Source organism: Coregonus clupeaformis, chromosome 17, assembly GCF_020615455.1.
Source record: "Coregonus clupeaformis isolate EN_2021a chromosome 17, ASM2061545v1, whole genome shotgun sequence".
Classification (NCBI taxonomy): domain Eukaryota; kingdom Metazoa; phylum Chordata; class Actinopteri; order Salmoniformes; family Salmonidae; genus Coregonus; species Coregonus clupeaformis.
The window spans coordinates 45,763,905-45,833,944 of NC_059208.1; the positions used below are offsets into that span (position 1 = coordinate 45,763,905).

The following is a 70,040-nucleotide window of genomic DNA, read 5'->3' on the forward strand; positions in this document are numbered from 1 at the left end:
AAGTCTGTGTTGCCCAGCGACAGCCCCAAAACATCACTGCTCTAGAGGAGATCTGCATGGAGGAATGGGCCAAAATACCAGCAACAGTGTGTGAAAACCTTGTGAAGACTTACAGAAAACATTTGACCTGTGTCATTGCCAACAAAGGGTATATAACAAAGTATTGAGAAACTTTTGTTATTGACCAAATACTTATTTTCCACCATAATTTGCAAATCAATTCATAAAAAATCCTACAATGTGATTTTCTGGAATTTTTTTTCTCATTTTGTCTGTCATAGTTGACGTGTACCTATGATGAAACTTACAGGCCTCTCTCATCTTTTTAAGTGGGAGAACTTGCACAATTGGTGGCTGACTAAATACTTTTTTCCCCCACCGTATCTAACTGCTGAGTATCCATAGAGACTGTTGCTATGTCGGAGAGAAATCTAAATTCATTAGGAACAAATATAATTAGCCATCGAGTAGTCGTATCATCATCATCAATATCAACACCATCATCATCATCTTCATGATACCCACATCTCAGAGTGTTGAGACCTGTTGGACTAAAATATGTAAGCTTGAGAGCTCTCTCTCTTCCTCACCCCCCACCCCCTTCACTGTCTCTCTAGTGTCTAAAGTGCTGTTTTCACACACTTGAGAAGGACTTTTTTACAGCTTCTTTCTGCAAGTAGCTAATTAGTCCAAGACTGTTAACAATAATTATACCTTTCATTCTCTCTCTCTCTTTCTCTCTTTCTCTTTCTCTTTCTTTCCCTCTGTCTAGTTAAATAGCCAAGAGGGAGAGTGGGTGAGTGAAGCAGAGAAGGAAATGAGAGATTAAAAGGGAGTAAGAAAGAGAAAGAGAGAGCGAGAAAACCTCTGGCAGTTCTATGCAAACGTTCGTTACCCACCACTAACCCACAAAGCCACAATGAGACAGGTGCGTTATAACAGGTGCACACACGCACACACACACACACACACACACACACACACACACACACACACACACACACACAGGTGCAGAGTATTCAAAGGATGTCCTAACAAACCAAGTTCAGTAGAGTACATTAATATGTAGCATACTGTAAATTGTATTAGGCTGCTCTGCTCTCTTCACCAAAAGCTTCAACAATTGTACACTTACAGTAAACACCTCACAGTACAGATACACTAGAGAGCTATAGCTGATGTACCAGCTGAGTCGCGCACGCACGCACGCACGCGCACGCACCCCCACACACACACACACAAACAAACAGCTGTCGTCTTTCTAATAGGCTTTATATAATAGGTGGGTCTATTTCTGACAGTGTGCCATGGGGAGATGAGGCCGACACCCAGTCTCCATCACTGCACGCCGTGCCAACCATACCGCCTAAACCTAGACTAGCAGGTGACAACTAGGCTACTGTGTATCACAGTGTGTGTGAGATAGATATATACATGGATAGATACATGGGAAAGAGAGAGAGAAAGAGAGAGAGAGAGAGAGAGAGAGAGAGAGAGAGAGAGAGAGAGAGAGAGAGAGAGAGAGAGAGAGAATTTCGTGCGCGTGCCTTGCAGTGGAAGTGCAGGAGAGCTGGTGTGCGTGTGTTGGAGATACAGCGAGTGGGTGGAGAGAGAGGCAGCTCGTGCACTGTGCCGGTGTCTCTGACAGATAGAAAAGCGATAGGCGCTTAGGGGAAACCAACAGTGACTCGCTCAAAAAGACACATCTAAAAAGAGCGGACCCCCGAGCGTCTGAGGCGGGACGGACACGGACACGGCTGAGGCGGATTTGACACGGACACGGCGCTCGAGGAGCTCCCGGTTAACGAATCATCTCCCGCGAGGTAAAATAAACACACACTCACACCGTTTACTGAAGTTGATGTTGTTACTGTGTACTATTCTGATCCTGTGATGATGATGTTGTTGTTGTTGTTGTTTATGTCGCTGTGCTATCGAGTTGTTCTGTGTCTTCGCCTTCGGGTTGTTACAGTTTTTATAGATAAGCCTATAGCCATAGGTTAGTCATAGGTTAGTCATCCCCCGGCCAAAAGGCTTTATCTATTTTCATACTGAGCGCTGACAGACAAGTCCACATGGTCAGTCAGATATTGTTGCTAAATGTATGATACATGTCCACAAACACCAGATACCGGTTTTGCTTTGTCCTTGACAATTCATTTATTTGGACAAGTTTTGCTGAATGGGCCCTGTACGCAGGCTACCTTCTCGGTTTACCGGAGGAATAATTAGGTCAAACGGCAACTGAAGTACGTGGTGAACTGGCAGTGACGGTGTGTGCTCCGGTCCTCCCAGAGAGAGAGAGAGAGAAAAAAAGAAAAAGAGAGTGAGAGGGGGAAGTAGGGAGAGAGCGAAAGAGAGAGGTAGAGAGAGGAAGATGAAGAAAGGAAGACAGAGAGGGAGCGAGTTAGAGGAGGGGGGGAGTAAGGAGAGAGAGGTTTAGTTGACAGCCCAATGAAGGCTGTGAGCAGGAGGTCTTTAGGGGTAAAAATATAATGTGTCTTAGTTCAGCCAGGGCACAGGAATGCCACACACAAACACCCCGATTAGTAGCTTGACTGGCCACTATGGTTATATCATCTCAGTGGGTCAAATGGATTCTACAGAGAAATATGATACATACACACACACATACAGTGCATTAGGAAAGTATTCAGACCCCTTGACTTTGTCCACATTTTGTTAAGTTACAGCCTTAATCTAAAATGGATTAAATACCTTTTTTCCCTCATCAATCTACACTCAATACCCCATAATGGCAAAGCGAAAACAGGTTTTTTGAAATGTTTGTAAATGTATTACAAATAAAAAACAGAAATACCTTACTTACATAAGTGTTCAGACCCTTTACAATGAGACTCGAAATTGAGCTCAGGTGCATCCTGATTCCTTTGATCATCCTTGAGATGTTTCTACAACTTGATTGGAGCCCACCTGTGGTAAATTCAATTGATTGGACATAATTTGGAAAGGCACACACCTGACTATATAAGGTCCCACAGTTGACAGTGCATGTCAGAGCAAAGACCAAGCCATGAGGTCGAAGGAATTGTCCGTAGAGCTCCGAGACAGGATTGTGTTGAGGCACAGATCTGGGGAAGGGTACCAAAAAATGTCTGCAGCATTGATGGTCTTCAAGAACACAGTGGCCTCCATCATTCTTAAATGGAAGAAGTTTGAAACCACCAAGACTTATGAAACCAAGATTGAACTCTTTGGCCTGAATGCCAAGCGTCACGTCTGGAGGAAACCTGGCAACATCCCTACAGTGAAGCAAGGTGGTGGCAGGATCATGCTGTGGGGATGTTTTTCAGCGGCAGGGACTGGGAGACTAGTCAGGATCGAGGGAAAGATGGACGGAGCAAAGCACAGAGAGATCCTTGATGAAAACCTGCTCCAGAGCGCTCAGGACCTCAGACTGGGGCGAAGGTTCACCTTCCAACAGGACTATGACCCTAAACACACAGCCAAGACAACGCAGGAGTGGCTTCGGGACAAGACTTTGAATGTCTTTGAGTGGCCCAGCCAGAGCCCGAACTTGAACCCGATCGAACATCTCTGGAGAGACCTGAAAATAGCTGTGCAGCGACGCTCCCCATCCAACCTGACAGAGCTTGAGAGGATCTGCAGAGAAGAAGGGGAGAAACTCGAGGTTGTAATCGCTGCCAAAGGTGCTTCAACAAAGTACTGAGTAAAGGGTCTGAATACTTATGTAAATGTGATATTTCCATTTTTTATTTCTATTACATTTGCAAAAAATTCTAAACACCTGTTTTTTCTTTGTCATTATGGGGTATTGTGTGTACATTGATGAGGGAAAAAAACAATTTAATCCATTTTAGAATATGGCTGTAACCTAACAAAATGTGGAAGAAGTCAAGGGGCCTGAATACTTTCCGAATGCACTGTACGTACACGTTTGGCCCCCAGTCTACCATGACTCTTGTTGACCAGTGGTTAGCCCACTGCAGGTACTAAGTGTTGTTGTTGTTGTGAGTAAGGTTCCAGTCTCGGGTTGGCCATACAGGTCGAAAACAACGTTATACAGATATTTATATTTTTTTCCCCCCTGAACTATACTGAACAAAAATATAAATGCAACATGTAAAGTGTTGGTTCCATGTTTCATGAGCTGAAATAAAATATCCCAGAAATGTTCCATATGCACAAAAAGCTTATTTCTCTCAAATGTTATGAACAAATTTGTTTACATCCCTGTTAGTGAGCATTTCTCCTTTGCCACGATAATCCATCCCCCTTACAGGTGTGGCATATCAAGAAGCTGATTATAAAGCATGATCATTACACAGATCATTATTGCTGGGAACAATAACAGGCCACTCTGAAATGTGCAGTTTTGCCACACAACACAATGCCACAGATGTCTCAAGTTTTGCGGGAGCATGCAATTGGCATGCTGACTGCAGGAATGTCCACCAGAGCTGTTGCCAGAGAATTTAATATTCATTTCTCTACAATAAGCCGCCTCCAACGTCGTTTTAGAGAATTTGGCAGTATGTCCAACCAGCCTCACAACCGCCGACCACATGTAACCACGCCAGCCCAGGACCTCCACATCCGGCTTCTTCACCTGCGGGATCGTCTGAGACCAGCAACCCGGACAGCTGATGAAACTGAGGAGTATTTCTGTCTGTAATTAAGCCCTTTTGTGGGGAAAAACTCATTCTGATTGTCTGGGCCTGGCTCCCCAGTGGGCTGCGCCCCTGCCCAGTCATGTGAAATCCATAGATTAGGGCCTAATTTATTTATTTCAATTGACTGATTTCCTTATATGAACTGTAAGTCAGTAAAATTGTTGAAATTGTTGCATGTTGCATTTATATTTTTGTTCAGTATAGTGTAGTAGGCTACTCGATATGGGTGCAAAACCACTATTTTCTGCAGGTGAAGAACTGGTTACTAACCGTCTCTCTCCTCGGCCACAGGGGCAGTTGGATCAGCAGATTAATGATGGTGCACCGGCCTAAATACACACAGACACACACACTAAGTTCCCTGCGTCCCGCCTCCATCTGTCACACTCCAACAAGCGTGTCACAGTTTCTGCAGTGTTCAGCTAAAACGCTCCTCTCTCCTCCTTAAAACCTCCCATAAAGCTCTGTTACCACGGTGATCAGTTCAACCCAGCAGCCATATGCTCCACTCTCCTCTTCCTGCTGATTCTACACTTTCCCTACCCTCTTTTCCATCCCTCTCTGAGCCTTCTCTCTGATCTCTCTCTCTTTTCATCACCCCATCTCTCTGTCTGTCTCTCACTCAGTTCTTCACTGCTTCTCCCCATCTCTCTCCCTCCCTCTCACCCTCCTTCCCTCTCTCTCTCATCTCTCCCTCATCTCTCTCTGTCTCACCCATCTCTCTCTGTTCGTCCCCTAAATCTCTTCACCCCTCTTTCTGGATCTATGTAATCCACTTTCTTTGTAGCCATGGTTGTGTCCCAAATGGCACCCTATTCCATATGCAGTGCACTACTTTGGACCAGACACTACATAGGGAAAAGGGTCAATTAGAAACGCAGGCCATGTCTGCCCAATCTATCTATTATACTAATTGCTTTAGACATAACATTAGTAATCATAACTCCAATAGGGTGGTGTTCCATAAATAAGTGTCCCCTATGACACTGTGGTGTTACAGGAATAAGTGTTCCTGTCCAAGGGGTTGGAGCGCTGGCCGGAATGTGGTTTTTCCCATCAGTGGGATCAGGAGCTCAGCTCGGAATTCTGGGAATATTGCTGCCGGCAGATCGGATGATGCCTCCCACAGCTGCTGTTACTAAGAAAAGCCTAAGAACACACACGTTACGCATACACTCTCACTGCGCACACACACATTTACTATGTACACACACACTCATGTACACACCCTTAGACCCAACCAGGCAGCCATGGGGTGTGTTGTAAAGGGGGAAAGAGGTCAGACAGAGGCAGCATAAGTAATAGCTGTTATATGGGATCTGCAAGTGACATTAAGTAGGTGTGTGTGTGTGTTTGAATCAGTAACTGACGTGTGTGTTTTGTAATTTTCAGAGAGGATGTCTGAAGCAATCGTCCCAGAATCCTCAGGGCTAAGGTCATGTGACGAGTTATGCTCCTCCCCTCCGCCATCCTCACCCCCCCTTGCCACAGAGGAGGAGTGTCACCATGACAACAGAAAGGTGGAGCAGCAGGTAAGACTTGCGACTGAATGAGGTGTTATTATAGATCAGATAGGTGACATGACTGGTGGTCCCCGAGGATGTGGTTGAGGAATGCCATGTGATGTCACTGTGTGATGATTTGTCACTTTTTGTCCCACAGAAACCAGTCAGTAACCAGGGGCAACCAGCCAGGAAGAGAACCAAGGTATGCTCTGTTTCTGTCACACACCTACACTACGTAGAGCCCTAGATATCACTGTTGTGTATGTATATGTGTCAGACTTGGTCAAATACACTTGATTTAGCCCCGGGTGGGCAGGGTTTGCACTTCTGGGGCTATTTCATTGGTTAATGTTGTTGCTTGTTTCAGGCCAAAGGCAGGTTGGTGAGGAGCATGGCTGTGTGTGATGAGTCATCCCCACCCTCCCCTGCTGACACCACCCAGGACAGCCAGGTAACACACAACACACACGTACACACACAAACACTCATAAGACACACACACAAAACACGCACGCACAACACACACACAGACACAAAACACACATACAACACACACACACAAAACACGCACACACAGCACACACACATACAACACACACACATACAACACACACACACATCATGTAATGTTTGATGTTTTAGAGCTCTGTTGAAGTCACCATGCTGCCAGGTTGCCATGACAATGAGGAGGAAGAGCAGAGCAAAGAACCAAACGTGCCCACGTTAATAATCTCAGACACCAGTCAGGAATACACAGACTCTACTGGGATTGACCTGCACCAGTTTATCATCACCACCCTGAACAGCAACCCCAGGTACAGAAAACTCCTGTGTGTGTGTGTGTGTGTGTGTGTGTGTGTGTGTGAAACTGCTTGGCTGGCAATGATGTCATGATGATGTCATGGTAATAATATGATGTCATGGTGATGTCATCTTTCAGGGACAGGATGATGCTGTTGAAACTGGAGCAGGAGATGATCGACTTCATCACAGACAACGGGTATGTGTGTGTGTGTGTGTGTGTGTGGCCATTCTTTTTTAAATGCAAATATTATTTGTCTAAGCAAGACTGTCATCCCCTCCCTCATTATTCTCTCCCCCCTCTCTCTCTCTTTCTCTCTCTCTCCCTCTCTCTCCCCCTCCCTCTCTCAGTCCCTATAAGAAATTCCCTCACATGTCTTCCTACCATCGTATGTTGGTCCACCGGGTAGCAGCCTACTTTGGCATGGAACACAATGTGGACCAGACTGGCAAATCTGTCATCATCAACAGCACCAGTAACACACGCATGTACGTAGCTCTCTCTTCTATGTGGTATATCAGTACGCTTGCAACAACAGGATTGTGGGTTCGATTCCCGCTGGGGCCACCCATACAATAACGTGTGTACTCACTACTGTAAGTCGCTTTGGACATAAAAGTGTCTGCTAAAGGACATATATTATTGTTGTTGTATTATTCTATATTTCTGTATGTGTGTGTAGACCAGAGCAGAGGTTTATGGACTATGTCCAGGAGGAGAGAGGAGAGGAGAGTCAGTGGAGAACCATACTGAAGAGAGACAACGCAGAAGACAACCAGGTAGCTCTCTCTCTCTCTCTGTCTGTTTTCTTAGTAGTATATACAGTGAGGGAAAAAAGTATTTGATCCCTTGCTGATTTTGTACATTTGCCCACTGACAAAGACATGATCAGTCTATCATTTTAATGGTAGGTTTATTTGAACAGTGAGAGACAGAATAACAACAAAAAAATCCAGAAAAACGCATGTCAAAAATGTTATAAATTGATTTGCATTTTAATGAGGGAAATAAGTATTTGACCCCTCTGCAAAACATGACTTAGTACTTGGTGGCAAAACCCTTGTTGGCAATCACAGAGGTCAGACGTTTCTTGTAGTTGGCCACCAGGTTTGCACACATCTCAGGAAGGATTTTGTCCCACTCCTCTTTGCAGATCTTCTCCAAGTCATTAAGGTTTCGAGGCTGACGTTTAGCAACTCAAACCTTCAGCTCCCTCCACAGATTTTCTATGGGATTAAGGTCTGGAGACTGGCTAGGCCACTCCAGGACCTTCATGTGCATCTTCTTGAGCCACTCCTTTGTTGCCTTGGCCGTGTGTTTTGGGTCATTGTCATGCTGGAATACCCATCCACGACCCATTTCCAATGCCCTGGCTGAGGGAAGGAGGTTCTCACCCAAGATTTGATGGTACATGGCCCCGTCCATCGTCCCTTTGATGCGGTGAAGTTGTCCTGTCCCCTTAGCAGAAAAACACCCCCAAAGCATAATGTTTCCACCTCCATGTTTGACGGTGGGGATTGTGTTCTTGGGGTCACAGGCAGCATTCCTCCTCCTCCAAACACGGCGAGTTGAGTTGATGCCAAAGAGCTCGATTCTGGTCTCATCTGAGCTAAAGGGTAGAGCTGCCGCTTTCAAGGAGCGGGACTCTAACCCGGACGCTTATAATAAATCCCGCTATGCCCTCCGACGAACCATCAAACAGGCAAAGAGTCAATACAGGACTAAGATTGAATCGTACTACACTGGCTCTGACGCTCGTCGGATGTGGCAGGGCTTGAAAACTATTACAGACTACAAAGGGAAGCACAGCCGCGAGCTGCCCAGTGACACAAGACTTCCAGACGAGCTAAATCACTTCTATGCTCGCTTCGAGGCAAGCAACACTGAAGCATGCATGAGAGCACCAGCTGTTCTGGATGACTATGTGATCACGCTCTCCGTAGCCGATGTGAGTAAGACTTTTAAACAGGTCAACATTCACAAGGCCGCAGGGCCAGATGGATTACCAGGACGTGTACTCCGAGCATGTGCTGACCAACTGGCAAGTGTCTTCACTGACATTTTCAACATGTCCCTGACTGAGTCTGTAATACCAACATGTTTCAAGCAGACCACCATAGTCCCCGTGCCCAAGAACTCTAAGATAACCTGCCTAAATGACTACCGACCCGTAGCACTGACGTCTGTAGCCATGAAGTGCTTTGAAAGGCTGGTCATGGCTCACATCAACAGCATTATCCCAGAAACCCTAGACCCACTCCAATTTGCATACCGCCCCAACAGATCCACAGATGATGCAATCTCTATTGCACTCCACACAGCCCTTTCCCACCTGGACAAGAGGAACACCTACGTGAGAATGCTATTCATTGACTACAGCTCAGCATTCAACACCATAGTGCCCTCAAAGCTCATCACTAAGCTAAGGATCCTGGGACTAAACACCTCCCTCTGCAACTGGATCCTGGACTTCCTGACGGGCCGCCCCCAGGTGGTAAGGGTAGGTAACAACACATCTGCCACACTGATCCTCAACACGGGGGGCCCCTCAGGGGTGCGTGCTCAGTCCCCTCCTGTACTCCCTGTTCACCCATGACTGCATGGCCAGGCACGACTCCAACACCATCATTAAGTTTGCCGACGACACAACAGTGGTAGGCCTGATCACCGACAACGATGAGACAGCCTATAGGGAGGTCAGAGACCTGGCCGTGTGGTGCCAGGATAACAACCTCTCCCTCAACGTGACCAAGACAAAGGAGATGATTGTGGACTACAGGGGAAAAAAAGAGGACTGAGCACGCCCCCATTCTCATCGACAGGGCTGTAGTGGAACAGGTTGAGAGCTTCAAGTTCCTTGGTGTCCACATCACCAATGAACTATCATGGTCCAAACACACCAAGACAGTCGTGAAGAGGGCACAACAAAGCCTATTCCCCCTCAGGAGACTGAAAAGATTTGGCATGGGTCCTCAGATCCTCAAACAATTCTACAGCTGCACCATCGAGAGCATCCTGACTGGTTGCATCACCGCCTGGTATGGCAACTGCTTGGCCTCCGACCGCAAGGCACTACAGAGGGTAGTGCGTACGGCCCAGTACATCACTGGGGCCAAGCTTCCTGCCATCCAGGACCTCTATACCAGGCGGTGTCAGAGGAAGGCCCTCAAAATTGTCAAAGACTCCAGCCACCCTAGTCATAGACTGTTCTCTCTGCTACCGCACGGCAAGCGGTACCGGAGTGCCAAGTCTAGGTCCAAAAGACTTCTCAACAGCTTCTACCCCCAAGCCATAAGACTCCTGAACAGGTAATCATGGCTACCCGGACTATTTGCACTGCCCCCCCACCCCATCCTTTTACGCTGCTGCTACTCTGTTAATTATTTATGCATAGTCACTTTAACTCTACCCACATGTACATATTACTTCAACTACCTCAACTAGCCGGTGCCCCCCGCACATTGACTCTGCACCGGTACCCCCCTGTATATATAGCCTCCCTACTGTTATTTTATTTTACTTCTGCTCTTTTTTTCTCAACACTTTTTTTGTTGTTGTTTTATTTTTACTTTTTTGTTAAAAATAAATGCACTGTTGGTTAAGGGCTGTAAGTAAGCATTTCACTGTAATGTCTGCACCTGTTGTATTCGGCGCATGTGGCCAATAAAATTTGATTTGATTTGATCTGACCACAACACTTTCCCCCAGTTCTCCTCTGAATCATTCAGATGTTAATTGGCAAACTTCAGACAGCCCTGTATATGTGCTTTCTTGAGCAGTGGGACCTTGCGGGCGCTGCAGGATTTCAGTCCTTCACGGCGTAGTGTGTTACCAATTGTTTTCTTGGTGACTATGGTCCCAGCTGCCTTGAGATCATTGACAAGATCCTCCCGTGTAGTTCTGGGCTGATTCCTCACCGTTCTCATGATCATTGCAACTCCACGAGGTGAGATCTTGCATGGCGCCCCAGGCCGAGGGAGATTTACAGTTATTTTGTGTTTCTTCCATTTGCGAATAATCGCACCAACTGTTGTCACCTTCTCACCAAGCTGCTTGGCGATGGTCTTGTAGCCCATTCCAGCCTTGTGTAGGTCTACAATCTTGTCCCTGACATCCTTGGAGAGCTCTTTGGTCTTGGCCATGGTGGAGAGTTTGGAATCTGATTGACTGGTTGCTTCTGTGGACAGGTGTCTTTTATACAGGTAACAAGCTGAGATTAGGAGCACTCCCTTTAAGAGTGTGCTCCTAATCTCAGCTCGTTACCCGTATAAAAGACACCTGGGAGCCAGAAATCTTTCTGATTGAGAGGGGGTCAAATACTTATTTCCCTCATTAAAATGCAAATCAATTTATAAAATTTTTGACATGCGTTTTTCTGGATTTTTGTTTTGTTATTCTGTCTCTCACTGTTCAAATAAACCTACCATTAAAATTATAGACTGATCATTTCTTTATCACTGGGCAAACGTACAAAATCAGCAGGGGATCAAATACTTTTTTCCCTCACTGTAAGTACTATATAAGCTTGCATATTTGGATAGCTTTTAGAAGTCCTTGTCAGAGTTCCTGATTTTGAGATGTTGTGTTCTGATCCTGCCCCCACCAGGCAAGGCTTCACCCACTACGCGAGGAGAGGAGGAGCAAATCAATGGAGGAGAGAGAGGAGGAGTACCAGAGAGCTAGAGAAAGGATCTTCAACCAGGAGGTACACACACACACAAACACATACACACACACTCTCTCTCTCATCTCTTATCCTTTCTTCTGTCTTCCACAGCCTGCCTGTCCCCAGGAGACCAGGTAACATTGTTTTTATGTTTGACGTAAAACAAAGTTGGGTTAACATTTTTTTATTTTCTCCAATGGACGGTTGTAATAACATTGTGATTAATAACTGATTACTGTGTGTGTGTTGTCTTTGCAGGTCTATAGAGGATGGTAGCCCCCATGCTGCGACCCAGAGAAGGCAGCTCTTTAGGTGAGTGTGGTGGCTGAGTGGTACTGAATCTTGACCGTACCAGTAGCGTTTAGCTGAACACACTACCGGGCCTTTAATGACCAGTTTACTAGTTTAAATCATTTGCTGGTGTGTGTGTGTCCTATAGGGGTACCAGGGGTAACTCGGGCTCAAGCCGACAGAGCAGCACGGAGACTGACTACAGTCGCTATAGTAACTGGAGCAGCACTGACTCAGGTCGCTATAGCAACGACCCCCGACCCTGGAGCAGCACAGACTCAGACTCTGCCTACCAGAGGCCAAACCCCGCCCCCAAGGCCCGAACAGCCAATCACAGCTGGGACGCACGAGGTAGAGAAGACAATCTAATTTAATTGAACTACGATCGTGATCCTTTACCATGTACTTTAATGTCTACCTTCTCTCTGTTTCTCCCTTCTCTCCTTTTCCCACCTTCTCTCTCCCTTTCCCACCTTCTCTCCTCCTCTCTCCCTTTCCCTCATCATCTGTCTTTCCCAGATGACCATGCCCCCACCACAGGCTCCAACTACCTCACGGTGCCCATTGAGAACGGGATTCCACCAGGAAGTATATTACTGAACCCACATACAGGTACACACACACATACACATGTATATGTGAAAGGGGAATTGGGAATCGGGAGTTTAACCTTGACCCCTGACCCCAGGCCAGCCCTTCCTAAACCCAGACGGAACCCCCGCCATCTACAACCCCCCCGACCCCCAGCAGCCAACAAGAAGCCAGCCTCAGCAGCAGGCCCCTCCGCCGCAGCAGCCAATGGCTGGCCACACCGTCCCCCAGGTACAACACTGATTGCACAGTAACCAAATAGAATTTGTATACAAATACAATAATCTACCTATTCATTAGTTATACTAAATGAATAAACAGTTCTGGCTACGCAATCGGATTGGCCAAATTGCGTTCCAGCCGTGTCGATAATAGCAATAAACAGAGCCCGTTTTTGTAATAGAAGACTCTGGCAATAACAACGCTTTCTCTCTCTCGCTCCCTTTCTCTCAGGTGGTTCAATATTCGTCCGTCTCTTACCCTCCCCAGCAGTTGCAATACTCTACGGTACTATGTGTGTTCGTGCATGTTTGTTTTTGTGGATATAACAGTGTATGCATGAACAGTATAAATCTAGTGTGTGTGTCTGTATGCGTGTCTGTGTTAACGTGCTCTCTGTGGTCCTCAGAGAGAGGACCTGTCGTCCCAGTTTGGTCACATGACTGTGAGCTGTCAGTCATTGGGGGAAGCTCCGCCTCTATATCCTCCCTTAGCCCCTCCCACACAGAGTTACGTCTATACCGCCCCTCCCCCTCCTCACAACCCCCCCAGCTACTGTCAATCCCCTCCAACTCAGGTAGGAATAACACAACACAATCATAATAGAATGGTAGCATAGAATGGTAGAATGATAGAATAGTCCCATGTGTTGACATGATGTTGAACTCTGTACTGTAGGTGCCTGTGTATTACTACTCTACTACTCAGTATCCTACCTCAGCACCCCAAAGACCTGCCACACCTACCCAGGCCATACAGCCTACAGGTACACAGCTGTGTGTGTGTGTGTGTGTGTGTGTGTGTGTGTGTGTGTGTGTGTGTGTGTGTGGCAGTAGGGAGGGGGGCCGTTACACTGTAAGAGATGTAGTCTAAGGTCTCACAGTGAACCGGTCTCTTTTCCTGCTGCTTCTACTCTACAGAGAGAGGGGGGGAGAGCGTGATCCTGAATTGCTGCTTGTCAGATATTACAGCGAATGATACAGCTTTGAATTAACTTTAAACAAACAAGCAATTGATTTATGTTTTATGAATAATCTGCTGGGTCTTTATATCTGTGTGTGTGTGTGTTGTGTAGGTTACTCTCCTGTCATAGCCAATCAGCAGCAGAGCTACCAGGGGATGATGGGTTTGCAGCCACCTCAGAGCCATGCCCAAAGATTGATGGGTTCTTATCCACCTGGCCCCTCTCATCCATGTGGTGTAACACAGGTAACTATGACAACCACAGTGTCATATACAGTGGGGGAAAAAAGTATTTAGTCAGCCACCAATTGTGCAAGTTCTCCCACTTAAAAAGATGAGAGAGGCCTGTAATTTTCATCATAGGTACACGTCAACTATGACAGACAAAATGAGAAAAAAAATCACTGATAATCTCCCTCGATCTGGGGCTCCACGCAAGATCTCACCCCGTGGGGTCAAAATGATCACAAGAACGGTGAGCAAAAATCCCAGAACCACACGGGGGGACCTAGTGAATGACCTGCAGAGAGCTGGGACCAAAGTAACAAAGCCTAACATCAGTAACACACTACGCCGCCAGGGACTCAAATCCTGCAGTGCTAGACGTGTCCCCCTGCTTAAGCCAGTACATGTCCAGGCCCGTCTGAAGTTTGCTAGAGTGCATTTGGATGATCCAGAAGAGGATTGGGAGAATGTCATATTGTCAGATGAAACCAAAATATAACTTTTTGGTAAAAACTCAACTCGTCGTGTTTGGAGGACAAAGAATGCTGAGTTGCATCCAAAGAACACATTTACATTTACATTTACGTCATTTAGCAGACACTCTTATCCAGAGCGAATTACAAATTGGTGCATTCACCCTATAGCCAGTGGGATAACCACTTTACAATTTTTTTTTTTTTTTTTTGGGGGTAGAAGGATTACTTTATCCTATCCCAGGTATTCCTTAAAGACACCATACCTACTGTGAAGCATGGGGGTGGAAACATCATGCTTTGGGGCTGTTTTTCTGCAAAGGGACCAGGACGACTGTTCCGTGTAAAGGAAAGAATGAATGGGGCCATGTATCGTGAGATTTTGAGTGAAAACCTCCTTCCATCAGCAAGGGCATTGAAGATGAAACGTGGCTGGATCTTTCAGCATGACAATGATCCCAAATACACCGCCCGGGCAACAAAGGAGTGGCTTCGTAAGAAGCATTTCAAGGTCCTGGAGTGGCCTAGCCAGTCTCCAGATCTCAACCCCATAGAAAATCTTTGGAGGGAGTTGAAAGTCCGTGTTGCCCAGCGACAGCCCCAAAACATCACTGCTCTAGAGGAGATCTGCATGGAGGAATGGGCCAAAATACCAGCAACAGTGTGTGAAAACCTTGTGAAGACTTACAGAAAACGTTTGACCTGTGTCATTGCCAACAAAGGGTATATAACAAAGTATTGAGAAACTTTTGTTATTGACCAAATACTTATTTTCCACCATAATTTGCAAATAAATTCATTAAAAATCCTACAATGTGATTTTCTGGAATTTTTTTTCTCATTTTGTCTGTCATAGTTGACGTGTACCTATGATGAAGATTACAGGCCTCTCTCATCTTTTTAAGTGGGAGAACTTGCACAATTGGTGGCTGACTAAATACTTTTTTTCCCCACTGTACACTCAGTGGCCATTTTATTAGGTACACCACCCTGTTCACGAAAATGGTTAGCTCCTACAGACAGTGAGTCACGTATGCATGGCTTGCTATATAAAGCAGGCAGACAGGCATCGAAGCATTCAGTTACCGTTTGATTGAACGTTACAATTGGCAAAACGAGTGGCCTAAGCGACTTTGAGTGTCGTATGATCGTTGGTGCCTGGCGCGCCGGTTCCAGTATCTCAGAAACGCCCGCCTCCTGGGCTTTTCACGCACGACAGTGTCTAGGGTTTACTGAGAATGGTGCGACAAACAAAAACATCCAGTCAGCAGTCCTGTGGGCGAAAAGAGCTCATTGATGAGAGGTCGAAGGAGAATGGCAAGAATTGTGCAAGCTAACAGGCGGGCCACAAATAGGCAAATAACGGCGCAGTCCAAAAGTGGTGTGCAGAATGGCATCTCGGAACGCACAACTCGTCGGTCCTTGTCACGGATGGGCTATTGCAGCAGACGACCACACCGGGTTCCACTCCTATCAAACAAGAAGACGCGTCTCCAGTGGGCACACGATCACACTAAACAATTGAGGACTGGAAAAACATTGCCTGGTTCGACGAATCCCGGTTCCTGTTGCGTCATGCTGATGGCGGAGTCAGGATTTGGTGTAATCAGCATGAGTCCATGGCCCCATCCTGCCAGGTGTCAAAATCACAGGCTGGTGTAATGGTGTGGGGAATGTAAAATGTATGCAGGCATGACTAAGTTGCTTTGGATAAAAGTGTCTGCTAAATGGCATATATTATACCAATTGAGCAACGTTTCCATGCCCTGAAGAATGAATTCAGGCTGTTCTGGAGGCAAAGGGAGGTCAGACCCGGTACTAGATGGTTGTACCTAATAAACTGGCCACTGACAGTAATTATTCAGTGTCGAATTAAATGTGCCTAGTGTTGTCAGGCTACTGATAAAATCTGTGCCTAAATTAAATCTCTCTCTTGCTCTTTCTCCCCCAGGGTGGTGTGGGGGTGTCGTACCCCCAGAGTGGTCTCATGTCGCTGGGTGAGGGAGGTTACTGCTGCATGGTGTCTCCAACCTGTCCCCCTGGTCCCATACCCCCTCCCCCTCTACACACCGGCTGCCATGCCTCCAGCTGTAGCAACATCAGCAGCCAGGGGTGGACGGGCAAATACTGACACACACACCCACCCACCCTAAACTTACATAAACCCCACACATATCCACACTTGACCTCCCTTCCCCCCCTACCTCTACTTGCACAACCCCACTGGACTGTGTTTAGATTGAGATGCAACCAGTGTTCAAACTGTTACACACACAGTATACCACAGGCAATGTATTGTGCCAAAGCTGTATCAGAGGTACTGTACTGATTTAAAAGCATAATTTATATACTCCAGTTGAGTTTTGTATGGATATGAAATGATTATATATGATGTATTGTAGTGTTTGAGCAGAATAAACTGATGTGGCTGATTTGACATGTCACCTTTCTAACCAGTCATCCTTCTCTTTCACACACACTAATTAGTATTTTATCTGATTTTCTAATGTACACACTGCTGCCATTGTTACTATTGATTGTACCACAATTATTAAACAGATATTTTTATATATTTTTTTTTACATTTGATAGATCCAGAGATATTCACAGAGAGCAATCTAGAAAAATAGTCTAACACTGAACAAAAATATAAACGCAATATTTCTCTCAAATTTTGTGCACACATTTGTTTACATTCCTGTTAGTGAGCATTTTTCCTTTGCCAAGATAATCCATCCACCTGACAGGTGTGGCATATCAAGAAGCTGATTAAAGAGCATGACAATTACACAGGTGCACCTTGTGCTGGAGACAATAAAAGGCCACTCTAAAATTTGCAGTTGTCACACAACACAATGCCATAGATATCTCAAGTTTTGAGGGAGCGTGCAATTGGCATGACTGCAGGAATGTCCACAAGAGCTGTTGCCAGAGAATTTAATGCTAATTTCTCTACCATAAGCCACCTCCGTCGTCATTTTAGAGAATTTGGCAGTACGTCCAACCGGCGTCACAACTGCAGACCATGTTTATGGCGTTGTGTTTAGTGAGCGGTTTGCTGATGTCAACGTTGTGAACAGAGTGCCCCATGGTGACGGTGGGCTTTTGGTATGGGCAGGCATAAGCTACGGACAACAAACACAATTGCATTTGATCAATGTCATGCACAGAGATACCGTGATGAGATCCTGTGGCCCATTGTCGTGCCATTCATCCACTGCCATCACCTCATGTTTCAGCATGATAATGCACAGCCCCATGTCGAAAGGATCTGTACACAATTCCTGGAAGCTGAAAATGTCCCACTTCTTCCATGGCCTGCATACTCACCAGACATGTCACCCATTGAGTATGTTTGGGCCACAATCCACAGCCTGATCAACTCTATACGAAAGTGTGCTGCATGAGACAAATGGATGTCACGGTGTGGATCAGAAAACCAGTCTACCTTTTTTTAAGGTATCTGTGACCAACAGATGCATATCTGTATTTCCAGTCGTGAAATCCTTAGATTAGGGCCTAATTAATTTATTTCAATTGACTGATTTCCTTATATGAACTGTAACTTAGTAAAATCTTTGAAAGTGTTGCATGTTGCATTTCCATTTTTGTTCAGTAGAATTACACCTTTTCTTGTGATCCTGTCTCCAAAGTCTTGTCTTCACTCTTGAGGGTCATTCAAGGAGTTTGTTGTTGGGGGACAGTAGGCTCTGTACTTCTTGTAGTAGATGAGGACACCCACTACCATTACAACCACTGCTGTCCCTTTTGCAGAAAGGAAAAGAGTGATGTGAGGTTTCAAAAAGGGAAAACCACTGTCTTTCTTAAGACATTTCGTATATGGCAATTTTTTTGTTCACCCCTTCTGCTCAGTACCCAGCTTTCTGTGTCTTTCCCTAACTCACTCACTCTCATGGTCTCCATCTCTAACACACACACACACACACACACACAAAACCTTTGCTGATGCAACATGGTCAATGATGAGAGAAACAAAATTGATTTAAAAAAAACACACACACACACACACACACACACACAGAGAGAGAGAGACAGACAGACACACACCTGTCCCCCCTGGCTTCCGTCGGTGCGGGGGAGACACCGCACAACTCCCCTCCCACCTCTGTCTTTCCAAATGCAAAGGGATGTGAGCAGTCTGCTTGGCAATTTAGCTTCATGGACAATGACAGGTGGCCAGTAGGCATTGGTGAGTATCGCCCAGGAAGTGACCCAGGAACACAAAGCACTCTCCCATCTATCTCCATAAAAGGACATAATACACACCACAGTACTGAAGTAATAACAAAACTTAGTATACGTGACCGACCAGCAGGGTTATCATCATTGTGACTAGTTTCAGCAGTTAACAACTTGAATAACTCACACACGCGCAAGCACACACACACTTACTCACAGGAGAGGAATGTATTTTTCAGTTTCCATGATCTTTAATAAAAAGGCAGCCATAGTGAGATGAGTCAGTGAGTCTATTGGTATAGAGACAAAAAGCATTAAAACACAGAATACAATACCTAGCTAGGCCTGGAGGAGACAGATCTATAGAAATACTCAACCTAGATAGGTCAGGAGGAGAGACAGATCTATCACAGTAGATTCTACTTTTAGTAACGTCATAATCGTCATCATAGCTTAATTCAAGTAAGTCTAATGCTCTAAACATGTCACCATAGTAATGCACCACACCCACCCCCTCTATACACACACACTACCCAAAGTCAAAGGTCCGTCCAGGGTTCTCCCCCTTTAGAACCAGAGTCGTGATCTAGTCCTCTAGAACAAGGTTGAGCCGGTGGACCGTTCAGGTTATATTTTCCCTCTCTCGGAGGTGAACCACCCTCCCATCGCAAATAACCTTATCTGAGACTTGAAGACTTCAGGTACCTCCCCAAGCTAATGCCTACACTTTAGCTCAGAAGACTAACACAGTCTTGTGGCACACAGACAAACTGGGTTCGAACCCAGTCTGTAACACTAGCTGGGCTTCCCCTCTGTCAGAGCAAGCTGGGATTCCCCTCAGGTCTGTTTCAGGGTTCTGGGTTCTCAGATTCTAGCAGGTCTCTAGTACGGACCAACTAGAGCAGAGGAAGGAGTCCACATGTGTGTGGCTATGCAAGTGTCTGTTTATAGGGATGTGTTCACTGGGGCCCCAAATTAATCTGTCTCAACACAAACAAACACACACACACACACACACACACACTAAAACCTAACTAAAAAGGAAAAGTTCACAGGTATTTAAATATTCAGGGTTAAAAGGAAATATGAATTGGTATAAGTTAGCTTATAACATGAATATATAAATCACAACTAATGTTTAAAGGACTACCTAAAAGGAGCATGCAGAACAACTCTCCTGTGTGTCAAAGGGCAAAACACAGCCATCTTGGCTCTGGTCTGGGCTGCTTTCAGATACTAAATGAACACCTGTCCTAAACAGACCGACTAGGAGCAGGTCAGGGAGCAAGTGAGTGTGTGTGCATACAGGCGACACACACCCTTTACCTCTCCATAGGACAGACTAACTGAGTGGTCAGAGTTAGTTCAAAACTCACATTCACATCTTTGGAACACACACACGGTCCTTCCTGCTTTGGTTGGTACAGTGCATTCGGAAAGTATTCAGACCCCTTGATTTTTTCCACATTTTGTTACGTTAGAGCCTTATTCTAAAATTGATTAAATAAATAAAAATGTCCTCATCAATCTACACACAATACCCCATAATGACAAAGTGAAAACAGGTTTTTAGAAATGTTTGCAAAAAAAAAAAAAAAACGTATACCTTATTTACATAAGTATTCAGATACTTTGCTATGACACTCGAAATTGAGCTCAGGTGCATCCTGTTTCCATTGATCATCCTTGAGATGTTTCTACAACTTGATTGGAGTCCACCTGTGGTAAATTAAATTGATTGGACTATATAAAAGGTCCCACAGTTGACAGTGCATGTCAGACCAAAAACCAAGCCATGAGGTCAAAGGAATTGTCCGTAGAGCTCCAAGACAGGATTGTGTCGACGCACAGATCTGGGGAAGGGTACCAAAACATCTCTGCAGCATTGGTTAGGGAGGTGACCAAGAACCCGATGGTCACCTTGACAGAGCTCCTCTGTGGAGATGGGAGAACCTTCCAGAAGGACAACCATCTCTGCAGCACTCCACCAATCAGGCCTTTATGGTAGAGTGGCCAGACGGAAGCCACTCCTCAGTAAAAGGCACATAACAGCCCGCTTGGAGTTTGCCAAATGGCACCTAAAGGACTCAGACCATGAGAAACAAGATAATCTAGTCTGATGAAACCAAGATTGAACTCTTTGGCCTGAATGCCAAGCGTCACTTCTGGCCGAAACTTGGCACCATCCCTAAGGTGAAGCATGGTGGTGGCAGCATCATGCTGTGGGGATCTTTTTCAGTGGCAGGGACTGGGAGACTAGTCAGGATCGAGGGAAAGATGAACGGAGCAAAGTACAGAGAGATCCTTGATGAAAACCTGGGACAAGTCTCTGAATGTCCTAGAGTGGCCCAGCCAGAGCCTGGAATTGAACACTGATTGTACATCTCTGGAGAGACCTGAAAATAGCTGTGCAGCGACGCTCCCCATCCAACCTGACAGAGCATGAAAGGATCTGCAGAGAAGAATGGGAGAAACTCCCCAAATACTGGTGTGCAAAGCTTGTAGCATCATACCCAAGAAGACTCAAGGCTGTAATCGCTGCCAAAGGTGCTTCAAAGTACTAAGTAAAGGGTAAAAACCTGTTTTTGCTTTGTCATTATGGGGTATTGTGTGTAGATTGATGGGGAAAAACAATTTAATCAATTTTAGAATAAGGCTGTAACGTAACAAAACGTGGAAAAAGTCAAGGGGCGGGAATACTTCCCGAGTGCACTGCATGTGCTACATTTGGCTCTGGGGTCACCAACCAGTCCATAGCAACGACCCCCTCTCTCCCCTAGCAACACCCCCATCTCCATAGTAATGACCTTGTCAGTCTCTACAGACGAATTCCCCTGGCAACACCACCTTGTCTTCATAGCAATACTGAAAGCACCCCAAGTTAGGGTTCTATAACTCTCAGAAGTATGTCATCCAGTGGTGTGTATGTTTGTGCGTGTGTAAAGAGGTATCAGTGGTTCAGTGGTGTATCAATTTAATCTCAAACTTCAGGGGGTGAACAAGCTTTCTCTCCCTTCCTCCTTCCTTTCTCCTCCTCCTCCCCTGTCCCTCCTTCCCTTCATCTCTCTCGGTCCTCTCTCCCTTACCACATCTCTCCTCCCCCATCCCTCTCTCCTCCTTTGTCTATTTCTGAATCTGGAAGATGAAGAGTCGCAGGTTGATGTTCTTGGCGGCCAGTAGTTTGTTACACTCCACAGAGTCGGTGATGGGCAGGGGGACGTAGTCTGTCTCGTTGGTGTCGTTGCTGAACGCGTGGTGGTGGATCACAGGCTTGATCCTCACGTCATCGTACGGACCTTTCAACAGCAGGAAGGAACACTCTATAGCGGAGTTCACCTACAGGAAGGAGGAGGGTTAGAGAGAGAGAGAGAGAGTGTGTGTGTATGTCAGTGAGTGTGTGCGTACATTCAGTGAGTGTGTACCTTGCTCTTGAGGATGAGCTGGAAGGAGAGGGTGCGTTTGCAGGAGAGGTTAGGGTTGCGTTCAGAGTCGTTGACCCTGGCCTTCAGAACCCAGGTTTGGTTCAAAACGGTGAAACGAGGAGTCTCATAGTACAGACGGGTTATAAAGTCATCTGTGCGGTACGGCCTGAACTGGACCTCTGCACAGGGGAGAGGGAGGGGAGGAATGAATTAGAGAGATCCATGTTTTCTGTGTGTGTGACTGGTCCTTCAAGCCGGACAGGAACAATTGTCCTGGTAGTCAGGTAGTGTGTGTGTAAGACAGTGTGTACTGTGTACCTAGCCTACCTGTGAAGCCAATCTTCTCGTAGCAGAGCAGGGAGAATATAGAGCTGTAAAGGGTTAGTTCTCTGCGGTGGCTCTGGTCCATCTCCCCCAGGATGCCCATCAGCTCTGTGCCAGTCTTGGTGGGGTGGCAGCACTCCTCCTCGTGGGCCGGCAGCTCGTGGAACGGCCCCTTCCACGGACAGCCAATCCTCTTGTACTTACACTGCGTCACCCTGGCAACATAACAAGAGGTGGGAGTTTAGGGCCAATCATGAGGACGAGGAGGAATAAGACAATTAGCAAATTCGTTTTGTGTCACCCGGTGCCCCTGGTGGGTGGAGATTTCACTTTTGCTAACTCTCTATCAGCTGGTCCCAAATCGCTTCCTACCCTTCCCCCTTGGTCCTAACCCCTAGTTTCTGCAGATCTGTAAGGTGGAAGCAATATGGTACAATCTCCACCACTGCACTGCTTATACCCATCACCCTACAGATATACAAACATGGAGGGGTTAGGGCCAAGGGGGAGGGGTAAGAAGTGATTTGGGACCGGCTATATAATTTCTGCTGGTTCTGTCAGTAACACCTGCACCAGGGTCGTCTGATCGTCATAACAGAACAGGCACAGTGACTTGTCACTATAACAACGACCCCATGGCCTTCGGTTGAGCACATAAACGCACACACACCCTGTAATCAGGTTGGTCAGTAATTAGATCAGCTGTTTTCTTCTCAAAAGAGCAGCAAGTCATATGTTCCCAGTCCCCTCGTGGGGACACTTTCCACTTCCCCATGATGACAGAGGCTATTGTAAGCGTAGGGGTTAGGTTTAGGGTTATGGTAGGGTTTAGGGAAAATAGGATTTTGAATGGAAATTAATTTTAGGTCCCCACGAGGATAGAAGAACAAAACATGTGTGTGTGTGTGTGTGTACCAATGAGGTGTGTACCTGTCTTGGCACTCCTCTCTCTGGTGCCTCTCTAGGCTGGAGCGAGGGAACTGTTTGAGACAGAAGGGGCAGTCTGTGGGCAGCTCACTCACAGCCTTCTCTACAGCCAGGTTCCTACAACACAGGGACTTACTGATCTCACACCTAGAGGGAGGGGGTGGGGGGGGGTAATCAATCAATCAGTCAATCCAATTATATTTGTATAGAGACACTGTTACTAATCTCACACTTAAAACAGAGTCATGTAAATCAGTCAATCACTCACTCACTCATTTCAACTGTATTTATAAACTGTGTGTGTGTGTGTATATGTGTGTGTGTACAGACCTGCAGTTAGGACACGTGGCCTGTTCCTCTTTCAGACGAGAGTCGGCCAGCAGGTGGATAAAACAGCCAGCACACATCAGGTGACCGTTGGTGCACTATAAAACAGAGAGGAAAGGGTTAATGTAGGTGTGTGTGTGGTGTGTCTGTACTGTGGATAGTAGTCTTTATAAATCAGTGTTTATACGCTATACAGAATTGCATTGTATAGAGAGCCACACAGGTGTTTGTATGTGTGTAGAATGTGAGTGTAAAAATGTCTGTGAGAGTTTGTGAATGGCTCTCTTTTCGAACCAGTCTTTGGCCTATCGCTGGTCAGAGAATCACCATTCAGGGGCAAGGTTAGGGCTATGTGTATGTCAGAGGTCACTGGGGTGGGGCAACATGGGGTGGGGAAACATGGCTCTAGATTATGGGGGATGAGGGGCATTGGATGCAAATGTTCATCCAATGCCCCTCATAATCTAGGCCATGGGGGTGGGGAGAGCAGGTGTTATTTGAGGGCATATTACTCAGTACCACACCACAGTAATGACACACAGGTGTAAACTGGGTGTGAGGTGAGCAGTTCATTGGGTGTTACATGCTGATGTGTTGGGGCTTGCCTATGCCTAATTCCTAGGGGTCGGCCTGGGATAAACACATCTGCATCAATTCATGTCTTCTTGTTGGCAAATCTGAATAGAATAGGGTCGGCAGCAGTTTCAGACACCTAGCTGATGACCAGATGATTTATAGATCTGATAATCTCTCTGTACTACGCTGAGCTCTGGCTAACCCTTCTGAACAAGTTAGCTATTGAGTTAACGTAGCTGCTAGCCTGCGGCCTTGGGCCCAACATATTTTCTTCACCTATCGTTACAGCCCACGACAGGTTGTGCTCAGTAGGCCTACATACTGTCTTCAACCCCCACTTCTTGCCTGACAACCTAGTTAGCTAGCTAACAGACATGTTCGTTAGGCTTACTTTATACGAAGTTAGCTAGCTAGCTAACATTGACAAGAGGGCCAAAGTCAGTAGGCCAGTGACAGGTGTGTTTGTGACTGTATTTACCTGATAAACGGAGGCTTTGGGCAGGTCTAGACATACAGTGCAGCACAGCACTGAATACAGCCTCTCTTCCAGCTTTCCCGACTCTCCCTCCGGCAGTCTCATCCGCTTCTTGGGCGGCGGCTCGTCCGGGTCCGACTCGGGCCCGAGCCCCTCTCCTCTCCGGATGTTCACCTCCTCCTGCATAGATGGCCCCCCGACCACTGCCTCCAGGGCTGCCCCCACCGCCACAACCCCCAGGCCGCCTGAGGAGGAGCCTGGAGCGGCCGCGACGCCCACCTCCCCCCGCTCTTCCATCGAGGATATGGTGGGTGGTGGTGATTGTCAGGCGTTAGCTAACTACCGGTCACAAATGTTACCTAGCTGGCAGGTTTAGCTTCACAGGCTAGACAAGGGAAAGCCAGGCCAACTAGGGTCAGCTGGCTAGCAAGCAGTCAGAGCTCGAATGCAAGTTGGCTAGCTTGCCTGTTTGTAGGCAATGTTACGCAATAACGCGCTTGGAATGTAGATACTCGAACCCTCGCGTAACGTTCTGGAATGTCCACAATTGTTATTTGACGGTCGTTTTTGTAGACAGATATTTAGCGATGTTGGCAGATAAGCGAAATTCAGCTAGCTACTAGGCTATAGGTATCAAGCTCACAAAACACTCCAGTTCTCTCCGCTGTCTAGCTATAACAAAACACCCCGTCAGATGTTTTTGTGTTGTCCATTCTCTGTTATTTGCCGTGACAGCGCGTGAGCGGACATTCACCAACGGCCCTGTTCGGCAGATTGGTTAATGTCTTTTCCCCGGTGCCAGCTCACCATCCACCGGCACCCGGGAAGTGTCAGTTTTGGAAAAAGCAGAGATATGTTTAGACAGTTCGCTGGGACTACTCTCTAACTACACAGCCATCTTTGTTTTTCTCCTGTCCGGATGGTCGCCTCCTCCTCTCCCCGACTTCACTACTACACCCTAACTCGGCGCTAAAACTTCAGATCCTTACTGGTGTTACTCAGCCAGGGTCACAAAAACAGCTAATCCCGAGTTTCGGACAAACTGTGAATATTTTTGCCAGTAGCTGTTATGGCCTCTCTTGCCAGTCCCTGTGCTGCGTCGCGGATTGGCTATCAGTGGAACGTTTTGTTGTATCAAATGACTTGGGGTATTTAAAGAGTGATGTGGGTGCGCATGCGTAGTGACTGTCTGCAGGGTCAGTGTGGTAGGACAAATGACTGAATATACTGGTAGGATGGACTTAAAGGTGACCAAAACCCGATATGCAACGAAATGGAGCACGTCACCTGACCTGAAGGGCGTCACCTGCCTGGACACAGCCAGAAATGACCAGACACATCATGCTACCTGAAAAACCCTGGTTGCCCCTGCCCCTGCACAATATACACTGTGTACAAATCATGAAGAACACCTTGTAATATTGAGTTGTCCTTGCACCCCCCCTTTTGCCCTCAGAACAGCCTCAATTTGTCAGACTCTACAAGGTGTCGAAAGCGTTCCACAGGGATGCTGGCCCATGTTGACTCCAATGCGTGACACAGTTGTGTCAAGTTGGCTGGATGTCCTTTGGGTGGTGGGTGGACCATTCTTGATACACACAGGAAACTGTTGAGCGTGAAAATCCAGCAACGTTGCAGTTCTTGACACACTCAAACCGGTGCGCCTGGCACCTACTACCATACCCTGTTCAAAGGCAATTAAATATTCTGTCTTGTCTATTCACCCTCTGAATGGCACATATACACAATCCATGTCTCAATTGTCTCAAGGCTTAAAAATCCTTCTTTAACCTGTCTCCTCCCCTTCATCTACACTGATTGAAGTGGATTTAACAAGTGACCTCAATAAGGGATCATAGCTTTCACCTGGATCCACCTGGTCAGTCTTGGTCATGGAAAGAGCAGGTGTTCTTAATGTTTTGTACACTCAGTGTAGGCTAGCCTACAAACAGTAGCAACAATAGGCTATCCTTCATTTGTCAAATGATGTAGGCTAATAGACTGATACATTTGGTGATAGGCTACCACCAGAGGACCCAGGTGTTGCGATCTTGTTAAGGATCATTACACTGTTATTACACTATTTGGTCACTCAAAATAAAAGACTCTCACAGGAAAACTTTGCGAGCCAGAGAAGAAAGTGAGCAGGTGGTGTTAGAGTTTGAGTAGGTCTTGTCTGTCTGTTGTGTAATATCAATGGTAGTTATTATGACAGTTGTTTTTAGGTTTTTTAGGTGTGTGTGTGTGAAATCTATGGGTTCCTTTAGTTTCTATCATGGGATTCTTTTGTTGCTTTTTTTCATTTTTTTACCGTATTTGACTGTATTCATTTTTTACTATATTTGACTGTATTCATTTTTTTACTGTATTTGACTGTATACATTGTCACACCCTGGCTCTGGGACTCATTATGTTGAGCCAGGGTGTGTTCATTCTATGTGTTTATTTCTATGTTGGTAGTTCTGTTGTGTTTATTTCTAGGTTGGTCTGAGTGACTCCCAATCAGAGGCAACGAGTGTCAGCTGTTTGCTGGTTGTCTCTGATTGGGAGCCATATTTAACTGTCTGTGTTTCACTTTGGGTTGGTGGGTTTTTGTTCCGTGTTCGGTCATTGTCACCGTGGACTTCACGAGTCGTGTTTTGTTTTGTTTAGAAACTTTAACTAATTAAAGTCATGTTTGTTTCTCACGCTGCGCCTTGGTCTACTCATTTCTACGACGATCGTGACAGAAAAACCCACCATACCAAGACCAAGCAGCGTGTCCAGGAGCAGGCAGCCTGGACGTGGGAGCAGATCTTGGACGGGCAGGGGTCCTGGACCTGGGAGGAAATCCTGGCCGGGATGGATCGCCGGCCATGGAGTGAGACGGTGGAGGCGCGCCGTAGAGAGGAGCTACGGCGTGATCAGGGTCGTCGTCGGACGGTCGTGAGGCAACCCCAGAAATTTTTTAGGGGGGGGCACACGGCATGGACGACGGGGCTGACGGAGGAGAAAAGGGGGCGGATCCAGAAGGCCACCAGGCCAGGGGTACACCGCCCTGTACGTCCTGTGCGGATGCCTCACACAGAGTGTGTGAGGGTAGGCATTCAGCCAGGACGGGTGGTGGCCGCTATTCACTCCAGGCCTCCTATACGTCTCCACAGCCCGGTTCGGCCTGTCCCTGTTCCACGCACCAAGCCTACGGTGTGCGTCGCCAGCCCAGTCCGGCCTGTCCCTGCTCCACGCACCAAGCCTACGGTGTGCGTCGACAGCCCAGCCCGGCCTGTCCCTGCTCCACGCACCAAGCCTACGGTGTGCGTCGACAGCCCAGCCCGGCCTGTTCCTGCCACCCGCACCAAGCCTACGGTGTGCGTCGACAGCCCAGCCCGGCCTGTCCCTGCTCCACGCACCAAGCCTACGGTGTGCGTCGCCAGCCCGGTCCGGCCTGTCCCTGCTCCACGCACCAAGCCTACGGTGTGCGTCGACAGCCCAGCCCGGCCTGTTCCTGCCACCCGCACCAAGCCTACGGTGTGCGTCGACAGCCCAGCCCGGCCTGTCCCTGCTCCACGCACCAAGCCTACGGTGTGCGTCGACAGCCCAGCCCGGCCTGTCCCTGTTCCACGCACTAAACCTACGGTGCGCGTCGCCAGCCCGGTCCGGCCTGTTCCTGCCACCCGCACCAAGTCTACGGTGCGCGTCGCCAGCCCGACCCGGCCTGTTCCTGCCACCCGCACCAAGTCTACGGTGCGCGTCGCCAGCCCGACCCGGCCTGTTCCTGCCACTCGCACCAAACCTACGGTGCGCGTCGCCAGCCCGACCCGGCCTGTTCCTGCCACCCGCACCAAGTCTACGGTGCGCGTCGCCAGCCCGACCCGGCCTGTTCCTGCCACTCGCACCAAACCTACGGTGCGCGTCGCCAGCCCGACCCGGCCTGTTCCTGCCACTCGCACCAAACCTACGGTGCGCGTCGCCAGCCCGACCCGGCCTGTTCCTGCCACTCGCACCAAACCTACGGTGCGCGTCGCCAGCCCGATCCGGCCTGTTCCTGCCACTCGCACTAAGCCAGGGGTGCGAGAAGTCAGCCTGGTAAGGCCCGTTCCTCCTCCACGCACCAAGCCAGGGGTGCGAGTCGATAGACTGGACCAGGGGCACTATGGGGGGTGTATTGGAGGGTGGTGGTCAAGGCCGGAGCCAGAACCACCGCCGAGGAGGTATGCCCGCCCAGCCCTCCCCTGTTTTGTTTAGTTGAGGCGCGGTCGCAGTCCGCGCCTTTAGGGGGGGGTACTGTCACACCCTGGCTCTGGGACTCATTATGTTGAGCCAGGGTGTGTTCATTCTATGTGTTTATTTCTATGTTGGTAGTTCTGTTGTGTTTATTTCTAGGTTGGTCTGAGTGACTCCCAATCAGAGGCAACGAGTGTCAGCTGTTTGCTGGTTGTCTCTGATTGGGAGCCATATTTAACTGTCTGTGTTTCACTTTGGGTTGGTGGGTTTTTGTTCCGTGTTCGGTCATTGTCACCGTGGACTTCACGAGTCGTGTTTTGTTTTGTTTAGAAACTTTAACTAATTAAAGTCATGTTTGTTTCTCACGCTGCGCCTTGGTCTACTCATTACTACGACGATCGTGACATACATTCAGAGTAAAACCTTCAGTCCCTTCCCCCATCTCCCGGTTGTGCCAATCCGGTTGCTGTAAGGTGTTTATGGGGGGTGACAGCTGTCAATCAAAACGGCTGAGCACGCTCAGGATACCCTCAGGGCAGGAAGGGGGAGCTAGTCCGAATAGTGTGTGTGTTTGTGTGGGTAGGTCGGAGCCTGCGAGGGGTTTGAGGTTGCAGTTTTGTGTGTGTTTGGTGTGTAAGGTGTTGGGGTGTGTGTGCAAGGGCAGGATGTCATGGTGTCAGCTGTCTGATCAGGCAGCGTAGGGTCGCAACATGTCATTGGCCAAAGGGACATGCCTTATATGAACTAAATGACATGGTCAGAGACCAATATCTCCTACGCGTGCGTGCGAGCACACTTTTACACACACACACACACACACACACACAGGTTACTCAGCTGTCACTACCCTAACACCAATCATCAAACAAGATTAATATGTTGCAAAAGTACACAAAACAGTTCCCTTTCCCGTTTACACTGTGCCACACAAGTCACACTGCCACTGGTGACACCCATCATCATCACCTCCCTCTCACACTGAACCACTCCAAATACAACTAAACTCTTACTTAACAACTTAACTTAACAACTGAACTTAAAAACTGAATTTACTAAACAACTTAACTTAAAGACATTCTCCGGAACTTTGGCGACTAGTAAGTATTTTTTAAACCTCCCGCTTTGGGCTGGATCGGTCAATGTGTAGTTCATACATGCAGAATTACTGTTTTACCTCAATTAGCCATGAAATCACTAGTTTGAAGCGATTGTTTTTCTGGAAGCTGTGCTGCGCCATTTTCTCTACATTTTCCCCCACACGGGCCAGCCCCCTAGCAATTCGAGTTCAACCAATGAGCTTTAGCCCCTCGCCATATGAGTGACAGCTAGCAAGAGGCACATCATGCACACAGAGCGAGAGAGAGAGCAATGACATGGTGCACATATCTGCACAAATGTTGCGTAGTACGCAATTTTCAGGGACCACTTTTGGCTTGTGAGCATTACTTTCAGAACTACTGGCTAAAAAGTATACAAAAGTACTGGAGAATCTCTTTAACTTACACTGGCTATAGTCAAATCCCCAAGACTACATAACCAAAAACGAGAGGAGGCTGGTGGGAGAAGCTATAGGAGGACGAGCTCATTGTAATGGTTGGAATTGAATAAATTAAACGGTATCAAACAGATCAAACATATAGAAACCATGTTTGACTCCGTTCCATTAATTCCCTTCCAGTCATTATAATGAGCCCGTCCTCCAATAGCTCCTCCCACCAGCCTCCTCTGCCAAAAACTGTCTTGGGGATTCGGTTGTGGGATCATTGAGGGTTTATCATTGACATCACTTGACTACATTCCCCACATTGCCGTAGTGATTTGTAGTTTCCTCAGATACCACTATAGCTAGTGTTTGCTGCAAGTTCCATCCGTATACACCCGGTGGTGTCAATACGCCAAAAATGCTATTGTTCTGGAATTGATTCAAAAGCATATCACATCTATACAGTACAGTGCTCCTCTATGTCGTGACCTGTTTTTTGATACTGCTGCCACTGCTCTTTGCACTAATGCACCTTATAATTGAAAATGTCATATTTGTTATTTGATTTTCTCTATAAGTATATGTTTTTTTTGGTATAGCAGTCTTCAAGGACCCTGCAATGGGCCAATAGAGAATCTGAATAAGCCAATTAACCATGTTTGTTGGCTACATATGTTGAAAATGACTCTGTATCAAATATGTGTTATCACTAGCGTTCTCTCTCCTTACCACATCCGCTGTGACTGAGCAGAGAGGAAGGATGCAGAGGAGACAGTGAGCAACACCGTGTGTGTATCTGTGTGTATGTATGTGTGTGTATATGTGTGCATGCGTGTGTGTTGAGAGACAGGGGGCTGTGCAATGGTGATTGTATTAAGCTAAACAATACAAGGTCGTCAGAAAAAATAATCATGGCTGAGAAAGAGAAAGGGAGATGGAGGGAGAGTTCGAGAGAATGGGAGGGAGAGATGGAGGGAGAGGGAGGGTAGATAGACAGGGAGGGAGGGTATGAGGGAAAGGGAGATGGAGAAAGGGAGAGAGAGAGAGGGGAAGACAGTATCTGGTATTTCTAGTAGGCCTCAAGGAGAAAAGAGGAGAGGATGGGGGCGTGGCTTAGGTTATGACATTCACTCAGAGAGAGAGAGGGCTGTGTGTGTGAGAGAGGGAGAGAGAGGGAGACAGGGAGGAGTAAGTATGTATGTGACAGAGAGGATGAAAACGAGACGGGGACAGAGAAGAGGGCTGTGTGTGTAATAGAGAGGGAGAAAAAGAGAGAAAGAGAAGAGAGCTGTGTTTGAGAGAGGGAGGGAGAAAAAAGAGATGAAGGGAGGGCTGTTTTGAGGATGTGCTCGAAAACGGAGGAGGGAGGAGGAAAAGGAGAGAACTGAGCTGAGAAAAATCTGTCTGATCCGCACACTGGTGTCTGCGATAGAGGAGAGCGGGAGGAGGAGAAGAGAGGATAGGAAGACGAAGAGAGAGAACACAGGACTGCACAGTGAGGTATGGGTTGCGTTATTTATAGCTATGACAGAGGCATGTGTATGAGTTTGTGTGTGTGTGTCTGTATGCATGTGTGAACAATCCATGTAATACGCTGTGTGTGTGCATGTGCATGCATGTGTGTGTCTGTGTGTGTGTGTATATGTGTGTATGTGTGTGTGTGTATGACTGCAGTGACCCTGCGTTTGCTGATGGACCCATGTATGATGGATGGAATATGACTGTTCAATTACTAATGATGTAATGTTAGTGCAGAATTTTCAGTGTGTCCGTGTGTCTATATATCTTAATGGTGTGTATGTGGATGTGTGCATAAATCGTGCCGATGAATGTGTTTAGGTGTGTGTGTGTGTGTGTTCATTCGTATCATATATTGTGTGTGCACATGCACAGTTGGGCAATTTGACATGATCAAATGTTTCTGCGCATGAGCTCAGCTAGCCAACACCACCATGACACTGCTTCATAATGTGTGTGTCACATTACTTAATAGCGTGATCAGGGATTTCTATTGGAGCAGACGTATCTGAGACTCTTCATATCATATACAGTATCTATAACCTACCTACTGATGTTCTAGACAGTTAGTTTTAATAGGAAAAAGGTGAAAGCAAAATGGAAGAGGTTCTGAAAGGCAAGGTGAAGCTGACTGTTAGCAGCACAGAATGTGGCAGGGTGTGTGTGTGTGTGCGTGTGTGTTTGTGTTTGTGTGTGAACCCTAACCCTACAGCACTTCATAACCTTCATTATTCAGATTACTCATTGTCTCCCGATGCGCAGGACTATGGTAGATGAAGGAACCAATCTATCTTTTCAGACTGTCAGAGTATTTATCTGGTCAATATGGCAGTGTGTTATGTCTGTTGTTTGTAACAGTGTGTTATATGTGAAAATGTGATTGTATTATAAATTGTGTTTGAATGTTTAAGGACTCTTGGAAGATTAGTCTAAATGAGGACTAAAGGAGATCCTAATAAAATAAAATAAAATCCCCTTATCTCTCTCTCGCTTCCTATTTCTCTGTCTTTCTCTCTCTATCATTCTCTTTCTTTTTCTCTTTTCATCTCTCTCTGTCTCTTTCTCTCTGTATCGCTCTTTCTCTTCCACTCTATTCATCGCTCTCTGTCTCTCTCCATCTCTCTCCATCTCTCTCTCTCTCTCTCTCTCTCTCTCTCTCTCTCTCTCTCCTCTCTCTCTCAGGTTCATCTGCTTAGACAGATTCATATTGGAGACCTGGAGGATCTATAGACAGGGTTAGAGGTTAGAGGTCAGGGGCTAGGCAGACATGATGACATCACATGGAAAGCTGAGGATGCAGAGAGGGAGTCTGTACGAGTATGACTCCCAGATCAAAGGTGAGAACATACTTTTCTGTGTGTGTGTGTGTGTGTGTGTATTCATACATACAGTATACTGCATGTACTGTCTGATTTGTGTTGTTGTTGTGTGTGTTCACATATGTGTGTGTGTTCATGTGAGTTCATGTGTGTGTGTGTTCATGCATATACTGTGTGAACTTCTTTTGTGATCAAATGTTTTTTATTTAGTAATAATAAATGTCAGCAAACATGAATATATACAAAATTAAGTTACAACTCCCCTCCCCCATCCCCATCCCAGCCCACCTGAGGATCTAAGGGATCAAACTAAATGAACATACATTGACCAGAAAAATAAAAAATAAAATCTTAAATCAACACATTCAAAGTATCTTCTTTAGCTCCATGAATGTTCCATAGACACTGACTGTCCAAAACATTAGGAACACCTTCCTAATATTGAGTTACACCCGCTTTTGCCCTCAGAACAGCTTCAATTTGTCAGGGCATGGACTCTACAAGGTGTCAAAAGCGTTCCACAGGGATGCTGGCCCATGTTGACTTCAATGCCTCCCACAGTTGTGTCAAGTTGGCTGGTAGTGGATCTCTACTCCGAATAGCTCGTTCCATCTCATCCCACAGATGCTCAATTGGATTGAGATCTGGTGACTGGGCAGGTCACTGCAGTAAGCTGAATTCACTGTCATGTTCGTGGAACCATTCCTGGACAATCCTAGCCTTGTGGCATGGGGTATTATCCTGCTGAAAAAAATTATTTGCAGATGGATACACTGCTGCCATGAAGGGATGCACCTGATTGGCAATGATGTTCAGATATCCCGTGGCATTCAAACATTGCTCCACTTTTATCAAGAGGCCCAAAGTGTGGCATAAAAACACACCCCACACCATCACACCACCACCACCAGCCTGCAATGTTGACACGCGGCATGATGGATGCAGGTACTCGTGGTTTTCTCCATACCGTAGTACTCTCATTCTTGTAAAACAGTGGGAACCGGGATTCATCAAACCAGGCAATCTTTTCCCAATTCTCCATTGCCCAGTGTTTTCGTTCCTTAGCCCTCTGCAACCTCAGTTTCTTGTTTTTTGCTGAAAGAAGTGGAACTCTGTAAGGTCGTCGGCTGCCATACCCCATTTGTGTCACGATACGACGAGTTGTGCATTCTTTTATGGGTCTTTGGGCACCAATGTTGTACTGGACTGTCAGTTTACTAACTGTAGCCCATCTGTTGCTCTGCACAATTCGTGTCTGCCTCCTTTGTCCACTTTCATCAATTACCTGTTTATTTACCACTGGCCTGCCGTTGGCTGGATGTTCTTTAGGCGGTGGACCATTCTTGAGCGTGAAAGAACCAGGAGCGTTGCAGTTCTTGACACGTTCAAACCAGTGTGCCTGGCACCTACTACCATACCCCGTTCAAAGGCACTTCAATCTTTTGTCTTGCCCATTCACCATCTGAATGGTGCGCATACACAATCCATGTCTCAATTGTCGCAAGGCTTTGAGACATGGATTGTGTCATTTTCTTGGCAGCCGTTAAGTTTATTCATCGTGTACACAGATTTGCAGATGTAATCACAGGTTCAGCGAAATGCTTGTGTTTCCAGCTTCAACAGTGCCGTAATACCTAGCAATAAAGAGGGAGAGGTTATTTTCTTGGCACCTCTCCGGCAGAGCTCTCACTTCCTCCCTGTAGGCTATCTCATCATTGTTGGTAATCAGGCCTACCACTGTTGTGTCATCAGCAAACTTGATGATTGAGTTGGAGACGTGCATGGCCACACAGTCATGGGTGAACAGGGAGTACAGGAGGGAGCTGAGCATGCACCCCTGTGGGGCCCCCTTGTTGAGGAACAGCGTGGCAGAGGTGTTGTTGCCTACCTTCACCACTTGGGGTCAGCTTGTCAGGAAGTCCAGGACCCAGTTGCACAGGGAGGGGTTCAGACCCAGGGCCCTGAGCTCAGTGATGAGCTTGGAGGGTACTATGGTGTTGAAGGCTGAGCTGTAGTCGATGAACAGCATTCTTACAGGTATTTCTCTTGTCCAGGTGGGATAGGGAAGTGTGCAGTGCATTGCGATTGCCCTCAGAACAGCCTCAATTCGTCAAGTCATGGACTCTACAAGGTGTCAAAAGCGTTACACAGGAATGCTGGCCCATGTTGACTCCAATGCTTCCCACAGTTGTGTCAAGTTGGCCGGATGTCCTTTGGGTGGTGGACCATTCTTGATACACACGGGAAACTGTTGAGTGTGAAAAACCCAGCAGTGTTGCACGTCTTGACACCTAGCACCTACTACCATACCCCGTTCAAAGGCACTTCAATCTTTTGTCTTGCCCATTCGCCCTCTGAATGGCACACATACACAATCCGTGTCTCAATTGTCTCAAGGCTTTAAAATCCTTCTTTACCCTGTCTCCTCCCCTTCATCTACACTGATTGAAGTGGATTTAACAAGTGACATCAATAAGGAATCATAGCTTTCACCTGGATTCACCTGGTCAGTCTATTTCATGGAAAGAACATGTGTTCTTAATGTTTTGTTTACTCAGTGTACATTGATACTATTCTCAGAAGCGACCCGGAACAATCTTGAAGCATAGATTCTGATTGGTCAGAATGGAAGAATTGGAAGAATGCGCTTATGACATAAAGATAAATAAAGTACAGAAAAATCATATAAAATAAAAATAAAAGGAGATGCAGGAATATTTTCTAACACAGTGGACAAGTTTGATGCTACTTCATCCCAGAATATAGATACCTAAGGGCATTCCCAAACCATGTGTATAAAGGTACCAGGGCCCGGTTTTCCAATAGCGATGGAACTTAGGCTTGCGAGTGTTTTAACAATGCATTTTTCCTACAACAGCAGAAGATGTAACATGCGTTTCCCAAAACACCACGTAGAGAGAACTAAAGGATCGAAAGAAAGGGAGCGCTGCAACAGGTCAGCACCTCAGGAGTAAATGTCAGTTGGCTTTTCATAGCCGAGCATTCAGAGGTCGAGACAGGAGAGACAGAGAGACAGAGAGAGAGAGGGAGAACGAGAGAGAGAGAGAGATATTGGAGGCTGAGACAGGGGGTTCAGGGGACACTGTGGCCCTGTCTGACCTATACCCCCGGACAGGGCCAACCAGGAAGGACATAACCCCACCTACTTTGCCAAAGCACAGCCCCCACACCACTAGAGGGATATCAACAGACCACCAACTTACTTCCCTGAGACAAGGCTGAGTACAGCCCACGAAGATCTCCTCCACTGCATGAGCCCGAGGTGGCGCAAAACTGGACAGGAAAATCACATCAGTGACTGAACCCACTCAAGTCGAGTATAGCGAAAAAAGCCTGGCACAACGTGACACACCCCTCCTAGGGACAGCATGGAAGAGCACTAGTAACCCAGTGTCTCAACCCCCGTAATAGGTTCAGAGGCAGAGAATCCCAGTGGAGAGAGGGGAGCCGGCCAGGCAGAGACAGCAAGGGCGGTTCGTCACTCCAGTGCCTTGCCGTTCACCTTCGCACCCCTGGGCCAGACTACACTCAATCATAGGACCTACTGAAGAGATGAGTCTTCAATAAAGACTTAAAGGTTGAGACTGAGTCTGCGTCTCTCTCATGGATAGGCAGACCATTCCATAAAAATGGACCTCTATAGGCGAAAGCCCTGCCTCCAGCTGTTTGTTTAGAAATTCTAGGAACAATAAGGAGGCCTGCGTCTTGTGACCGTAGCGTACGTGCAGGACCAAATCGGAGAGATAGGTAGGTGCAAGTCCATGTAATGCTTTGTAGGTTAGCAGTAAAACCTTGAAATCAGCCCTAGCCTTAACAGGAAGAAAGTGTAGACAGGAAGAAATATGATCAAATATTGGGGTTCTAGTCAAGATTCCAGCAGCCGTATTTAGCACTTACTTAAGTTTATTTAGTGCTTTATATGATATGTTCATCAAAAGAGAGATCAGGGTCCAGAGTAAAGCCGAGGTCCTTCACAGTTTTATTTGAGACGATTGTACAACCATCAAGATGAATTTAAAACTAAAACATTTGCCGCAATCCTCTTCCTTATGTCTGAAACACAGGCTTCCAGGGTAGGCAATTTTGGGGCTTCGCCATGTTTCATCGAAATGTACAGCTGTGTGTCGTCCACATAGCAGAGAAAGTTGACATTGTGTTTCCGAATGACATCACCAAGAGATAGAATATATAATGAAAACAATAGTGGTCCTAAAACGGAACCTTGAAGAACACCGAAACGTTAAATTGATTTGTCAGAGGACAAACCATCCACAGAGACAAACTGATATCTTTCCGACAGATAAGATCTAAACCAGGCAAGAACTTGTCTGTGTAGACCAATTAGGGTGTCCAATCTCTCCAAAAGAATGTGGTGATCGATGGTTTCAAAGGCGGCGCTAAGGTCTAGGAGCACGAGGACAGATGCAAAGCCTTAGTCTGATGCCATTAAAAGGTAATTTACCACCTTCACGAGTGCTGTCTCAGTACTATGATGTGGTCTAAAACCAGACTGAAGCGTTTCATATACATCATTTGTCTTCAGGAAGTCAGTGAGTTGCTGCGCAACAGCTTTTTCTAAAAATGTTGAGAGGAATGGGAGATTCGATATAGGTCGATAGTTCTTCTACTTTTCCGGGTCAAGGTTTGGCTTTTTCAGGAGAGGCTTTATTACTGCCACTTTTAGTGAGTTTGGTTCACATCCAGAGGATAGGGAGCCATTTATTATGTTCAACATAGGAGGGCCAAGCACAGGAAGTAGCTCTTTCAGTAGTTTAGATGGAATAGGGTCTAGTAGGCAGCTGGAAGGTTTAGAGGCCATTACTATTTTCATGAATGTGTCAAGAGATACAGGATTAAACAACTCAAGTGTCTCTGTTGAATTTAGGTCCTGGCAGTTCTGTGCAGACTCAGGACAACTGAGTTTTGGATAATACGCAGATTCAAAGAGGAGTCAATAATTTGCTTACTAATGATCATGATCTATTCGTCGAAGAAGTTAATGAATTCATCACTGCAGAAGTTTAGCCATCCTCTCTTGGGGAATGCTGCTTTTTAGTTAGCTTTGCGACAATATCCAAAACTTTTTGATTGTTTTTGATCTCCTCAATTAGGGTGGAAAAGTAGGTTGATCGAGCAACAGTGAGGGCTCTTCGATATTGCATGGTACTGTCTTTCCAAGCTAGTTGGAAGACTTCCAGTTTGCTGGAGCGCCATTTCGGTTCCAATTTTATGGAAGCTACACATCATGAAATATATTGAGACAAATTACAGAATAGCCGACAAGTAGCAAAATATAACTTTATTGATTGAACATTAAATGTATTTAAATGTGATTGAAATAGGCCTATAGCCTACTGTTTATATTTTAATGCAGTCATCTCGGTTTTCATTTGAAGTGTATTTTTATATGTAGCTTGTTTGTATCAATTGCAAAGACATAGGTACCTTTGCATTTGTAGTCACATTTGTTCTGAAGTTATCAGAGGTCAGAGCGATGGATAAACCATTTGATTCTATGTTTAGCTGAGATCTTCTGTGTATAAAATGACGCGGCAGAGCAAAAAAGCATCTAACAATGCACTTAGCTGTGGTCTGAGTGGTCTGAGGCAGGCATTAGATTACGAGTGTAACGTTAATAATGATGGTTTTTGGAAACAGCTTGGAGATTTAACAATGCTCCAATAGGTTCTAACAATGAACTTAGCCTTGAGATGCTTTTGGGAAACCGGGCCCAGGTTCATTAAGAGTGCATAATGTACAGGAAGCATCATTGAAAATGTTAATATGGAACAGCTTACGAGGAATTACAGTGCCTTGCAAAAGTATTCATCCCCTTGGTGTTTTTCCTATTTTGTTGCATTACAACCTGTAATTTAAATGGATTTTTATTTGGATTTCATGTAATGGACATACACAAAATAGTCTAAATTGGTGAAGTGAAATTAAAAAAATAACTTGTTTCAGAGAATTCAAATAAATAAATAACGGAAAAGTGGTGCGTGCATATGTATTCACCCCCTTTGCTATGAAGCCCCTAAATAAGATCTGGTGCAACCAATTACCTTCAGAAGTCACATAATTAGTTAGATTGCACACAGGTGGACTTTATTTAAGTGTCACATGATCTGTCACATGATCTCAGTATATATACACCTGTTCTGAAAGGCCCCAGAGTCTGCAACACCACTAAGCACAGGGCACCACCAAGCAAGCGCCACCATGAAGACCAAGGAGCTCTCCAAACAGGTCAGGGACAAAGTTGTGGAGAAGTACAGATCAGGGTTGGGTTATAAAAAAATATCAGAAACTTTGAACATCCCACGGAGCACCATTAAATCCATTATTAAAAAATTGAAAGAATATGGCACCACAACAAACCTGCCAAGAGAGGGCCGCCCACCAAAACTCACCCAAAACTCACGGACCATGCAAGGAGGGCATTAATCAGAGATGCAACAAAGAGACCAAAGATAACCCTGAAGGAGCTGCAAAGCTCCACAGCGGAGATTGGAATATCTGTCCATAGGACCACTTTAAGCCGTACACTCCACAGACCTGGGCTTTACGGAAGAGTGGCCAGAAAAAAGCCATTGCTTAAAGAAAACAATAAGCAAACACGTTTGGTGTTCGCCAAAAGGCATGTGGGAGACTCCCCAAACATATGGAAGAAGGTACTCTGGTCAGATGAGACTAAAATTGAGCTTTTTGGCCATCAAGAAAAACGCTATGTCTGGCGCAAACCCAACACCTCTCATCACCCCGAGAATACCATCCCCACAGTGAAGCATGGTGGTGGCAGCATCATGCTGTAGGGATGTTTTTCATTGGCAGGGACTGGGAAACTGGTCAGAATTGAAGGAATGATGGATGGCGCTAAATACAGGGAAATTCTTGAGGGAAACCTGTTTCAGTCTTCCAGAGATTTGAGACTGGTACGGAGGTTCACCTTCCAGCAGGACAATGACCCTAAGCATACTGCTAAAGCAACACTCGAGTGGTTTAAGGGGAAACATTTAAATGTCTTGGAATGGCCTAGTCAAAACCCAGACCTCAATCCAATTGAGAATCTGTGGTATGACTTAAAGATTGCTGTACACCAATGGAACCCATCCAACTTGAAGGAGCTGGAGCAGTTTTGCCTTGAAGAATGGGCAAAAAATCCCAATGGCTAGATGTGCCAAGCTTATAGAGACATACCCCAAAATACATGCAGCTGTAATTGCTGTAAAAGGTGGCTCTACAAAGTATTGACTTTGGGGGGTGAATAGTTATGCATGCTCAGGTTCTGTTTTTTTGTCTTATATCTTGTTTGTTTCACACATTTTTTTATTTTGCATCTTCAAAGTGGTAGGCATGTTATGTAAATCAAATGATACAAACCCCCCAAAAATCCATTTTAATTCCAGGTTGTAAGGCAACAAAATAGGAAAAATGCCAAGGGGGGTGAATAATTTCACAAGCCACTGTAGATAAGTCCTGTGTACAAAATTATAATGGATCTGTTGGTGATCATATTTGTTGTGAACTTTGTTCATACGTGTGTGTGTGTGTGTGTGTGTGTGTGTGCGTGTGTGTGTGTGTGTGTGTGTAGACCTGCGGGCCCAGCTGTGTGACCAGATCAAGGTTCTGGACGGTCAGGTGGAGGTCAAAGGTCAACAGCTGTCTGACCTGTCCGAGTTCTTCCGTCGTCGTGGCGACATTGAGGCGGAGTACGCCCGCGCCCTCGACAAACTTACAGAGAGGTTCACCCTGAAGACCAAGAGGTGTGTGTGTGTGTGTAAAAATAATAATTCTGCATTGTTTATTTTGCTATTATTGCTTGACCTGTTTATACTGACTGTCAGACGCTATTATTGATGCAATGTTAGTATAGGGAACTCAACCATAATATTATGTAAATTGGTTTAACTCTAGCCCTCTCTCTCCTCGCCCTGTCTCTCCCCCTCTGTCTCTCCCCCTCTGTCTTTCTCTCCCCCCGTCTCGCTCTACTCCTCTCTCTTTCCTCTCTGTTACTCTCCTTTCCCCCCTCCTCCCCCCTCCCTCCCTGTAGGAAGGAACAGAGTGGTCAGTCGGTGTCTCAGTGTTGGTCAGTTTTGTTGACTCAGACACGTGCAGAGAGCAGAGAACATGCAGCGCTGAGTGACTCCTGCTCACACACTCTCACACAGCGACTCACACACTGCTCAGAGGACACACACCGCCTGGCAAAACGGGTACACACACACACATTCATATTTACAGTCCCTGAACAAATGATCTACCCACTTTCGTTGCCTTCCAGCCAAGACTGTTTTTACATAAAATTATATGTATTTTTCACTGATCTACACAACTCCAAAATATAAAAGTGAAAATGTGATAGTGTGTTACACTGTCTGATGATTGATTTGTCTCTGAACAGAGTAAGGAGGTGGGAGTTCAGATGCAAGATGAGCTACTGAAGGTCACCACTGAACTGCAGACGGTACGGACATACCTTAGTCACTAGTCACTAACGATGAGGACGATAGTAAAAAGATGGAGATGGTATTACCAGCATTTTATCTTACTTGTGAGTGGGTGTGTGTGTGTGTGTGTGTTAAGGCTCTGAGGACCTACCACCAGTACCATACAGACAGTCTGACAGCGGAGGGGAAACTAAAGGAAGCCACACGATTGGAGGAAAGACAGACGGGCAAGTCAGCTGAACTGGGGATAACACAATCGGGAGGCCAGAGGCGGAGCTCTGTGAAGAAGATGGAGAAAATGATGGAAAAAGTAAGGTTGGCGTCTGACTACAGATCTCACAATGTCTGGATAGGTTTTTAAAATAACAGCTGACCACATCATATGATATAACAATCTGATGCCCGACTGCACAGTCGATTATGTGGCACATAACCATTTGTTAATGCAATGCAACGTCTGCAATGAAGTCGGCCTGGAGTGTGGCAAAGGTTGTTGTTGAGATGTGTGTGGTTTTCATGTGGCACAGGATACAGACAGGTTTGTAGAGTTTTGAGTCAGACATCCTGTGCCACATGAAAACCACACACAACAGAACAATAATGTGAGCTACTTCTGTAGTGCCAAATCAAACCAATTACATCTAGTGCCAAACCCCTTGACCCTAGCCCCTAACCTCTAACCCCTGACCTGAGCCTGTACCAAAGGGAGTATGAATCAAGGAACCTTCATTGTCATTAGCTTTTAACCAAATTGTGTGTGTGTGCTCCACAGAGACATGGCAGAGTGCAGGAGACCCAGCTGAAGTGCACTAAGGCTCGTAACGACTATCTGCTGAATCTGGCTGCTGCAAACGCAACTATGAACAAGTATTATCTACAGGATCTCAGCACACTCATAGACGTGAGTCACTGTGTGTGTGTGTGTCCGTGTGTGTATACGTATGTGTGTTTTCGTGCGCGCTGGTGCCTTTGTGTGTGTCCATTACACAATCTTATATTATAAAATGTTTAACTGACATACTAAGTATTAATCTTCCATCTCTCTCTCTCTCTCTCTCTCTCTCTCTCTCTCTCTCTCACTCTCAGTGTACTGACCTGGGGTTCCACCTCTCCTTGGAGCGAGTGATGAGGTCATACCTGGCCAGCAGGGGGCGTGTCCTGAAGGCTGAGGAGGCAGGTCTGAAGCAGCTGGAACAGGAAGTAACATCACTGGATCAGGGCGGAGACAGAGACGCTCTACTACAGAACCACGACACAGCGTTCTGTCTGCCCTTCCGCTTCAGTTACCATCCCCATGAGGGAGACCAGGTACACACACATTCATGTTCATCCATCAATGGGTGATGACCATGACACATTCTATCAGAACTATGGAGTGCAAAGATGGCCGGTTACGAGGCCAATATGTGCCCTGTATATTCTGTGACACACTGAACATGATATGTTGAGCTCCCACAGGAAGAGCTTTTGGTACACATCCCTAATGTGTTCCAGGTGAGCGAGGTGAGTGCGGAGAGCCAGGTGAGGTATGAGTTAGAGACCAGGTTCCAACAGCTCCAGTCCCGCCTCTCCACCGAAACCTTGGAAACAGAGGAGGTGAGGTCTTCACTCTATTCTTATCTATCTATTGATTTATCGATCCACCGATCAATCGATTTATAATTTTTTTATCTATTGTATGTATCAATTTTCCAGGTCAGTAAGACACTCAAAGCCACCCTCTCCGCGCTATTGGACAATATGTGTGACAGTGACAGTAACCCTCCCCCTGACCTGCCCATCAGCCTATCACACGACCCCATGGGAGCCGCCACCGCCTCCAAACTAGCCCTTGCCAAGCGGAGAGCCAATCAGCAGGAAACAGAGACGTTCTACTTTACGGTGAGGGCATTCCATTGGTCAGGGTAAGGTGTGAGGGGAGTCTAATGATAGTATTATGGATTGCATCTCCATATAGTGCTTCTGTGACCAACTAGGTTTGAAACCTGGGACATCTGAACAACACAATACTGTGTTAGCCCACTGAGCTAAAGTTGTGTAAAGGAGCTAATGCTGCAAAGGTAAAAGTGTGTATCTCTGTTTCTGTCGTTTGTCAGAAAGTTAAGGAGTATCTGACTGGAAGCTCCCTGATCTCCAAACTACAGGCTAAACATGACCTGCTGCAGGAGGCCATAGAGAAAGGTACTACTACTATACTACTACTGCACTACTAATGTACAACTACTATACTACTACTATACAACTACTATACTACTACTGTACTACTATACTACTACTGCACTACTACTATACTACTATTGTACTAATATTGTACTACTACTATACTACTACTACACTAATACTATACTACTACTGCACTACTACACTACTACTACAGCACTACTACTATACTACTACTGCACTACTAATGTACTACTACAGCATTACTACTATACTACTACTGCACTACTAATGTACTACTACTATACAACTACTATACTACTACTATATTACTACTGCACTACTATTATACTACAACGATAATACTAATATATTACTACTATACTACTACTGCACTACTACACTACTACTACTGCACTACTACTATGCTACGACTATACTACTACTGCACTACTATACTACTATTATACTACTACTGTACTACTATTACTTTACCACAACTGTTTAATACTACACAACTACTACACAACTAATCTTACACTATCCCTAACTCTCTCCCTCTCGCTCTCCTTCCTCCTTCTCCCTCTCCCATTCTTCAACTATCTGTTTGTTTTACAGCTAAGGCCATTGATAGCGACCCCTCCAGGTAAACATTCCTGATATTGCTCTGAGAGAGAGAGAGAGAGAGAGAGAGAGAGAGAGAGAGAGAGAGAGAGAGAGAGAGAGAGAGAGAGAGAGAGAGAGAGAGAGAGAGAGAGAGAGAGAGAGAGAGAGAGAGAGAGAGAGAGAGAGAGAGAGAGAGAGAGAGAGAGAGAGAGAGAGAGAGAGAGAGAGAGAGAGAGAGAGAGAGAGAGAGAGAGAGAGAGAGAGAGAGAGAGAGAGAGAGAGAGAGAGAGAGAGAGAGAGAGAGAGAGAGAGAGAGAGAGAAATTAGAGAGAAAAAGAAAGAAAGAAAGAGAGAGTATAATCTTCAATGCAGCAACAAATCCAAGACTGTAGCAAAAGCTACACTACACTTCTACTGTTGAAAAGCATGATGTGTGTATGTATGTGTGTGTATGTATTAGTGTATGACTGTTGAGTGATGCTGTATATCTCCCAGAATGCAGTGTGCTAGGTCAGTGCGTGTGCGGAGGTCCAGACCCTGTTCCATGTACAGCCACACTCTCTTCACCTCTGATATGCTGGGTTTCATACAGGTAACACACACACACACACACACACACATACACACACATACATACACAAACACTAATATGTCATAATGCTAATATGTGTAGGAGAGATGTGCAGTGTGTGGACGGCACCCTCAGGGAATCAATCTCCACGCTCCAATACAAAAACTAACAGTGACAATGTTTCATAAAGCTCTTCGACACTTTTGTTCTCTCTCGTCAACTTTCTTTCTTTCTCTCTCTAAATTCTCCTCTTCTGAGAGCTTAAACTGTAGTCTTTATCCTACTCCAGTGAGTGATGTTAAACGGTAGTCTTTCTCCTACTCCAGTGAGTGATGTTTAACTGTAGTCTTTCTCCTACTCCAGTGAGTGATGTTAAACTGTAGTCTTTCTCCTACTCCAGTGAGTGATGTTAAACTGTAGTCTCTCTCCTACTCCAGTGAGTGATATTAAACTGTAGTCTTTCTCCTACTCCAGTGAGTGATGTTAAACTGTAGTCTCTCTCCTACTCCTGTGAGTGATGTTAAACAGTAGTCTTTCTCCTACTCCAGTGAGTGATGTTAAACTGTAGTCTCTCTCCTACTCCAGTGAGTGATGTTAAACTGTAGTCTTTCTCCTACTCCAGTGAGTGATGTTAAACTGTAGTCTTTCTCCTACTCCAGTGAGTGATGTTAAACTGTAGTCTCTCTCCTACTCCAGTGAGTGATGTTAAACTGTAGTCTTTCTCCTACTCCTGTGAGTGATGTTAAACAGTAGTCTTTCTCCTACTCCAGTGAGTGATGTTAAACTGTAGTCTCTCTCCTACTCCAGTGAGTGATGTTAAACTGTAGTCTTTCTCCTACTCCTGTGAGTGATGTTATACTGTAGTCTTTCTCCTACTCCAGTGAGTGATGTTAAACTGTAGTCTCTCTCCTACTCCAGTTAGTGATGTTAAACTGTAGTCTTTCTCCTACTCCAGTGAGTGATGTTAAACTGTAGTCTCTCTCCTACTCCTGTGAGTGATGTTAAACAGTAGTCTCTCTCCTACTCCTGTGAGTGATGTTAAACTGTAGTCTTTCTCCTACTCCAGTGAGTGATGTTAAACTGTAGTCTTTCTCCTACTCCAGTGAGTGATGTTAAACAGTAGTCTCTCTCCTACTCCTGTGAGTGATGTTAAGCAGCAGTCTCTCTCCTACTCCTGTGAGTGATGTTAAGCAGCAGTCTCTCTCCTACTCCTGTGAGTGATGTTAAGCAGCAGTCTCTCTCCTACTCCTGTGAGTGATCTTAAACAGTAGTCTCGCTCCTACTCCTGTGAGTGATTTTAAGCAGCAGTCTCTCTCCTACTCCTGTGAGTGATCTTAAACAGTAGTCTCTCTCCTACTCATGTGAGTGATTATAGCAGCAGTCTCTCTCCTACTCATGTGAGTGATCTTCAACAGTAGTCTCTCTCCTACTCCTGTGAGTGATATTAAACAGTAGTCTCTCTCCTACTCCAGTGAGTGATGTTAAACTGTAATCTTTCTCCTACTCCAGTGAGTGATGTTAAACTGTAGTCTTTCCTCTACTCCAGTGAGTGATGTTAACTGTAGTCTTTCTCCTACTCCTGTGAGTGATGTTAAACTGTAGTCTTTCTCCTACTCCTGTGAGTGATGTAAACTGTAGTCTTTCTCATACTCCAGTGAGTGATGTTAAACTGTAGTCTTTCTCCTAATCCAGTGAGTGATGTTAAACTGTAGGCTTTCTCCTACTCCAGTGAGTGGTGTTAACTGTAGTCTTTCTCCTATTCCAGTGAGTGATGTTAAACTGTAGTCTTTCTCCTACTCCAGTGAGTGATGCTAAACTGTAGTCTCACTCCTACTCCTGTGAGTGATCTTAAACAGTAGTCTCTCTCCTACTCCTGTGAGTGATCTTAAACAGTAGTCTCTCTCCTACTCCTGTGAGTGATGTTAAGCAGCAGCCTCTCTCCTACTCCTGTGAGTGATCTTAAACAGTAGTCTTGCTCCTACTCCTGTGAGTGATTTTAAGCAGCAGTCTCTCTCCTACTCCTGTGAGTGATCTTAAACAGTAGTCTCTCTCCTACTCCTGTGAGTGATTATAGCAGCAGTCTCTCTACTACTCCTGTGAGTGATCTTCAACAGTAGTATCTCTCCTACTCCTGTGAGTGATCTTCAACAGTAGTCTCTCTCCTACTCCTGTGAGTGATATTAAACAGTAGTCTCTCCTAATCCTGTGAGTGATATTAAACAGTAGTCTCTCCTACTCCTGTGAGTGATATTAAACAGTAGTTTCTCCTACTCCTGTGAGTGATATTAAACAGTAGTCTCTCCTAATCCTGTGAGTGATATTAAACAGTAGTCTCTCTCCTACTCCTGTGAGTGATATTAAACAGTAGTCTCTCTCCTACTCCTGTGAGTGATATTAAACAGTAGTCTCTTCCTACTCCTGTGAGTGATATTAAACAGTAGTCTTTCCTACTCCTGTGAGTGATATTAAACAGTAGTCTTGCTCCTACTCCTGTGAGTGATATTAAACAGTAGTCTCTCCTACTCCTGTGAGTGATATTAAACAGTAGTCTCTCCTAATCCTATGGGTGATATTAAACAGTAGTCTCTCCTAATCCTGTGAGTGATATTAAACAGTAGTCTCTCCTACTCCTGTGAGTGATATTAAACAGTAGTCTCTCCTACTCCTGTGAGTGATATTAAACAGTAGTCTCTCCTACTCCTGTGAGTGATATTAAACAGTAGTCTCTCCTAATCCTGTGAGTGATATTAAACAGTAGTCTCTCCTACTCCTGTGAGTGATATTAAACAGTAGTCTCTCCTACTCCTGTGAGTGATATTAAACAGTAGTCTCTCCTAATCCTGTGAGTGATATTAAACAGTAGTCTCTCCTACTCCTGTGAGTGATATTAAACAGTAGTCTCTCCTACTCCTGTGAGTGATATTAAACAGTAGTCTCTCTCCTACTCCAGTGAGTGATATTAAACAGTAGTCTCTCCTACTCCTGTGAGTGATATTAAACAGTAGTCTCTCCTACTCCTGTGAGTGATATTAAACAGTAGTCTCTCCTACTCCTGTGAGTGATATTAAACAGTAGTCTCTCCTACTCCTGTGAGTGATATTAAACAGTAGTCTCTCCTACTCCTGTGAGTGATATTAAACAGTAGTCTCTCCTACTCCTGTGAGTGATATTAAACAGTAGTCTCTCCTACTCCTGTGTTGATATTAAACAGTAGTCTCTCCTACTCCTGTGAGTGATATTAAACAGTAGTCTCTCCTACTCCTGTGAGTGATATTAAACAGTAGTCTCTCCTACTCCTGTGAGTGATATTAAACAGTAGTCTCTCCTACTCCTGTGAGTGATATTAAACAGTAGTCTCTCCTACTCCTGTGAGTGATATTAACCAGTAGTCTCTCCTACTCCTGTGAGTGATATTAAACAGTAGTCTCTCCTACTCCTGTGAGTGATATTAAACAGTAGTCTCTCCTACTCCTGTGAGTGATATTAAACAGTAGTCTCTCCTACTCCTGTGAGTGTGCCTTGTACCCCTCATATGCCCTCTTTCACGTTGATAATCTTCTCTTCAATCTCTCTCTTTCTGCTTGGCTGAGTGTAGAAGAAGGAGGAGAATGTCTAGGACACAGGTATTATTGACTCTACTTGTCATTTGTGTGTGTGTCTGTGGTGTGGTGTGTGTTGCTCTGACTTTCGTATGACTCTTTCTGTCCATCTCTCTCTCTCTCTCTCTCTCTCTCTCTCTCTCTCTCTCTCTCAGAGTTCAGGGCAGCAGATTCCTGTGGTGGTTGAAAGCTGCATTCGCTTCATAAATCTCCACGGTCTGCACCATGAGGGGATATTCCGTGTTCCAGGGTCCCAGAGAGAGGTCAACCACATCAGGGATGCTTTTGAGCGAGGTAGCCTACACACACATAGGTGTTGCCTGAGAGAGGTACTGTGGAGTGTTGCATCAGATGCCCATGCAAATATTATATTTGGGGGATGCAGTATGTGTGAATGGAAGCTGAGTTGTCAACAACATGTCTATGTTTGTGGTTTTTTGTGTGTGTGCATGTGTGTGTGTGTGTGTGTGTGTGCATGTGTGTGTGCATGCGCGCATGCGTGTGTTTTTATAGGAGAGGACCCTCTGGCAGACAGTGACTGTGACATTGATTCGGTGGCTGGAGTGTTGAAGCTGTACTTCAGAGGACTGGACCCGCCGCTGTTCCCTGACGAATACTACACAGAACTATTGGACTGTGTCCGTAAGTCAAACACATAAATACCACACACTACTGACACTACTGACATGTGTCTGTAACTAAACACATGTACGGTATGATATCATGTCTCTCTCGCTCTCTCTCTCCCTCTCCCTCCCTCTCTCTCTCTTTCTCTCTCTGTCTTCTGCACTCTCTCTCTCCCTCTCTCTCTCCCTACCTCTCTTTCTCTGTCTCGCTCTCTCTCTCTACCTCCCTTCCTCCCTCTCTCTCTCTCTCTCTCTCTCTCCCTCTCCTCTCTCTCTCTCTCTCTCTCGCTCTCTCTCTCCCTCCCTCTCTCTCTCTTTCTCTCTCTGTCTCCCGCACTCTCTCTCTCCCTCTCTCTCTCCCTACCTCTCTTTCTCTGTGTCACTCTCTCTCTCTCTCTACCTCCCTTCCTCCCTCCTCTCTCTCTCTCTCTCTCTCTCTCTCACTCTCTCTCTCTCAGAGAACGAGGGATTGGCAGAGAAAGCAGCTCAGATAAAGTCAGTTGTCTCCTCCTTCCCTCGGCCGCTCCTTATCGTCATACGTTACCTCTTCGCTTTTCTCAACCAGTACGTTTCAGTTTGCACATTCATGTCCTGTGTGTGTGTGTCTTCACAGAGCCAACTCCCTTACACAGCTGTATAACATGGCGGTGGGGTGTGTGTGTGTGTGTGTGTGTGTGTGTGTGTGTGTGTGTGTGTGTGTGTGTAGTGTGTCCCAGTACAGCGATGAGAACATGATGCAGCCCTATAACCTGGCGGTGTGTTTCGGGCCAAGCCTCCTGAGAGGGTCGGATTCTGGTGATGTTGTCGCTAGGCAACCGCAGGTCACCGACCTCGTCAAGACCATGATCCTCCAGTATGATGTCATCTTCCCGAGCCAATCAGAGCTGCCCGGGCCCGTGTACGAGAAGCACATGACTCTGGAGCAGGAGTACTGGTAAGAAAGAGAGAGAGCTAGATAGATACTAACAAATAGTATCCTGATTTATAAACCAGTTACCATAAACCACAATCATTTTGTCACATTTAAACATCTCTTAAAGGTGCTGCATGGTCAAACCGACGTCTGCATTGGCCGTGCAGCATTTACGGTGATACGGCCTCTGCAGAAGTCAGGGCATTCATACTTCTTTCTCTTCGCGGAGCAGTGCAGAGCTGTTGAGCAGAGCTGTTATTAAGGAACTTCTCAAGGAAATTAGTTTGTGTTTATACAGGACCTCCCTCCCCATCTACCGTCAACCTATCATGTCAATGCGAAGCTATATGGAGCTTTACGGAGCCCTCCTCATTGTTACAACATTTGGGAGGTGCATGGCGATGCGGTACGGAGCTCAATTTAGCCTCTGCATGCCTCCGGAGGCTCCGCAATTGCGCCACACCCTCCATACGGAGCCTCCGAACACATTTTCGGATCAAGCTTAAATTGGCTTTTATTCTGGCACGACTGACGATATTGTTTACTTGTGGAACAGAGAGAGAAAGACTGATGTTGTCTCTGTTTGTAGTGAACCAATCACAGAGGAGGCAGATGGGGAGACTGAACAATTCCACAGTGAGGATGGTGAGCATGCACACACACACACACACACACACACATGCATACACACTCTCACACCACTTTCTCTTTCTTCAGAAATGTACAACAAAGTTTTGTATTTCTTGTAGAGTGGGAGGCGGTGGCCATGTTTGATTACACCGCGCGGTCTGCTACTGAGCTGTCCTTTAAGCAGGGGGATCCACTCCTTCTGCACAGCAAGGCCTCTTCTGATTGGTGGAGAGGGGAAGCGGGAGGAGTTAAGGGCCTCATACCGCATAAATACATCAGTGTGTTGGAAGGGTGAGTGAAATGTAAACAAGATACATTTAATTTTTTGGGGATCTGAAGAAATACCTCTTCCCTCTCTCTTTTCCTCCTTCAGAGCGGAGCGAGGGAGGAGGGATGAGGTCAGTGGAGGAAGCACTGGAAACCTGGCTTCAGAAGAGCTTCAGACTGAGAACACGACCCGGTACACACACACTTGTGCACTCTGAAAACACATGCACATGCTTGTGAACCACAAGAGGGGGTCTAACTGTATATATCAAGAACTAATAAAGCAAGGTCTATGTGTTTGTTTGTGTGTGTGTGTGTGTGTGTGTTTTGGTGTGTGTGTGTTTGACAGGCTGCGGGTGAACAGTGACAGTGCTTCGTTGCCTGGGAGACAGAGGGCAGCGGAGGGCAGCAGCAGCCCCGTCCGAAAGAACCCTCTCTCCCCCGTGACACGCCAAAACACAGGGTATGACATGCTACGCATGCACACACACACACACACACACACACACAAACACAAACTAACACCCTCACACACACCTGTAATGTACCAAAACACTCCATCAACAATCTTTCTCTCTCCATTTCTCTCCCCTCTCTCTTTCTCTCGCCCTCTCTTCTTTCTCCCCTCCCCCGCTCTCTCCTCTTTCTCTTTCTCACTCCTCTCTCTCAGGAATCAGGAGCGTAGGCACACCTTGGACAGTGTGAGGCAGAGGACAGGAGCCATAGAGAGACAGACAGATGGAGGATCTATTGAAAGACCGGTGGGTGGAGATTAAGTCATTTTTGGTGACGCGCCCTTGAGACTGCTGAAATTAAATACATTGAAAGGAATTTAGTGCAGACACACTACTGGTCAAAAGTTTTAGAACTTGGAAAAGCATTCCAGGTGAAGCTGGTTGAGAGAATGCCAAGAGTGTGCAAAGCTGTCATCAAGGCAAAGGGTGGCTATTTGAAGAATCTCAAATATAAAATATTTTTTGATTTGTTTAACACTTTTTTGGTTACTACATAATTCCATATGTGTTATTTCATAGTTTTGATGTCTTCACTATTATTCTACAATGTAGAAAATAATAAAAATAAAGAAAAACCCTTGAATGAGTAGGTGTTCTAAAACTTAGTGTAGTGTAGTTCATTTGAAGCATTGCAGATGTTTCATTTGGAGCTAGATGTGGCTGGATACTGTAGGTCTAAGGACACTGAAACATGTCTCTTCCTTTCCCTCTCTCTCCCTCCCACTCGCTCTCTCTTTCAGGACATCAGTAAACAGATGAACTCTGTCTTCAAGGAGCTTCTCTCTCGCCAGCCGTCCCTACATTCTGCTGCAACCCAGACACCTCCCTTCTCTTCCTCCTCCTCCTCCTCCTCCCTCCCTTCCTCCTCCTCCTCCTCTTCATCCCTCTCCTCCTCTCTCCCAGGAGGCAGGAAGGTGGGGTTTAGCCTTAGAGGGCGGGCTCTCTTCAGACCAGCGGACCAATAGGAGGACAGAAGCAGAATTGTGACGATGATGATTATAATAATGATGATTTATTTTTCTGACACGTTTGTGTGTGATATGATATTAGTGTGTGATGTTTGTGTGTGATATTGCTAGTCTTTTACACCTGTCTCAGTGCTGTCTATCGTTCTCTATTAGAACAAGGATGGGTTTGGTTTCCAACAACTCAGGGCTGGGGTAACTTACCTATTTCTGTGGTAAATTGTTTTTAAACTTGATATACACTCATTTAAACCACTTAGTAAGAGTATAACAACTTACTTCTTAATTATAATACTGGAAACTGGGTCCAATAGCATATCCAAGATGGCCTCCACACCAGATCCTGGGATGCTGGTTAAACTGTGAAAATGATTATTTCCACCACTCTAGTAATTCTAACTCTATGGTCTGAGGGGCTTTGTCCACTCTAGTCATTATATTTCTATGGATGCAACCCTCCTCCCTCTTCCCTATACCACTGTTGATGATGTCACTGGGATAGCTGTATTAAAATACTTCTGTGGTAAAACGAATAAATATTAAATAGATTAAATAGAAATAGATTGGCTGGCCTGTTGTTATCGGTTGTCATACATCACAACGTCACTCAAAAGTCAGTTCAAAGTTATTTATTGTTAGTACAAAGGGGAAGTGTGTGTAATACACACATTGTCAGAAATTATTAGAGTTATCTGTTATGCTAGATAATCTACTGAACTAAATACTACAACCTAAATGGTCAAGTTGTTGATGTCTATTTCATTGGAGTGGAACTGAACATCAGTGTATGACAATGGGTGAGTTCCAGATACACAAATCCTGAACAGGGTCTGAGTAGAATATTAGATATTTTCAATTCCCGGAGAAGCCTTTAAAGTCTCAGGAACCCCATCAATCAGGAGGATGGGTTGAGAGGATGTGGGGCTTGGGTGCTGCTGTTGCGGGGTGGGACACTGCTGATGGTACACTGCTGGTGGGTGTGTGGTGTGCAGGGACTGGGTGGGTATGCGGCTGGGAATGGGTGGGTGTTGGGAGGGAGGCTGGGTGGGTGGGTGGAGGGAGGGAGGCTGGGTAGAGTGGGAGGGGGATTGAGGGGTTCTGACAGGTGGGTGGGAGCTGGGTTTGGGTGGTGCTGTGGATAGGACGGAGGGTGGGGAAATTGAATGGGGGGGTTGAGAGGTGCTGCTGCTGGGGGCTGGGGGCTGGGGGGAGTTGATGGGTCCTGCTGCGTGGGGGAGTGAGGAGAGGGGGCTGGGTGGGTGGTGTGCTGGGGGGATTGGGTGTGGGAGTTGATGGGTCCTGCTGCGTGGGGGGAGTGAGGAGGGGGGCTGGGTGGGTGGTGTGCTGGGGGGATTGGGTGTGGGAGTTGATGGGTCCTGCTGCGTGGGGGAGTGAGGAGAGGGGGCTGGGTGGGTGGTGTGCTGGGGGGATTGGGTGTGGGAGTTGATGGGTCCTGCTGCGTGGGGGGAGTGAGGAGAGGGGGGCGGGGTGGGTGGTGTGCTGGGGGGATTGGGTGTGGGAGTTGATGGGTCCTGCTGCGTGGGGGGAGTGAGGAGAGGGGGCTGGGTGGGTGGTGTGCTGGGGGGATTGGGTGTGGGAGTTGATGGGTCCTGCTGCGTGGGGGGAGTGAGGAGAGGGGGCTGGGTGGGTGGTGTGCTGGGGGGATTGGGTGTGGGAGTTGAGGGGTCCTGCTGCGTGGGGGGAGTGAGGAGAGGGGGGCTGGGTGGGTGGTGTGCTGGGGGATTGGGTGTGGGAGTTGAGGGGTCCTGCTGCGTGGGGGGAGTGAGGAGAGGGGGCTGGGTGGGTGGTGTGCTGGGGGATTGGGTGTGGGAGTTGAGGGGTCCTGCTGCGTGGGGGGAGTGAGGAGAGGGGGCTGGGTGGGTGGTGTGCTGGGGGGGATTGGGTGTGGGAGTTGATGGGTCCTGCTGCGTGGGGGGAGTGAGGAGAGGGGGCTGGGTGGGTGGTGTGCTGGGGGATTGGGTGTGGGAGTTGATGGGTCCTGCTGCGTGGGGGAGTGAGGAGAGGGGGCTGGGTGGGTGGTGTGCTGGGGGGATTGGGTGTGGGAGTTGATGGGTCCTGCTGCGTGGGGGAGTGAGGAGAGGGGGCTGGGTGGGTGGTGTGCTGGGGGGATTGGGTGTGGGAGTTGAGGGGTGCTCTTGTTGAGGTAGATGACTGTGTTGACTGGGACTGTCGATGTGTTGAGTTGGGTTGATTATTTTGATGCTCTCTAATGGTCTGTAGTGATCTGTGCTGCTCTTTACTGGGTTGTGCTGGTCGCTGTTGGTCTATAGGGGTTGGACTCTGTACTGGTCTGTGGTGTTCTGTAGTGGTCTGTGCTGGTCGGTACTGGTCTGTGGTTGGACTCTGTTCTGGTCTGTGGTATTCTGTGCTGGTCTTTGCTGGGCTCTGCTGGTTTGCACTGATCTGTTCATGTCTGTGTTGGTCTTTGCTCGGCTGTGCTGGGCTCTGCTGATCAGTACTGATCTGTGTTGGTCTGTACTGGTCAGTACTGATCTGTACCGGTCTGTACTGGTCTGTAGTGGTCTGAATCCAGGGGTGCTTCAGAGTCTGAGCTGCCGTCAGTCTCTCTGTTGGATCCACCTGCAGCAACGCTCTCACCAGGCCTCGCGCTCCTACACACACACACACACACAGTAAAATATGTGTGAGCATGTGTGTGTATACATGTGTGTCTACAAGTGTGCGTGTGTATGCGTATGTATGCATGTGTGTGTGTGTACAAGCATGTGTGTACGTGCCTGCTTATGTCTATAACCATGTGTATGTCTCACCGTCTGAGATGTCATCCCAGTAAGGCGACAGGAAGGTGAGGTGAGCCTCTCTGATCAGCTGGAACAGCTTCCCTTGGTCTCGGTCTCTGCTCCGGAACGGAGGGAACCCACAGAGCAGGATGTACAGTATCACCCCCAACGCCCACATGTCTACTGGCAGACCATACCCTGCAGAGGGATGAGAGAGAGACAGAGGTAGAGTTAAGTGATAGATAGATAGATACAGTGGTGTGTATTCATAGATGCCAAGGGAAGCCAGACTTCCCCCAAAAATGTACCAAAAAAACATATAAAATACTTAATCTTTCGTCTCTCTATGTTTCATAATTTGTCTTCAATTTGCAAGAGGCTGAATGTATCTCACCGGAGAAAGCATCTGAGCGAGCGAAACAGCACACCTCTTTCTCAGTATGTGTAGCCCAAGCCCATCTATCTAATGCTGTCTGGTCAGAAAGAGGATGACATTGTTGCCACCCGTAGCATTGAATGCAAGGGAAGCCAGAGAGCATTTGGCCTCCCTTGATAAAAGTTAATTAATTAATTAACAGCCAATCAGTGTTGAGCTCAACTGAGTGAGCTCAACTGTGAATGGTCCTGGCGCACCAAAAAAAATGTCATGGGAATCCAGTTTGGATTTGGCTTTACACCAATCACATCACATCAAAAGCAGAACTCATTTACAGAAAAAACTTGAATTGTTGCATCTCGTTGTCCTCTGGTGGCTAGCTAGCTAAAATCATCCCTTTCCTAAATTAGCCATGGAAGGAGATAGGGATTTGGACTTGTGGTTTTACTTAATTCTCCTTACTGGCCAATGATTATAATGGTGATTCTGATCCAACCATAAATGCATATATTGTGCCCCTGGCCTGAGAGGATGGAAGTTCAATAAGTAGCTAGATGTAGTAGGCTAATGTTAACTAGCTGGCCTGGCGCATCGTTGCCTATGAAAGGAAGTTAGGCTAACAAGTAAGCATTTTAGCCAGGTAGCCTAGGACAACAAAAACTAAGTGTACTGTATGAGAGTCATAGACCGTTTCGGCAACATGAAAGAGAGGAGGATGTCATTGGCGTTTCTCTACCAGTAGGGTGAGTCAACATGTTTTTCTACTTGCAAGCACACAAACACAAATCAGTACCATGGACGGCCACATCATATTTAGTTTACGTTGGTTGGACTAAATTGTTTTTGGTATCTTTTAGTTTTAAACTAAGCATTGATGATTTTTAAATGTTTACGTTGAAATTGTGCTGGAAGAGTGGAGGCAGCTCCTGTTTTCTTTTTAGCCTTGCGGTAACTCTCCGAAAATGTCGGCAACATTGAGCACGGTTACATGCACACAATAATACGATTATTGTGGGTAGTCAGGTTAATATAATAGTTTGTTTAAAACGTTTACATACTTTGCAAGAAGAACGATTTCCCTAATATTTCTGAAATCAGCCTACCTGATGGGACTTTGATAAATGCAGAAAATCGCCAATCAAAATAAACGTTCTACCACAGTGACCATGTTATTTTTGTGAATACTATTTGATTCTGGGTTCGGACATGTAAAGTTTGTATGTGAAAACTATTTATAAGATGCATACGTTCAGGTTTTCCAAAATCACTTCACTCGCGCATAAGAGGGAAGCTTGCGCTACCCGGTGCTGGCACATGCGCAGATCAAATACACCACTGGAATGCTGATTAAACTATGTCCTAATAATTCGAAAGATTGCACACAAAACCAGGTGTTTTAATCGGTGTATGCTTACTTCGATTATGACCTTACGCTGATTAAGATAAGCAGAGTAAGGTGTTTACATGACTAATGCCATACTCGGCCTTCTGCCATAATCAGTTTAATATCGAATTAATAGTGTGCATGTAAAGGTACTCATTAATATAATTATAATATAATATGCCATTTAGCAGACGCTTTTATCCAAAGCGACTTACAGTCATGAGTGCATACATTTTTGTGTATGGCCATTAACTTGCTTGACCATTCTGTAGGTCATGTAACTGTTTGTTACATGCAATATGCTTTGTGGACAGATGTTGCTCTCTGGTTTTGTGATGAAACAAAGGTGTGGTGTAATTTATTCTGCCACTGTGTCTTCTTATTGTCTCGGCCTTAGGCCTATATATCACGGTGGCAAGGCATATGAACTAACAGGTTATAGAGAAAACAACGTAATTATCACAACACACGCACAGCTACTGTAGAGTGATAGATAAAGGTATATATAAAGTGATAGACGTGTCACCTGTCTCTAAGAGGATCTCCGGGGCGACATAGGTGGGAGTTCCACACACAGTGAAGATGGGTTCTGTTACAACCATGGCCAGACCAAAATCACCCAGCTTCAACCTACTGACACCATCACTACTGCACTCCACCTAGAAGAGAGAGGGAGGGGGGAGAGAGCGAGAGAGATGGAGAGAGCAGCAGGGAGAGAGTGGGTTACAGAGAGAGATGCTTGAAATGCTTGTATTCACACACATATGCACCTGCACAGACACACAGACACACCAGCACAGACACACAGACACAGACACACACACACCAGTAGGTTTTCAGGTTTCAGATCTCTGTGTACTATGGTCTTGCTGTGGATGTATTTCAGAGCCTCGCTGACATCACACACCATCAGCCCCGCCTCCTCTTCTGGAAACTTCCGACGCTCCGCGATTGCCTCAAACAGGTCGCCCCCGGTAACCATCTCCATGACGAGATAGGAGTGTGTGTGTGTGTGGTGGTGTGTGAAGAGGCGAACCACGCGGGGGTGTGACAGGCTACCCAGAAGGCTCAGCTCATTCTGCATCATGTGCTCTCGGCCAATGAGCTTTGAGTGCTCCACAATCTTCACAGCGAAGGCTTCCCCATTGTCGCGCCGACGACACTCGTGCACAACCGCAAAGTTCCCGTCTCCAACCATGCGGCCAATGTCATAGCAACGCTCGATGTCCGACAGGGTGACATCACTACCATTAGATGGGAGGTCAAATATCACTTCCTGTTTAGTCCTCGCCTCTTCCTGTTTAGAATCTGAGGATGAACGTTCTGATTGGCTGAGGGACTCCTGCTCAAACCTGCAGATTGGTCCAGTGTGGCGTGGGGTGGGACCGACGTGAGGTTTCTCTACTTCCTGGTCATTTGGTCTGTTTCCTGTTTGCTTCCTTGTTACGGGAGGAAATGGAGCTCTCCCTGCTCTCAGATTGGGTCCTTCAGAGGGCTTACAGTTCCTGCAGCGTGGAGGAGGGGGCGTGTCTAGCTCCTCTCCTAGCTCCTCCTCCTGGGTGAGTGGACCTATCGGTGAGGAGATAATCTTTCTGGCTCCAGCTTTCACTATGACCCTCTGAAGGTGATTGGTGGGGTGAGAGGGATGTGTGGAGTGTCGGTTAGAATGTTTGTTAGGGTGTGTGTGTGCATCCGTGTCCAAGTGTGTGTGAATAGGGTGTATGGACTGTCTGGTTGGGTGTTCGTTTTTGTGTGTGGGATGCCTGTTTGGGTGTGTCAGTGTGTTTGGGTGTTTATTGTGTTGTGTCAGTGTGTTTTTGTGTGTATGTGTGTGTGTGTCCAGGTTGCGTCCCTGTGTGTGTGTAACGCTGTGTGTCTGTGTGTTCGTGTCGAGGCTTGTGTGTGTGTCCTTGTCGGTGTGTGTGTGTATGTCTGTCCCCTCGCTGTATCCGCTGTCGGCCTTGGCAGCTTTATCAGGTGAAGGTCGTAACCTCCTCTCCCAGGCCTGGAGTGCGTCGTTGCGGTAACAGGAATGTTGTGGAAACAGCTCCTCCAGGGCCTCCTCGACGCTCCGGAGCTCTGGACGAGACTTTCCCAATGCCAGGAACGCTGCTTCGCCACGGAAGAAATCACACACACCCCGCACCTGGAGGGTTAGACACACACACCTGGATTTAGAGGTGTGTTGTTGTTGTTGTTGTTGTTGTTGTTGTTGTGTGCGTGTAGTTACCTCTCGTGCGTGAGGTGTGTAGAGGCGTGTGACTCTGGCCCTGTGCCAGCGAGGTAACCCCAGCGCCTCGGAGATGTCAGATAGAAGCTGCTCGTACGAGACCACACTCCTACGGTTCAACAGCAATGTCACCTGACCAGGCATAAAGATGATGTCATCAATAAACCAGGAAGTACTGAACATGTGGGAGCCAAGCCAACCATATCATTATAATTTAATAAAATGTAATTGAAGCCAGCTTCTTCCATTATGAATCAGGTGTGTTACTGCAGGAATGGAACAAAATCCTGCAGATCCAGTAGCTCTCCAGAAAGAGGGTTGGTTACTTTGTAATCATTAATCATTTCATTCTGGACCGTTACCTTCCTGAGGGTGCTGTGACCGCATGGTCGGACCACAGTGACCAAGCGTGGTCGCTCGGCACTCTGCTCAGCATGACGAGTGTGGAAGACTGGGAAAGGAGGAGGGAGATGGGTCCTAGTGGCTGGAGGGAGGGGGTCAAGATGGGGGAGGGGTAGAGAGGGCCAGGGCTGTGGGTGGGGAACACCCCCCATACGCTTAGAGAGGGAGGAATCTGTGAGAGAAGGGGGGAAGAGAGGATGGTGGGGAGGCAGGGAGAGAGCGGAGAGAGAGAAGTGAAATATGTGGGGAAAAGGGTGAGAAAGAGAGTGAGACAGAAAAAGGGGTAAAGATTGTAGGGGTGAGAGAGAGATTAAAGAATCAACAGGTTAGTTAGATAAGTTAGTTGAGACGATTTCTTTCCAATTTCCAAATTTGTCATCATCAACTGTCTGTATAGGTTAACTGGGCTACTGCTTTTCCTTAGATAAGCAAGGAAGTAACATGATGCGTGGTCCTCATCGTGTATGTATGAGTGTGTGTGTGTGTGTGTGTGTGTGCGCGTGTCTTAAGGAAGCGTTAATAATTTAGACAGGAGAGTGGGGCGCTCAAAGAATCTCAAATGGCCCGTGCAGTCCGAGGGATGGAAAAGACTCAAATCTGATCAGCCGGATTTGTTTACACCACACACACACACACACACACACACATACACACTACAGCAACAAAAGCGTGGCCTAGTTCTTTCCTGAAGCTGCATGTTTAATGAAGCATTAGACACAGTGTCAAAGTTGAAGACGTTTCACTTTCAGACACACACACACACACACACACTTGTGTTGTCCATGGAGTTGGAGAGGAGGTATGGGATCCCTCCCTGACACACTCCCATCAAGCTACAAAACATTTTTTCTGTCAGCTTTTCACTGAGGCAGACCCTAACGTCCTATAAACAAACACCTCATAAAAATAACACTAACACAACAATAAGGACAAGGCCAAAGCGCTGAGGTTCATGCACAGATGAAGCCACAACGGCGACCAGAATACAAGATACAGTTGTATCTGTATCTTACTCGTTCTTGCTCGTTCTTGAATCCTTCATGGGATGAGCCTCACAATTTGCACCTTTTTTTTTACATAACAAATGCTATATTTTTTTCTAAAATACAGAAATAATAAGACTAAACAATATATATATATTTGAGAGAAATTATAATGTTTTACTTTTAAAGCACGAAGAGTGAGAGTTTTCACCTCCTGACTGACATGCCGCTCTCCATCTCGCACCTGGCGCGGTGTAGCCGCATCCGAACCGTTGTTTCCACACGGGCGTCATAGCCTACCTGTTCACTTCTAGCACAATCATTCAGAGTTTCCGTTGGACATTTCTTTACCCGCAGCGGAGGCCATTTCTACAATGTAACATCGTCTTCCTTTGCCGTTTTTGGAAGAGAGATGAGGGATAGGCCTAGTTGACTGGATGCGCGCGTAGAGCCGCTTTTACCAGAACATAGAAGGAACACCAGGGTTGCTACGGGTGCGCGTGGGAGGAGTCCAGTTGTGCAACTTAAAACTCTCTCGAAAGTTATAAGAAAGGGAAGGCGGGCAGGGACAACCGAAACCTGTGAGTCGAATGGGATGTTAGCTTACATAACTACACGCACACAAACCGGGACGGTAACAATAACAAGGTGAGTCCAGGTGATCATTGCCGGGATAACGGGAGAGATGCGTCACCGCTCTGGCACAGCTCGAGCCCCGTTCCCAACAGCCCCCCGTGCCTTTCCGCACAAACACACACACAATCACAGGCACACCCACACAGTAGGCTATGCAATTGACAACAAAAACAACTTTTCCCCTTGGTTTTGTGCAGAGCAACTTCATTACCAATCCTTTTTCCTGCAGTGGGCTAAATCAGGGTGTTTCTTGGTAGTCTTAAACAAATCTTATTTGAAACAACAGTATACACTTCACACACATGGTTATGGGCTTTAAAAAAAAGAAGACACCTGTACCATGTCAGATATGTATTACATTTTGAGTTTGCATCCCAATATTACACTTCATATACAATTGAAGTCGGAAGTTTACATACACCTTAGCCAAATACATTACAACTCAGTTTTTCACAGTTCCTGACATTTAATCCTAGTACAAATTCCCTGTCTTAGGTCAGTTAGGATCACCACTTTTTTTTATAATGTGAAATGTCAGAATTATAGTAGAGAGAATGATTTATTTAAGCTTTTATTTATTTCATCACATTCCTAGTGGGTCAGAAGTATACTCAATTAGTATTTGGTAGCATTGCCTTTAAATTGTTTAACTTGGGTCAATCGTTTCGGGTAGCCTTCCACAAGCTTCCCACAATAAGTTGGGTGAATTTTGGCCCATTCCTCCTGACAGAGCTGGTGTAACTGAGTCAGGTTGGTTGGCCTCCTTGCTCGCACATGCTTTTTCAGTTCTGCCTACACATTTTCAATAGGATTGAGGTCAGGACTTTGTGATGTCAACTCCAATACCTTGACTTTGTTGTCCTTAAGCCATTTTGCCACAACTTTGGAAGTATGCTTGGGGTCATTGTCCATTTGGAAGACCCATTTGTGACCAAGCTTTAACTTCCTGACTGATGTCTTGAGATGTTGCTTCAATATATCCACATAATTTTTCTTCCTCATGATGCCATCTATTTTGTGAAGTGCACCAGTCCCTCCTGCAGCAAAGCACCCCCACAGCATGATGCTGCCACCCCCGTGCTTCACGGTTGGGATGGTGTTCTTTGGCTTGCAAGTCACCCCCTTTTTCCTCCAAACATAACGATGGTCATTATGGCCAAACAGTTCTATTTTTGTTTCATCAGACCAGAGGACATTTCTCCAAAAAGTACGATCTTTGTCCCCATGTGCAGTTGCAAACCATAGTCTGGCTTTTTATGGCGGTTTTGGAGCAGTGGCTTCTTCCTTGCTGAGTTGCCTTTCAGGTTGTCGATATAGGACTCATTTTACTGTAGATACTTTTGTACCTGTTTCCTCCAGCATCTTCACAGGGTCCTTTGCTGTTGTTCTGGGATTGATTTGCACTTTTCGCACCAAAGTACATTCATCTCTAGGAGACAGAACGTGTCTCCTTCCTGAACAATTGTTTGTACAGATGAACGTGGGTCAGAAGTTTACATACACTAAGTTGACTGTGCCTTTAAACAGCTTGGAAAATTCCAGAAAATGATGTCATGGCTTTAGAAGCTTCTGATAGGCTAATTGACATCATTTGAGTCAATTGGAGGTGTACCTGTGGATGTATTTCAAGGCCTACCTTTAAACTCAGTGCCTCTTTGTTTGACATCATGGGAAAATTAAAAGAAATCAGCCAAGACCTCCAAAGAAAATGTGTAGACCTCCACAAGTCTGGTTCATCCTTGCGAGCAATTTCCAAATGCCTGAAGGTACCACGTTCATCTGTACAAACAATAGTACGCAAGTATAAACACCATGGGACCACGCAGCCGTCATACCGCTCAGGCAGGAGATGCGTTCTGTCTCCTAGAGATGAACATACTTTGGTGCGAAAAGTGCAAATCAATCCCAGAACAACAGCAATGGACCTTGTGAAGATGCTGGAGGAAACAGGTACACAAGTATCTATATCCACAGTTAAACAAGTCCTATATCGACATAACCTGAAAGGCCGCTCAGCAAGGAAGAAGCCACTGCTCCAAAACCGCCATAAAAAAAGCCAGACTACGGTTTGCAACTGCACATGGGGACAAAGATCTTACTTTTTGGAGAAATGTCCTCTGGTCTAATGAAACAAAAATAGAACTGTTTGGCCATAATGACCATCGTTATGTTTGGAGGAAAAAGGGACACCAAAGTCAAGGTATTGGAGTGGCCATCACAAAGCCCTGACCTCAATCCTATAGAAAATGTGTGAGCAGAACTGAAAAAGCGTGTGTGAGCAAGGAGGCCTACAAACCTGACTCAGTTAAACCAGCTCTGTAAGGAGGAATGGGCCAAAATTCACCCAACTTATTATATACTGTATGTCAAATACACAGTTTGTGAAAAACAATTTATAGGAATTTCATTGAATTGAAAATGTGTGTTTCTGTCCCTCAGTTGTGTGGTGGAGATGTGCTCTGCAGACAGAGAGATGGAGAGAGAGCAGGAGAGAGAGAGAAACAGAGAGGAAGAAAAATAAACTGAGAAAGTAATTAACAAACAAAAACAGAGAAAGAAACAGACAGACAGATAGACAGACGAGGAGAGAGAGGGGGAGGTGAGAGAGAGAGAGAGTTAGAGTGGTGGTCTCTCTGGTTTCAGGCATAGCTGAGGTGGAATCCCACGTCTGTCCGGCCTGTCTCTTTGTCCTGCTCTCCCCAAGGGTCCGTCACCATGGTTACTGTTAACACCGGGTCAGTTACCACGGTTACTGCTAACACCGGGTACCCGGCGATGGGTCTCATTCCGGATACTCATCCTGGATTTACCCATCAGATAACAGGATGTGTGTGTGGGTAGGTGGGTTTGTGTGAGTGTGTGTCACAGGAGGCTGCTGAGGGGTGGACGGCTCATAATAATGGCTGGAATGGAGTGAATGGAAAGGTATCAAACACGGAAACCATTCCATTAATTCCATTACAGCTATTACTATGAGCCCCCCCCCCCCAATTAAGGTGCCACTGGACACCTTTGGTGTGTGTCAATACCGAGGTAGTGCATGGTGCAGGAGGGGTACGAGTATCTGAGGATCTTGGAGCTTGCCTACATTGGGAATCGCCAATAGGGGTAGTCTGGGCAGATTTGAATTCTGTTGTTGATTTTTCCAAGCAGGAAGTTTACCTGTTTTCTATGATGATGTCATAATGTCCACCTTAACCACCAGAGGAATGAAACATGATCTATCTCACCACCAGAGAGCAGAAGACACTCACTGTAGTACCATACTACTGTAGTACATTTACATTTACATTTTAGTCATTTAGCAGACGCTCTTATCCAGAGCGACTTACATTATTATTTATATATTTTTTCATACTGGCCCCCCGTGGGAATCGAACCCACAACCCTGGCGTTGCAAACGCCATGCTCTACATCCCTGCCGGCCATTCCCTCCCCTACCCTGGACGAATTGTGCGCCGCCCCATGGGTCTCCCGGTCGTGGCCGGCTACGACAGAGCCTGGATTCGAACCAGGATCTCTAGTGGCACAGCTAGCACTGCGATGCAGTGCCTTAGACCACTGCGCCACTCGGGAGACTGACCATCAGTACCATCAGACTGTCAGCAGAGGGAACACGTTGAGCAGACAGAGACAACCAGGATTCCTCCAATGTAGAGGCTAAAGGGACATAATAATAATAATAATATGCCATTTAGCAGACGCTTTTATCCAAAGCAACTTACAGTCATGTGTGCATACATTTTTACATATGGGTGGTCCCGGGGATCGAACCCACTACCCTGGCGTTACAAGCGCCATGCTCTACCAATTGAGCTACAGAGGACCACATCAAATCAAATGTTACTGGTCACATACACATATTTTGCCGATGTTATCACAGGTGCAGCAAAATGCTTATGTTTCTAGCTCCAACAGTGCAGTAATACCTAAGAATACAAAACAATACACACAAATCCCCCCAAAATAAAATTTAAGAAATTAAAAAATATCCTAAGGAGCAATGTCAGAGTCCGGAATATAAATATATATAATGGTGTGTATAGACAGTATGGACAGTATATGAATAGAAAAGGTGTGTACAGCAGTAGTTATATAGGATGAGCCAGTGTTCAATGACTATGTACATAGGGCAGAAGTCTCTAAGGTGCAGGGTAGAGTACCGGGTGGTAGCCGGCTAGTAACAGTGACTAAGTTCAGGGCAGGGTACTGGACGGAGACTGGCTAGTGGTGACTATTTAACAGTTTGATGGCCTGTAGATAGAAGCTGTTTTTCAGTCTCTCAGTCCGAGCTTTGATGCACCTGTACTGTCTCCTCCTTCTAGATGGGAGTGAGGTGAACATGCCGTGGCTGAGGTCCTTGATGATCTTCTTGGGGTTCCTGTGACACCGGGTGCTGTAGATGTCCTGGAGGGCAGGCAGTGTGCTCCAGGTGATGCGTTGGGCTGACCGCACCACCCTCTGGAGAGCCCTGCGGTTGTGGACGGTGCAATTGCCATACCAGGCAACAGGATGCTCTCAATGGTGCATCTGTAGAAGTTTGTGAGGGTCTTAGGGGCCAAGCTGAATTTATTCAGCCTCCTGAGGTTGAAAAGGCACTTTTGCGCCTTCTTCACCACACTGTCTTTGTGGGTGGACCATTTCAGTTTGTCAGTGATGTGCATGCCGAAGAACTTGAAGCTTTTCACCCTCTCCACTGCGGACATAACATTGTTTCAACTCTAACTATGGTGTGTTAGTATGGTTTGTGTGTGTGTGTGTGTGTGTGTGTGTGTGCGCTAGTCTTCAGAGGATTAGGACATCAAGATATGGGTGGAATGTGAATATGTAAAAAAAAAAAAAAAAAAAGACAAACTAACACCCTTGCCTTTGTTGCTCTAACACTCACGCTTGTCTTTATTTACCAGCACTGACTTTTCTGATAGCTACTTTATTTACACTCAGGTAATGTAGATTACAGGTGTTATGTCATCTATAACTAAGGCTAGACTAGAGGAAGGGGGAGAGAGAAAGAGAAGGGGAGAGAGAGGGAGGGAGGGAGGCTATGGGGAAAGAGTGGGATGATAAATACAAAAGGGATTGGAGACAGAGAGAGGCGGGGAGAGAGAGAGGGGGAGGAAGAGTGAAAGAGAGAAAGAGGAGAGAGAGTGAGTAAAAAAAAAGGACAAGAGAGAGAGGAATGGTGTAGAAAGACTTAAATCAGGGTCCGGTCATCGTTGAGTCCATGTCCAGATGTTTTTCTCCTTTACACAGAGTAGCCTGAGACACAGAGGGCTGGGAGATACTGCTGAGTACAGTAGAGTACAGTAGAGTATAGTAGAGTACAGTAGAGTATAGTACAGTACAGTAGAGTATAGTAGAGTGCAGTAGTGTATAGTAGAGTACAGTAGGGTATAGTACAGTACAGTAGAGTATAGTAGAGTACAGTAGAGTATAGTAGAGTGCAGTAGTGTATAGTAGAGTACAGTAGAGTATAGTACAGTACAGTAGAGTATAGTAGAGTACAGTAGGGTATAGTACAGTACAGTAGAGTGCAGTAGTGTATAGTAGAGTACAGTAGAGTATAGTAGAGTACAGTAGAGTATAGTACAGTACAGTACAGTAGAGTATAGTAGAGTGCAGTAGAGTGCAGTAGTGTATAGTAGAGTACAGTAGAGTATAGTACAGTACAGTAGAGTATAGTAGAGTACAGTAGGGTATAGTACAGTACAGTAGAGTATAGTAGAGTACAGTAGGGTATAGTACAGTACAGTAGAGTATAGTAGAGTGCAGTAGTGTATAGTACAGTACAGTAGAGTATAGTAGAGTGCAGTAGTGTATAGTAGAGTACAGTAGGGTATAGTACAGTACAGTAGAGTATAGTATAGTGCAGTAGTGTATAGTAGAGTACAGTAGGGTATAGTACAGTACAGTAGAGTATAGTAGAGTGCAGTAGTGTATAGTAGAGTACAGTAGGGTATAGTACAGTACAGTAGAGTATAGTAGAGTGCAGTAGTGTATAGTAGAGTACAGTAGAGTACAGCAGAGTATAGTAGAGTACAGTAGGGTATAGTACAGTACAGTAGAGTATAGTAGAGTGCAGTAGTGTATAGTAGAGTACAGTAGAGTACAGTATGGTACAGTCTGGTATAGTATAGTATAGTAGAGGACAGTATAGTACAGCAGAGTATAGTAGGGTATAATAGAGTACATTAGAGTATAGTATAGTATAGTAGAGTAAAGTAGAGTTAAGTAGAGTAGTGTTGATCTAGTTCATTTGCATTAAAGTGCAACAAGTATGAGCTTGATTAGACAGCATACTTGGGGATATTGACAAGTTTGAGAACTCCTGATTTAGCCAATAGGAGCAGGTTAGGCAACTGCTTTAGCCAATGGGAGCATGTTAGGTTTGTGCTTTAGCCAATGAGCTGCTTTCCATACATTGGATTTGTAGATTAGAAAACCAGGAGTGCCTGTCTCTCAAGTCACTCACTCAAACACTACAGACAGGTGAGTTTAGCAGAAGTGTGTGGGTTTGTGTGTGTGTGTGTAAATGTAAACAGTGTTACCAGTACAACTACTAACTTTAAGGTCGTGTCCTCAGGGTATGGAGTGTGTATGACATAATCTTTCTGCACCTGAGTATACAGAGCACAATAGAATGGATCCTTTGAAAGCACTCCAGTCCCACCCATAACCCTAAGTGGGACAGTGCATCCAAAATAATGATATATACTTTAAAGGGTTGAACTGAAGGGTTGCCGGTTCAAATACAGGTCTAATGGAAAAATCTAGCAGGAGTGAGAATCAATATCTCAGATGTCTCCTTGTACTGCTGCGCTCCAGAGGCGTGGCTCTGCTGCTGACCTAGCGCTGATTCTAGTCGTGTGTCCGGGATTGGGTACTACTGCGTCAGCAAAAGACTGTTTCTGTTATATAAGTAAACAACGCCACGCGAAGTGGTGGGGGCCGTTTCCCCGGGAACTATACAAATCGTTGCTTTAAGTTTAGTAGCTGTCCGATAATCTACAGTCCATCAGAATCCAATATTCATCCATGTCTGATCCTTTGCATAATATATCTATTCTATGTTAATCAACAAGACCTTCAGATTTGTAATTTGGTCCTTTAACATGTTAAATATCAATTTTAAAGAGGACCTAGAGTATATTCTCCAGTCTGTAAGGAACTTTTTTCACCAAGTCACAGAGATCAATATAATCAATATAGAGACTGGCCCGGGTCTGAACCAAGATAGATGAAAATGTAAGATAAAATAAGATATACTTTAGAAGTAAGTCAATACAGGCTGAAAATGTGTCTGCTGCTTTTTTCCCAACCCCTCTGATATACACACACATTAGGTTGTAGAAGCATCTTTAACATTGAGGCTACCCCCACCCAATATACAGTATATCCTGATCCTATGAACCCACACAGTAGGAAAACACACTCCTGCAAGACAACACTCGTTATCAGTACATATGGATTACTGCACTTATCCTCACAGTGTCAGTGTCTGTTGATTTGGTCAACATAACACTTGCGTTTCCAGACTATATGTGGCATATGGGTGTGTGTTTTCTGAGCAGGGGTGGGTAGGAGTAAGCCTGTTGGCAGTTGCCTGAACAAGTCCTTTTGGTATTCAGTTTGAAATATGTATGACTACGTGTGCTCAACATTGTACTCTGTCATATATCATACTGTACATTATATAACACTCACTCACACACACCTATAGATGTCTGCCGAGGGACGAGTTAGATAAGTTTGACCTTTCACCTAATTTCTCTCTCTCTCTCTCTCTCTCTCTCTCTCTCACTCACTCACTCACTCTCCGGCCACCTGTTTGTGTCAAATGTCGAACATATGCATACAGCATTCCGATTTCGCCACACATGTGTCAGTTTAGGCACAGAGATCATTCAGAGAGGGGGAGGGTTGAGAAAGGGGGAGAGGTGAATAGGGGGATAGAGGGAGAGGGTGAATGGGAGAGGGGGAGAAAGGGGTAGAGGGGGAGAGGTGAATAGGGGGGATAGAGGGGGAGAGGTGAATAGGGGGATAGAGGGAGGGAGAGGGGTGAATGGGAGAGGGGGAGAAAGGGGTAGAGGTGGAGAGGTGAATGGGGGAGAGAGGGGAAGGGGTGAATGTGAGAGAGTGAGAGGGGAGGGGGTGAGAGATGTGAGTGGGTGAGAGATATGAGGGTGTGCGAGAGGGGAAGGGGTTAGTTCAAGGCATCCTCATCGAAAACATACAGTGCATTCCTAAAGTATTCAGACCCCTTCACTCTTTGCACATTTTGTTACGTTACAGCCTTATTCTAAAATTGATTAAATTGTTTTTAGAATCTACACACAATACCGCATAATGACAAAGCAAAAACTGTTTTTTAGAATTTTTTGCAAATGTATTCAAAATAAAAAACAGAAATATCACATTTATATACAGGAAGTATTCAGACCCTTTACTCAGTCATTTGTTGAAGCACCTTTGGCAGCGATTACAGCCTCGAGTCTTCTTGGGTATGATGCTACAAGCTTGGCACACCTGTATTTGTGGAGTTTCTCCCATTCTTCTCTGCAGATCCTCTCAAGCTCTGTCAGGTTGGATGGGGAGCGTCGCTGCACAGCTATTTTCAGGTCTCCTTATAGATGTTTGATCGGGTTCAAGTGCGGGCTTTGGCTGGGCCACTCAAGGACATTCAGAGACTTGTCCCGAAGCCACTCCTGCGTTGTCTTGGCTGTGTGCATAGGGTCGTTGTCCTGTTGGAAGGTGAACCTTTGCCCCAGTCTGAGGTCCTGAGT

General features: G+C 46.0%; 4 protein-coding genes across 9 annotated transcripts; 2 read left to right on the forward strand and 2 right to left on the reverse strand.

Annotated features, from left to right (window-relative positions):
* The first annotated feature begins 1,333 nt into the window (after positions 1-1,333).
* arpp21 (cAMP-regulated phosphoprotein, 21) lies at positions 1,334-16,843 on the forward strand. 2 transcript variants are annotated; one of them, XM_041903459.2, is made up of 19 exons: positions 1,335-1,823; positions 6,048-6,187; positions 6,318-6,362; positions 6,528-6,611; positions 6,803-6,975; positions 7,101-7,160; positions 7,313-7,450; positions 7,645-7,741; positions 11,569-11,667; positions 11,740-11,762; positions 11,887-11,940; positions 12,068-12,270; positions 12,439-12,531; positions 12,608-12,741; positions 12,964-13,017; positions 13,139-13,306; positions 13,408-13,495; positions 13,805-13,938; positions 16,342-16,843. In XM_041903459.2, the coding sequence occupies exons 2-19, from the start codon at positions 6,053-6,055 to the stop codon at positions 16,519-16,521; spliced, it is 1,962 nt and encodes a 653-aa protein (XP_041759393.1). In that variant the 5' UTR covers positions 1,335-1,823; positions 6,048-6,052; the 3' UTR covers positions 16,522-16,843. The 2 variants fall into 2 exon arrangements, with proteins under 2 accessions (XP_041759392.1, XP_041759393.1); XM_041903458.2 differs by having other exon boundaries at positions 1,334-1,823; positions 11,569-11,762.
* A 4,364-nt stretch (positions 16,844-21,207) lies between these two features.
* cyhr1 (cysteine/histidine-rich 1) lies at positions 21,208-25,880 on the reverse strand. 3 transcript variants are annotated; one of them, XM_045226657.1, is made up of 6 exons: positions 24,645-25,880; positions 23,594-23,688; positions 23,267-23,380; positions 22,331-22,551; positions 22,013-22,191; positions 21,208-21,926 (listed from the first exon to the last, which is right to left on the reverse strand). In XM_045226657.1, exons 1-6 carry the CDS (start codon positions 24,936-24,938, stop codon positions 21,714-21,716), a joined length of 1,116 nt encoding a protein of 371 aa, XP_045082592.1. In that variant the 5' UTR covers positions 24,939-25,880; the 3' UTR covers positions 21,208-21,713. The 3 variants fall into 3 exon arrangements, with proteins under 3 accessions (XP_045082592.1, XP_045082591.1, XP_041757893.1); XM_045226656.1 differs by having other exon boundaries at positions 23,267-23,410; positions 24,645-25,850; XM_041901959.2 differs by having other exon boundaries at positions 22,340-22,551; positions 23,267-23,410; positions 24,645-25,824.
* A 5,492-nt stretch (positions 25,881-31,372) lies between these two features.
* On the forward strand, positions 31,373-53,047 carry LOC121586619 (SLIT-ROBO Rho GTPase-activating protein 3). Of its 3 annotated transcripts, none has more exons than XM_041903457.2 (23): positions 31,373-31,827; positions 33,028-33,182; positions 40,777-40,948; positions 41,236-41,398; positions 41,587-41,649; positions 41,769-41,942; positions 42,405-42,533; positions 42,719-42,940; positions 43,127-43,228; positions 43,328-43,513; positions 43,729-43,813; positions 44,411-44,438; positions 44,894-44,990; positions 48,724-48,862; positions 49,082-49,210; positions 49,653-49,758; positions 49,901-50,128; positions 50,697-50,752; positions 50,857-51,028; positions 51,111-51,197; positions 51,354-51,467; positions 51,675-51,765; positions 52,268-52,355. In XM_041903457.2, exons 2-23 carry the CDS (start codon positions 33,113-33,115, stop codon positions 52,268-52,270), a joined length of 2,616 nt encoding a protein of 871 aa, XP_041759391.1. In that variant the 5' UTR covers positions 31,373-31,827; positions 33,028-33,112; the 3' UTR covers positions 52,271-52,355. The 3 variants fall into 3 exon arrangements, with proteins under 3 accessions (XP_041759391.1, XP_041759389.1, XP_041759390.1); XM_041903455.2 differs by having other exon boundaries at positions 31,374-31,827; positions 52,260-53,047; XM_041903456.2 differs by lacking the exon at positions 44,894-44,990 and adding an exon at positions 48,565-48,592 and having other exon boundaries at positions 31,375-31,827; positions 52,260-53,047.
* A 328-nt stretch (positions 53,048-53,375) lies between these two features.
* Positions 53,376-59,802, reverse strand: dclk3 (doublecortin-like kinase 3). Its single transcript, XM_045226578.1, has 7 exons — positions 59,599-59,802; positions 59,237-59,368; positions 58,883-59,152; positions 57,833-58,792; positions 57,533-57,665; positions 55,277-55,444; positions 53,376-55,117 (listed from the first exon to the last, which is right to left on the reverse strand). The coding sequence occupies exons 1-7, from the start codon at positions 59,788-59,790 to the stop codon at positions 53,376-53,378; spliced, it is 3,597 nt and encodes a 1,198-aa protein (XP_045082513.1). The 5' UTR covers positions 59,791-59,802.
* Between the last annotated feature and the right edge of the window lie 10,238 nt (positions 59,803-70,040).

Bases quoted from the DNA above. Each gene is read 5' to 3' on its own strand.
- arpp21 (XM_041903458.2), top strand. From the start codon at position 6,053: ATGTCTGAAGCAATCGTCCCAGAATCCTCAGGGCTAAGGTCATGTGAC. The intron at 11,941-12,067 runs GTGAGTGTGGTG...TGTGTCCTATAG, and splicing joins CAGAGAAGGCAGCTCTTTAG to GGGTACCAGGGGTAACTCGG. The intron at 12,532-12,607 runs GTACACACACAC...CCCTGACCCCAG, and splicing joins ATTACTGAACCCACATACAG to GCCAGCCCTTCCTAAACCCA.
- cyhr1 (XM_045226656.1), bottom strand. From the start codon at position 24,938: ATGGAAGAGCGGGGGGAGGTGGGCGTCGCGGCCGCTCCAGGCTCCTCC. The intron at 23,411-23,593 runs GTCTGTACACAC...CCCTCCCTCTAG, and splicing joins GCCACGTGTCCTAACTGCAG to GTGTGAGATCAGTAAGTCCC. The intron at 22,192-22,330 runs GTACACAGTACA...TCCCCTGTGCAG, and splicing joins TGGCTTCACAGGTAGGCTAG to AGGTCCAGTTCAGGCCGTAC.
- LOC121586619 (XM_041903455.2), top strand. From the start codon at position 33,113: ATGATGACATCACATGGAAAGCTGAGGATGCAGAGAGGGAGTCTGTAC. The intron at 43,814-44,410 runs GTACTACTACTA...TTTGTTTTACAG, and splicing joins GCAGGAGGCCATAGAGAAAG to CTAAGGCCATTGATAGCGAC. The intron at 51,029-51,110 runs GTGAGTGAAATG...TTCCTCCTTCAG, and splicing joins TACATCAGTGTGTTGGAAGG to AGCGGAGCGAGGGAGGAGGG.
- dclk3 (XM_045226578.1), bottom strand. From the start codon at position 59,790: ATGGGGGGTGTTCCCCACCCACAGCCCTGGCCCTCTCTACCCCTCCCC. The intron at 58,793-58,882 runs ACACACAGCGTT...AATAAACACCCA, and splicing joins GCCTCGACACGAACACACAG to AACACACTGACACACCCAAA. The intron at 55,445-57,532 runs GTGACACGTCTA...ATCCCTCTGCAG, and splicing joins GGAGATCCTCTTAGAGACAG to GGTATGGTCTGCCAGTAGAC.